Source organism: Notothenia rossii (genome assembly GCF_949606895.1).
Source record: "Notothenia rossii genome assembly, chromosome: 5".
NCBI classification, from domain to species: domain Eukaryota; kingdom Metazoa; phylum Chordata; class Actinopteri; order Perciformes; family Nototheniidae; genus Notothenia; species Notothenia rossii.
This window is the reverse complement of record NC_136903.1, coordinates 18,795,799-18,867,887: the sequence shown is the minus strand read 5'-3', so window position 1 is coordinate 18,867,887 and position 72,089 is coordinate 18,795,799. Positions and strand designations below refer to the sequence as shown.

Genomic DNA, 72,089 nt, shown 5'->3' with positions numbered 1-72,089 from the left:
TGGGCTGATGATGTCTTTCTTTTGGGGTGTTGCAGGTATCTGAGAGTTCACAGGATTAGCTCCTTGGGGCTGTGTTGCTCCTACAGCCCGCTGCGTTTGGCAGGTGAGACACAGCCACTCCTTTACCTATAAAAGAACATAAAAAAAAGTTCAGTTCAAAACTGTTTGGTTAAATGTGTGTAATTATTTGTAATACATCCATCTCAACCAATGATAACTTTCTGTTATATTTGAGCAACTGTTTTACATTTAGTAACAAAGAGTCAGGGTAGATTTTAATGTTCAACATTCCCCCCAACAAATAAGTGAATGCACGCGTAATTTAAACAAAATTGAAAGCAAGTAAAAGAAAACTTTCAAAAAAGCTTATGGTGTTAATAAAATCAGACTGTCAGCAGTTCAAATGAACATAAAGTATGTAAAAAGTTGTTATTATTTTGTGTCGTCTTACCGCTGTTTCATTTGGCAAAGTGTTAAATCCACACTGGTTACAGACGGTGTTCTTGCATTCAGTGCAGCTGTTGTAGTTAGGTGGATCCTTGGACCCCACGTTGAGTTGGACCTTACAGAGTGGACAGGTAGACTGGCCTGGTTTGAAAGCTACTTGCGAAGCTGCTGCAGCCTTTGGAGGCTCTGATGGAGCTTTCTCCACTTTGGCCTGTACTGATGGAGGTGTCTTGGTCTCTTGGGGTTGTTCTGGTTTTGTTTGTGGTTCTCTCTTCTGAGCTGCAGGGGATCTGATGTCTTTTGCTGCAGACATCTTGGGTGAAACTGGTGGAGTAGTCTTAGGCTGGTCCTGAACAGCGGAGGTAATCAAAGTAGATGCAGAACTGAAGATGGAAGAACCAAAGCCAAACATTTTCCCAGTGCCGGACTCTGCTGGCTTTGTAGCCTCAGGTTGAGATTTATCACCACCAAAACCAAAGAAGCCTCCTGACTCTCGCCGTGTTGCTGCTGCAGCATTACTTTGTTTCCGTTCAGTTTGCCTTGTCTGGTCAGGTGATTTATTAGGAGCTGGAGTTTTCTGAGGCTCCTGTGGATGCTTTTGAGCTGGAACTGGGCTGGGCTGTTTCTTCTCCTCTGGCTTGCTAGCTGCTTCTACTGTAGCTGGCTGTGGTGTTGCTGGAAGTGTCTCCTGAGTTGAGTCCTTCTTTTCAGGTTCAGCTGAGCTGAGGATGTCTTTCTCTTGTGGTTTTGCAGGTATCTGAGATTTCACAGAAGCAACTCCTGGGGGCTGTATTGCTCCTACAGCCCGCTGCGTCTGACAGGTGAGACAGAGCCACTCCTTCACCTAAAAAATAGTAGAAAAAATAAGTTCCATTATAAATTATCAGGTATTCTATGTACTTTGTTTAATCCTTGAAAACAATGAATATTCTCTGTTACATTTCATCAGCTGGTATAAATCGAGTAACAAAGAGCCAATAGGGATTTCAACGTTTAATATTGCCAGAAAATAATAAGTGAATGCATGTATCATTTTTACACAATGACTACCGTATGCAGAGAGGGAAATTTTCCAAAAAAGCACAGATGATGTAACTCTTAACTGACTGTCAGCAGTCCATAGTAAGATTAAATATGTATTACAAAATATATCTATTTCCTCTAGTCTTACCCCTGTTTCACTTGGCAACGTGTTAAATCCACACTGGTTACAGACGGTGTTCTTGCATTCAGTGCAGTTGTTGTAGTTAGGTGGATCCTTGGACCCCACGTTGAGTTGGACCTTACAGAGTGGACAGGTAGACTGGCCTGGTCTGAAAGCTACTTGCGGAGCTGCTGCAGCCTTTGGAGGCTCTGATGGAGCTTTGTCCACTTTGGCCTGTACTGAAGGAGGTGTCTTGGTCTCTTGGGGTTGTTCTGGTTTTGTCTGTTGTTCTCTCCTCTGAGCTGCAGGGGATCTGATCTCTTTTGCTGCGGTCATCTTTGGAGACACTGGTGGAGTAGTCTTGGGCTGGTCCTGAACAGCTGAGGTAATCAAAGTCGATGCAGAACTGAAGATGGAAGAACCAAAGCCAAACATTTTCCCAGTGCCTGACTCTGCTGGCTTTGCAGCATCAGGTTGAGCTTTACCACCACCAAAACCAAAGAAGCCTCCTGACTCTTGCTGTGTTGCTGCTGCAGCATTACTTTGTTTACGTTCACTCTGCCTTGTCTGGGCGGGTGATTTATTCGGACCTGGAGTTTTCTGAGGCTCGTGCATCCTCTTTGGAGAAGGAACTGGGCTGGGCTGTTTCTGATCCTCTTGCTTGTTAGCAGCTTCAGTTCCAGTTGGCTGTGGTGTTACAGAGGGTTTTCTCTGAGTTACATCCTTTTTCTCAGGTTCAGCTTTGCTGATCAAGTCTTTTTTTTGTTGTGCAGGTATCTGAGATTTGACAGAAGAAACTCCTTTGGGCTGTGTTGCTCCTACAGCCCGCTGCGTCTGGCAAGTAAGACACAGCCACTCCTTCAGCTGAAAAAAAGAAAAAGAAAAGAAAGATTCTGATATATTAAGTGTTGCATTATCAGTGTATAAATACATTTTATAATAATATTATACATTGAACATTATGTATACATTTGAGCAGTTGTCACATATCTAATAGAAAAGAGCTAATTGTGGATCCAATATTTATTGTTCCCAGAATAAAGGAAGGCATGCATAATTGTAAACAAGGAATAGCCTGCAAGGAACACTTTCAATAAAAACAAATGCAGCATCATTCTTTACAGTCTTTAAGCAGGCTAATATAAAGGTTGTCTTACCGCTGTTTCATTTGGCAAAGGGTTAAATCCACACTGGTTACAGACGGTGTTCTTGCATTCAGTGCAGCTGTTGTAGTTAGGTGGATCCTTGGACCCCACGTTGAGTTGGACCTTACAGAGTGGACAGGTAGACTGGCCTGGTTTGAAAGCTACTTGCGAAGCTGCTGCAGCCTTTGGAGGCTCTGATGGAGCTTTGTCCACTTTGGCCTGTTCTGATGGAGGTGTCTTGGTCTCTTGGGGTTGTTCTGGTTTTGTCTGTTGTTCTCTCCTCTGAGCTGCAGGGGATCTGATGTCTTTTGCTGCGGTCATCTTGGGAGACACTGGTGGAGTAGTCTTAGGCTGGTCCTGAACAGCTGAGGTAATCAAAGTAGATGCAGAACTGAAGATGGAAGAACCAAAGCCAAACATTTTCCCAGTGCCTGACTCTGCTGGCTTTGCAGCATCGGGTTGAGCTTTACCACCACCAAAACCAAAGAAGCCTCCTGACTCTTGCTGTGTTGCTGCTGCAGCATTACTTTGTTTACGTTCGGTTTGATTATTTATCCCAGGCTTTGCAGCATCAAGTTGTTTATCACCAGGTTGGCTTGCCTGATCTGGTGGCTTGTTTGGTCTTGTCTTTTGTCTTTCCTCTGGTGTTTTATGATCAGATTCTTGGCTCGCCTGTTTCAATGGAGCAGTACCAGCTTCAGGTTTGCCTGGCTTAACTGATGGAGTAGATTCTTTTCTCTGTGGTGAGACTGCAGCAGGTGAAGGAACTTTAGGAACTGCTTGGGAGTTCATTGCTGGAGGGGGCTCAGATGCTTCAACTGCTCTTTTCATCTGACAGTTAAGACATAGCCACTCGTTTTCCTAAAATACAAGAGATAACAGTTATTTGTTGGTTTGGATTTGGAAATTGCAATAATTCACAAAAATGTAAGTACTTAGGAAAACACACTCCTAAAAACTGCACTACAGGTCATTTGAACACATTCACAGATGAATACACAATCATGCATACATGCATATAGTACATTTGGAAATAAATGTTCTGCTATTGTATTCCATTACGTACCTTTCCTATAGGTATTGGGTTGAATCCACATTGGCTACAGACAGTAGTTTTGCACTCAGTGCAGGTGTTGTAGTTTGGAGGGTCCTTGGAACTCATGTTAAGCTCAACCTTACACAGTGGACAGGTGGCTTTACTTCCTTTAGAAGATGTTTGGGAGATTGCTGATGCCCTTGGTAGCTGTAATGGAGCTTTGTCCTCTTTGCTCTGGTGGGATTCTTCTGGTTTTCTCCCCTGCTCTGGTTTCCGACTAAGAGTTTTGGGCTCTCTTGCTGGTGACATTTTGGGGGAAGCTGTAGGTGTACTTCTCGGAGAAATCTTGGGACCAGCAGACATCTTACGAGAACCTGGAGGGGTAGTACTTGATACTTCCTGAACAGCAGATGATACCAAAGTGGATGCTGAGCTGAAAATGGAGGAACCAAATCCAAACATTTTCCCAGTCACAGACTCTGTTGTTTTTGAAGCCTCAGGCCCTGTTTTAGGACCACTCAAGCCAATTGGGTTTCCTAACTCCCCCTTTGTGTCTGGGGTGATCTTACTCGGGTTAAGTTCAGGTTCACTTATCTTGTCAGTTGGTTTCTGAGAATCCCCTGTGATACCGAGAGGATTTTTCTGAACAGGAGTTGGGCTAGCCTTTGGGTCACGGTCTGGTCCTTTTGCAGCCTTAGTTTCCTTTGTTACTGCTGCAGCCTGTGCCTTCAGCAGAGAACCTGGTTTGGGACTCCCTTTCTCTTGAAGTGTATCGAGCCCCTGATTCTGGAGCTTTGAAGGTGCATCAGATTTATTTCGAGTTTCCACTTGATTAGAAGCTTTTATCTTCTGATGTCCAGCAGATGGAGAAATGCTGTCAGCTGATTTCATTGGAGGTCCCGTGCGTTCGGATGCACTAAGAGCCCTCTGCATCTGACAGTTCAGGCATAACCAATGTTTTACCTGCAAACAGAAAAATCAATATGAAACATTTGCTAAACCTTCATGCAATCATTTTACAATGTTAAACTGATGTACCTTATATGTTTTATGGTGGTCAACTATGGTCTACCATAAGTCAACATTATTTCATTATTTTGCTTTTTTCTTTAGTTTTAAAGTTAATTGGGAAAATGTGTTGTATTACCTCTGAATTATTTGGCACTGGATTAAATCCACATTGGTTGCAGACAGTATTCTTGCATTCGGTGCAGTTGTTGTAGTTTGGAGGTTCCTTGGAGCCAAAGTTGAGTTCCACCTTACAGAGTGGGCAGGTAGATTGGCCTGCCTTGTGAGCTGCTGCATCTTTTGGAACCTCTGATGGAACTTTTCCTACTTTGGCTTGGGGTGATGGAGAAGTTCCGGGCTGCATTTTCTTTACCTCTTGCCCTTGTTTGTGAGCAAGAGGTGATTTTGGTGCTTCTGTGCGAGGCATTTTAGGAGAAACTAGAGGTGTCGTTTTAGAATCAGATGCAGAACTAAAGCTGGACGTACCAAATCCAAACATTTTTCCACCAAGGGACTCAGCAGGCTTTGCATCAGGTTGAGCTTTAGGACTGCCAAATCCAAATAACTTTCCAGATTCCTCTTGTGAAGTTGTAGTAGTAGTTTTCTGAACAGGAGATGGGCTGACCTGTTTCGGACTTTCTGGAAGTTTCACGACTTTAGCCGTTGCTGGCTGCTCAGCTGGTATTGGTGGTTTCCTCTGAGGGGAGCCTGGTGCTGAGGTGTTCTTTATTTTGGATTCAGTGAGTGTTTGAGTGTCTATCTTTTGAGGTTTAACCAGTTGGGGAGTTGCCTTATTTATGGCTGATGCAGGGACTTTATTTGGTGAAGCCTGTAGTTTCATCATGGGAGTTCCTGGTGGCTCAGCTGCTCCTAGTGCTCTCTGCATCTGGCAGTTGAGACATAACCACTCCTGCACCTAGTAGAGCAAACAGTAAATGGGTACAATTAAAATCCTGTTGTTGTACAATAGGAAGGAGTTTACCAATAATAATTACAAACAAGAATACCATTATTAAATAAAAATGCAACAATCATTGTTCAATTGCTTTTTCTGTAATCAACAATAAACTTGTCTTACCTCTTTAACATTTGGCATCGGATTAAATCCACATTGGTTACAGACAGTATTTTTGCAATCTGTACAGGTGTTGTAGTTGGGAGGATCTTGCGAGCCCACATTTAGTTCCAGTTTACAGAGAGGACAGGTAGAGTGTCCTGCTTTAGAAACAACTGGGGTAGCTGACGGAAGTTTGTCCGCTTTCGTCTGCACTGATTGCGAAGCCTTGGTCAGCTGGGGTTGTCCTGGTTTTGTCTCCTGTCCTGTTTTCGTCGCAATGGGTGATTTTGAATCCTTTGTGGTAGGCAATTTGGGAGAAAGTGGGGGTGTCATTTTTGGATCATCCTGAACAGCTGAGGTTATCAATGTGGATGCAGAATTGAAAATGGAGGAGCCAAAACCCATCATCTTCCCAGTCACTGCAGGTTTTGCAGCATCAGGCTGACTTTTAGGACCACCGAATCCGAAAAATCCCCCTGACTCTTGTTGTGTAGATGCAGTGGCATTTCCCTTCTTTTGTGACATTTGGCTTGTCTGGTCTGGTTGTTTCTGAGGACCTGCCTTTCGGCTGTCTTGAGGGGTTTTCTGACCAGGAGCTGTGCTCGCTGGTCTTTTAGCAGCTTCAGTCTTGTCTGGTGCAGCAGTCTTTTGTAGTGAAGGTTGCCCTGGGCCTTCCTGGGCTCGTTTCACCTGGCAGTTTAGACAAAGCCACTCCTTTCCCTTCAAAAACAAACAAAAACAAACACACATTAATAACATATACACATGCATGTTTTAATGATAACAAACCAAAGCTTTAAATTAAAAATAGAAGTGCAGAGGCTGGTTGAATTATCCTATTCTTAAGAGAAAATTACACACACACACACACACAGAATTATTCATGGTATACAGTGAGCAAACTCTGTGGATGGCTATGGTAATTAAGATCAAAATCTTGATTTACTGTATGATGTAAGAATCACCCAACAAAGCTCATTCCTTTGTTGTGCTTTTGGTAACATCCACTATTTGTTGCAGCATTTCAGAAAAGTGAGTATTTCATGTTTGTATTTAATTTAGTGTGTGCTTGATGAAGTAAATTAATTATATCACCACAAAAGTCCAAATGTAAGCTTTTAAAAAAGTAAGCCAGGTGACGGTAATCGCAAAGTTTCAGTGGTGTAGACTATACATGTTAAAACATCCACTTCAAAGCAGGCTTGCAAAATCCACATAAGGATCTCTCCTCCCTGGTCTTGGTTCATCACCGTTGAAGTCATTGGTTGGAGCAGTATTAAATGATCAAGTAGCCTTGGACTGTCCTTGGGAAGGTAGCCTACTAACTGTGCATTGTATTACAGAGTCAAGTGTCATGTCCCTTGTGCTTTAATATGCAATGTCTAATTACCTTGGACATTGTGTGTGTGTGTGTGTGTGTGTGTGTGTGTGTGTGTGTGTGTGTGTGTGTGTGTGTGTGTGTGTGTGTGTGTGTGTGTGTGTGTGTGTGTGTGTGTGTGTGTGTGTGTGTGTGTGTGTGTGTGTGTGTGTGTGTGTGTGTGTGTGTGTGTGTCTACTAGGGGTTGTGTGTAACTGAATCAGCTTAACGGTTCTGTAAGACCAATCTGATCGCTCAGACAACAACAACAACAAATTGCCTCAACAACTATTAGGATGACATAGCGACGTATGTAGCATTTTTTAGATTAACTTATATGTATTTGTTTGTAAGTCATTAGTTAATTCGGTAATGAATTGAATAAATATCACACATACAGTTTCTTACCTCATTGACATTTGGCAAGGGGTTAAATCCACATTGGTTGCAGACGGTGCTTTTGCAATCAGTGCAGGTATTATAGTTGGGAGGATCCTTCGAGCCCATATTGAGCATCACCTTACAGATTGGACAAGTGCATTGACCTCCTTTAGGAGCATTGTGGGAAGCTGCTGTTGCCTTTGGAGTCTCTGATTGAGCATTTTCCACTTTGACCTGTCCTGCTGGACTGGCTTTGGCTTGCAGGGGTTGCTCTTGTTTATTGTCTTGCACTGACTTTTGGACAGCTGCAGGTTTGGTCTCCTTTGTAGACTGCATTTTGGGCGAAACTGGTGGTGTAGTTTTTGACTCATCCTGTACAGCTGAGGCTATCAAAGTAGATGCAGAACTAAAAATGGAGGAACCAAAACCAAACATCTTCCCACTCACTGACTCCTCTGGCTTTGCAGCTTCAGTTTTAGCACCGCCAAAGCCAAATAAACCTCCTGACTCCTGCTTGGCACTGCTTTGCTTGCGCCCAGTTTGACTTATCTGGTCTGGTTGTTGAGGCCCTGATGTTCTCTGGGCCTCAGGTGTCATTTTGTGAACAGAAGCAGGACTGGCCTGCTTTTGAATGTCTGATCCTTTAGCAGCTTCACCCTTGGCTTGCACTTCTGCCGAAGTAGACTGCATTTTCTGAGGTGAACCAGCTCCTGACATCTCTTTTTTGACAGGTGCAGCAGGCGATGGTGTCTGGTTTTGAGCAGCAGACACTTTGTTGGGAATGGGCTTTTTCATGGAAGGTCCCGGTGGTTCAGAAAATCCTTGGGCTCTCTTTACCTGGCAGGTTAGACAAAGCCACTCACGCCCCTATAGACAAAAAAAGAAGAAGAAGATAGATACATTGTTACAACAATTACCTATTAATGCACACAAAGTACAAGATTAAAATGCACAGCTCAAACTAATATTTAAGTGGGATCACACATACAGTATATGTCATAACTTGAAACATTAGATAACATAACAATAAACATTTTAACATGTTTAAATCTTATTCTAATTGAAAACAAATCAGAAAGGTGATGTTTTTTTTAACAATAAGTGCAATGGTAAAGATATGGTGCAGTGTTTAATTGTAGTGAAACTTTTAGCAAATAAGATTGCACTACATCCACACTTATTGTGTTTGATATCAGTGAATTGACACAACAGCAACTGCAGTGCATAGCAGAGTCATTTTCAATTGTCAATAAAAAAAAACATTATTAATAGCAAACATGTTAACTGTAACATAGTATAAACATACCGTTTACTTTACAATAAGCGCAATATATGCGCATTTAGTTTGAAAAAAGCATAAAAAGACGGATAAGAAATTACAAAAAAACTGATTAACTTCTTACTTCTGAGCGAATACTTACATCTGAGTCAGGAGGGCTGAAGCCGCAGAAGCTGCACACTTCAGTTTTACACTGTGTACATGTTTTATGGTTGGGTGGTTCCTTGGTGTGCATGTTAAGTTCTGTTGTCTTACACACTGGGCAAAGGGTATTAGCTACTGCCTTTGACTGCGATCCAGCTTTGGTTGGTCCCGGTGATGAAGACCCTACTTGGGACAGGCCAGGTCCCTTAGGGCCTTGTGGCTGAGATCCCGGCTTATTTGAGGACTGCTGGGGTGTAGTCCTGAAACTTTGCTGCTGTTGTCCCACCTTAGGTGAGCCCTGTTGTTGCTGTGGGAGTTTTGGTGAGCCATGTTGTTGTTGTTGTTGTTGTTGTTGTCCAATTCTTGGTGACCCCTGTGGTTGCTGTCCTACTTTAGGTGACCCTTGCTGTGACCCAGCCTTTGTGGACTCTTGCAACCCAGTCTTTGCTGGCTGTTGTTGCTGTGCACCTGTCTTAGAGGGCTCTTGTGTTTGCATCCCTGTTTTAGGTGGAACCTGTTGTTGTGAAGATGCCTTTGGAGATCCTGGTTGAACTCCACTCTTATTCACAATCTGCGGTTGACCTCCAGGCTTAGGTGAATCTTGCTGTGGTGGCCCCTTTGGAAGATCTTTTTGTGACTGCCCTTTTAGATGACCTTCAGGCTGTGTTCCTGCCTTTTGAGTAACTTTTTGCCCCCCAGGCTTGTTTTGAGGTGCAGTCTGTCCATTCCCATGCAACTGTGGTGAGCCTTGTTTAGGAAGAGGCTGGCCCGTTTGCATAGGAGGGCCCTGGCCTGATTTTTGGGGTCCATGCTGCTGTTGAGGGCCTTTGCCAGGGCCTGCTCCTGGCTGCTTTTCTCCAGGTGGCGTCACTCCCTGCTGGGAAGGTCCTTTCTTATTCTTATCCCCCTCCCCATCATTTCCAAATAAACCAAACTTATTCACAGCAGAGGACACAGCATTGAGGGGGTTGGCCCCACTAAGGAATTTGGAGGAGAACATAGCCGGGTCCTCCTCCTCCTCGTCCTCCTCACAGGAACTTGAGTCTACAGGACTGTCGGAGTCCGAACAGGAGCTGTCGCCTCTCTGTCCTGGCTCTCCCGCAGAGGCCTTAGGGGGGGCTGGCTCTGGAACTGTGGAGAGGGCATCTACAGCCCCGCTGCTGCTGCCAATGCTGCTGCTGCTGCTGCTCCCTGGGCTCTCCTCTGGCTCATCATCTACATCAGACTTCCTAAATGCATGAGAAACAGACAAAGAGGAAATGTGAGTTCACAAGAGACAAGAGAAGCATGATCATTTGTGAACCACATTTGCAGTACTGTCTGAGCCAATATGCTGTCTGGTAAACAAAATAAAAACCTGCTGCACCAGCGTACTAAGTATAATGGATGCAGGGGAAACATATTATCACTCCTTCAATGAATTGCTTTCTAAGATTTTCCAATACTGTAGCCTACTATACATAATTCACATCTCTAAAAACTCCAAACACATACTATTATGGTTGTATCTATATCCTATACCGGCATATTTTACAGTAGAGGAATTTACATGTGGACACACTGTAAATGTGAAAAATGTGCATCTGTGACACAACACAGAGCTTGATAAATAAAATCCCGTTTGACACGATTATCATTTGCATAGCAATTGTCGCCTCTATACGGAGAAAGCCATTAATGATTCAGCCTCACACTTTGATTTACTCTGCCTCGACTGTTGCTTTCAGGACCATGGATAGAGTCAGAGCCGCTCTGTTGATCACAGCATACACAAGCCTCAGAGATCCCTTTCAACCAGCCATACGGCACAGAGCAATGTGCAACACAGGAGGCGGATATCGCTTTCAATAGAGCCGGCTACTACAAACCCAAATCAAGTGACCATTCAAGGTGTACTCACAGGTTACAATCTTTCTTCCGCCGTAGAATAATTTGTATTTATGACAGGGCATTCCATGTTATTCATCACTCAAATACGACCCAGTGTCGGGGAGAGAAAAATGTCATGCAGTAGGATGTTTTACAGCAGCATGACGAGTAAACATAGCGCTCTCTTTACAGAAACTGCAGGCACATCCGGGTAGGGGCCCATCACATAATCCATGGGAAGTGGAAACGAATACTTTCCTTTACAAAAGCAACATCATTTTTACATAACAGCTGGATTTAACGTGAAGTCTACTACGCTCAGCCCCACGGGCAGCAGCGGTTCATCCAGAGGCGGTTAAGAGGATCTGATGTAGAATGTAGCCTACTCGAAATAAAAAAAAGCACCATGCATTTCCTTCGACTACTGAACCCGATAACATTCTAGACCGCAGATGGTACGAGGTGATGACAGCTCCGTGCAAACGGGTGACCGGAGAGAAAAGGGAAGAGAAAAACCCATTATCACCTATTTGTGTGCCCTTGACCGGGAGTCTGTTGAAGAAGTCTAAATGTATTCCAATCTGGAGATATTTAAAACCGGCTGAAATAAGCGAGGTAAACCAGCTAAAGCCATGTCATAGGAAACATCTCCTGAATTACCATCTGTTCTTCGCTCTGTGCCCCCCTCACTCATCTCCTCCCATCCTGCAGCCAAGCATCCTTCAACCTCGACGGACACAATGTCAAACACTGAAGCGCGGTATTCCCGTGAAAGCGAAGGAAACTGTACCTTCATCGACAGCAGATCTGTCTCCCTATCCTCGCCAAAAGCTCCTCGGATATCCCCTGTCCGTGTCTGTCTGATCGCCAAGGGATGGAGGGCACAGGGCAGCCGATAGAGAGCGATCAGCATCCACTCCGCCCCCCAATCCAGTGCTCATGCGCCACATCTGACAGGTGATCACAATATATATCACGTACGGAAATTGAAATTAAAGGGGACAAGGCGATTTATTTCCCCGGAGTCACGTGTGATCAGCGTCGATGTCTTTAAGATTTACCCTCCTGCGTGATATGTTGCACATTTTCACAGAGACCGTTGACATGTTTAAAATGTCGCTATAGTGATCATGAGCAGTATAGAGGGTTAATGTGAAATTAGCTCCAAGAACGCTGAGTCGTGACAGCTATATTAGATGTATTCAGTTCACAGTAAATTCCACTTTACACAACTGTATTTACAATTCATATATTCGTTGCAAAACACAACACCTTATTTTTATTATTTTTGAAAAAAGTACCCTATGAATACTAATGTATAGGCTACTAGTAAAGTCAAGTATATTTTATCTGCAAAAGGACAGCAGCCAGCTCTATCTTGTTTATTATTCTATTCCAAATATACAGAGATCAATGTATACAGAGGAGTAAAATGCCAGTTGATGTCTGAAAATGAGCTGTCCATGTGTTACCTTGTCTTAATTAAAAAATCTATGACTGATATGGTCCAACAAATATGGTCTTCCAGACACTGATAGATTCCATCAGTATATCTCCATCTTGCATATCTTAAACATCATCGATCTGTCAAACCTGTCCAAATACCAGCACAAAGAGTAACGCCTCCAATATGAATTGCAATCAGTCCATCTTAGAAATATCAATAATCAATTGCTTTTTCATTTTCTTTCTTGGTCAGTTTATTAAACCTAATTGCTCCATCAATTTAGACTTGCCTCCAGATCAGATTTGTGCAATATGCTGATACACATTTCTTCAGTATGCAGCTATTCCACCACTGTACTTACACCGTCTAGACATTTTCTCTTGGGCCTGAATTAAAGCTTGCTGCTGTTTTGGTAGAATACTTAATGAAGATGACATAATAGAAAGTGAACTCCGGGTGGGCACATAGTTCCTCTTCAGTCTGTGTAACCTATCTTTTTACTGCACAGGCTTTCTTATTCTGGAATTCCTCCCACCAGAGTTTTTCTACAAAGCAGATCTGATTTAAAGAGACAATCTTGGCAATATTATCCTGTGCCACTGTCAGAGTGAGAACAAAAAAGAGGAAACTTTCTTCTTTTCTCTCTCCAGCTTTAGGCCATAGACATGCCGATGACTTCCGTCCAACTATGATCTGACAAGATCCTTATAAGATTTGGTTAAACGACACAATATGAATAGTCAATATATATATAGAGTATATACCCAGGGCAACACAATAAAGCCTTTACTCTCTACACTTCCTCTGAATTGGCTCACATATTACAATCTGGAAGCTTACAAAAACGGATTTAACAGCAATACGACAATGTACCACAAATACTAAAAAGAAATCTCACCTCCATGGATCAACCGTCTGCCATGAGAAAGACAATTAATCGGCAATGATTACTAACTTCAAGACTTATCTAGAATTTCTGAACGGATACATGCCCCCACCAAACAGTCACATGCATGTCTACACATGACAAACAGCGTGGATACATTCCTACTCAGTATGCGGTAAGCGTGAGTGAGAAGTGTGGGAAGGATGGAGAGCAAGTGGTGTGTGGGCGTGTAGAAGAGAGACGTCATGCAGCATGTGTGAGAGGCAGAATTGCTTTGGTCTCTCTTTGGGAAATGCCAGATTTGGCTTTATTGCAGACACACACCGGAAACATTCATCAGCACAATCTCCATCTGGGGATATAGGCTGGAGCTTTGCAGTGGGCTTGTACTGTGCATGCTCCGGAAATCCTTAGACTGCTTAAAACTACCTCATCCTCACAATATGCTATTTTTTGGTTGACATAATAAGTGATGATCCTCTTGCTTTACTGAGGTATCAAAATTGAATGTATGGCAATGCAGGCGTAATGCTGTACACTACCTTTTATCTGGTGATAGATTAATATGTTTGTTTTTTTTGCCTCATCCATAGACCGCTATATACAGTATCTAAATTAGACTACATAACTGTTGGTTCTTTGGCCTACTTTAAAACAAAATGACAGCTGAGTCCATCATTATTATTTTGTTATTGTTTTAAGTGCTTTTATCCTGTTCATCAAGTGAGTCATATTTGTCAGTCAACAATATTATGTAAGACTGTTAAACAGCAGGCAATCACCAGATACAGCACCTTCCTGTTCTTTGCTTTTGCTCTTTCCCCTCTTTTCAGTTTAAATGCAATAACTACAATCGCCTCTGTCACCATCCTTTTTCTCCCACGCACACTGGGATAAAGCCAGACCAGACTTAAATCCTGCATTCACACAGCTAAAGCATCATACACTTTAACAGAAAGGCTGGTTTGTAGAGATGGAGCCTAAAATAAATTGCCTGCTCTCATGCGTATTGAGGAAGGAAAAGATTTCCAGCTGCTCATGTGGAACAATATGAAAAGGTTGAATATTAAAATGTGTTTTACCTGTGGGTTCCCTTTGTCTGGCTTTAACTTATGTGAAGTGAGTAAATTCAGCCAAGGAACTGAGACAACATTTCCATCAATGGCTTCAAAAAAAATTAAAATATTATTTTCATTCAAGCCAAAGGAAACAGACAGATCATCATTCCTTCTCTGTAGTGGGATTTAACATTCCTAATGGAGACATAAAGCCCAGATGAATGTACCATAAGCATGTTATTATAAGCTAAATCATTTACATCTGGAAAAAAAAAGAGGTACGGATAGCATTTGATATAAATAATTAGTATTAATGTTGAGGACTGTTTCCTCCTGTACATGCTGCACAGCTGAACATGAAAGGTGATCCCCATGAGAAGGAACCATACTATTAACGGTTCAGGTGTCTGAAAGCTAGGGAGAGAGATTGGATGTACATGTACATCCAGAACAGGATGAATATAATCACACCTGCGGGCCTTTTGGTAGTTATTTACAGCATGTAACCTGCATTTCTTTTGACTTTGGGGAAAAAACAAGTGTGTCTTAATCCAGGGCCCAAGAGGTAACAATAGCGTATACCATCAAGCAACATTGCTGCCATGGGAAATCCCAGATTCCATTAACGCTAACTATTAATGTGCTTATCCCTGAATTTAATTTTCCAACACATATATAGACATGATGGCAGGTCCAATCCGACAGTTGAGCAGGTGCCTCTGTGGTTTTCCTCTCTGCAGCATTACCTTTCTGCTCACTCAGCCGTACACCATTAGAAAGACATCACATTTAGAGAGCATTTGTATTCTTCTCAGTGCAGTTGAGCCCGTTCTCTCTCTCTCTCTATTTCCCTTTTCTTTACACGTCTCTCTCTTATACACAAACACACTTTAACAGCCAGAGCTCAGAAGCAGTACTTATCTCACTCTCATTTTAATTAAGCTGACACACTGGAGCACAGTGCTGCCTAGCTATTTATTTTCTCTTAGATATAATTCCTACGGAGGAGACAGCAACAGCAACAACAGCAACAACTCAGGGTCTCTTACACATGCCTTTCCAAAAAGTTGTTTAGTAAAGAGACTAGTTTGCAGGAAAGACACACCTCTGACGTTGACCCTTGAGGAAGGCAAAGCAGTTTTTCCCCGGCATGGTTTTCTCTGGAGAGCCGGAGCGGTGTGGAGTGGTAACCTGCATGGAGGCGTACGGCTGTCCTCTCTAGGTCTCTAGGTCGCTGTGCCTCTGTGTTCGGCAGGTTCACCATGTAATCTATATGCAGTAACCCGATCACACACACTTTGCCAGTGTCATTAAATTTACATATCTACCCCAGGAAGGGGAAGATATGCACTCACAACACTTCTCTCTAGATGGAACTAAAAGACCAGTGGAATGCACAAAAAATGACAACAATGAAATTAGAGGTCCCAGGCGATGAAATGTTTTGGTAAAATATATTGAAGTCAGGCATAATGTGTTATGTGAGCTGGCATATTGTTTGTTGAAATATTATATAGCAAATATTGAAGGATAGTTTCTTAATAATTATATTCATGACAAATTAAATTGGTTAATCCAAGGTCTGTAAAGAATCCAGTTATTCCCAGACTGATTCAATTCACTATTGTCACACATTATAAATGCTCCAACAATTTAATTGAATGACTAATTTGTGTTAGAATGGGCATGATACGCAGGTAGAGTTACAAAGCCTTGACAGTGTGCTGTGTGTCACCAGGGAGGGTTTTTGTTGTGCCTTCTCCTTTCCTCTCCTCACTCCACATCATGCCAGAACACTGCACAAGTCTTTTAAGCCACCCAGGCTTTTTTTCCTGTCGAGTGACCGCCGCTATCTGCCATACTAAAAATACCCTTAAAGGAACAGCGTCCAAAAGGCATCAGTGTTAATGCCACTCCCCCGTTTCTTATCTTGATTTCCCCACCAGCCCCTCCCTCGGCTGCCATGTCATGGGAGAATTCTATGCATAACACAGTTCACGCCCTCGAATCCTACAAATCAGTGAGCAGGAAATCACTGCTGATCAGATTCAGACTGGCAAACGATAGAAGGGTGGGAGGGTGTCGAAATGAGAGTGGGGAGGATAAAAATACATCTGATAATGGAAAAACGAGGGCAAAAAATGGATGAATACTATAAAGATAGGAGGAAAAGTCATTGGCAGATGTGAGGGTTGGAATTGACTTGAAAAGGGTTTGCTCTAAATAGAAAAAATAAGGAAGATATGGCGGAGCTTCAGATGCTTCAGTGCTAATGTAGCCTTTATCAGGTCTGCCAAATACCTTGAGTTAGACATCTTTCTTGCATCAGACAAATCTAGTTTCCATTAGAATACTATATTAAAAGGATGAAATGGAAAGTGCAATCATCTGTATTATGTTCTCAGAGATCCTCTTGCCTTATAACGGCAGAGTTGAAATCAATTGAAATATTAATGTTATACAGTGAAAGTAAATGTATTCACTCTGCCAGTGAATATATAACACTATAATTGTTTTAGGTTTGTAGTCTGTTTGATGTTCAGCAGGAATATGAACCACAGAATGTTTGTAGGTGCTGTGATAAGGTCTAGACAGCAGGCTGTATATAATTGAAGAGGTGTAAAAGAAGATGGAGGTTTTAGACTACCTGAGGACTCCTGCCTCCAGTGTACAGTGTCAGGGAAAACCTTGATCAGCTAACAAGCAGGTACTGTACACATAATATATATGTTTCTTAAGAAAGCCAAAATGATTGAAATATGCTAATTTCTATTTATTTTACAGTGCGAGGTACCATTTATTTATCATCCATTTAGGGTTTCTGTCATGACTGAAAGTGTTTGCACCTCTCCAGTCTATTTCCCATGTAGTCTTTACATAACACATTTCTTACTGATAACCCCTCAAACTAGTGTTTAAGGTATGTATTTGAATTTACCCCCACCTGAATGTTTTCCATTAATTTCACAAAAGTAAATAAGCACCATGTCTGATTGTTTTGAGTTTTGAGTTACATTGTGTATGCTAAAGTATGCTAATGCAGTTAAAAGTGCACAGCTATTTGAAAAGTCTGCACTGCAGAACAAAACATAATCAAGCCTCTAAACAGGTTTTTAATAATGTGCTAAAACATTCAGCAATACTGGTTTGATCCAGAATTACTGAATGTGGAATGCTGAAACAGTTGCAAGGTAAAATTGCAAGTGCACTTGAATTGCTCACTTTCTAGGCATCTTTGTATGTTGCTCTTTCTTGAAAAGTGAAATCTGCTGTTGAAAACGAGAAGATGACCTTGCATGTGTGCATCAGCGTGTGACCTGATGATGTCTAAGATGGAGATTATTGAGAATATGAGGCATCACTTTCTGGTGTGCTTTTCATGGGCAGTTATGCAGTGTGCTCTAATATCACCTTCACTGGCACCTTCTTGGCGTGATGCTCTGGAACCGCAGAGGAACTGTACCACCTGGTGTGTGTACACATTCGTGTGTGCCTGCATGTGTGTGTGTATGTGTGTATATGTGCCTGATTGAGTATGCACACTGTACTCAACCTGCCCGGGGAGAGGATCCATTCTCTCATCAAATATTCACCAGCAACCACAGGCTCCCAGCTGCCTGCTGCTGTAATGCACACACATTGCTGTGTTATTTGTTGCTGATGTATTTGCTGGAGAAAGTGCCTCGTAAAATGTATGAAAAGTAAATTTTGAGGACAGTTTTTCAGGTTTATGCACCTCAGCTTCAAGTGTAACTGCCATCCATTGCACCTGGGTAGAGCAAATCTATAACATCAGTATTATAATACTGACGGAACATAAAGCTTGTACCTCATTAAGGAAACTGCGCCATAAATCATAACTTACTTCAGATATGGAAACACAGGAAGCCCCAAATCTGTTTATTTAGAATCTCAGAGAACTGTGTAAAGGGTGCAGATAATGATACAGAGCATAGTGCATTTGTTATAGTCATTTTCCATTGGGAGGTTTAATTTCATAGCTGACTTGTGTTATGTTGTCATGAAAGCTGCCATACAGACTGGTGCTGCAAATACAACAGCATTGGTTCATAGACAGTGTGAGGAATTCATCCAAGCAAATCCCACACTGAACATGCAAGTATAACAGATTTGCAATGGCTTTGCAATGATGGATGTTTAATTAAGTCTTTATAAGAAGGCACATTTGCAAAATCAGATGCATTTGACAATATTTTCCGGTGTAGTGGTCTCTGGAGGAGGAAGTGGGTGCAAACGTAAAGCTGAGAGTTAATCAGTGATGTAGTACATTTGAGACAAATCTAATTTAATCACTTACAAAGTATGAAGGTACAACAAGACGCTTTCAAGAACGTTTCCGAAAATGTCACAAAGGGTGATTAATCTTCTTCATACTTTTAATTAGATCACTCAGCTAAATCCTTACTTTTTCTGTGGAAGCAGCGTCTGTTAATACCTTGCAGTCTAAGTTGCTTCGTGCAGCTTTGAGTCAGGGGGTTTGGATGATTCAGAGTTGGTTAAAATGTTGTCGTGAGCTTTGTTTTTTTTCAAATTTCTTATCTCTTTGCTACAGAGGGGGGAAACTAGACGCTTCATCTTCATCATCATATCACAGTTGTTATATTATTATTTGTTAATTCCTTTGACTAAGCTGTTTGTCATGTAGAAGATTATAAATGAGAAAAACTATTATTTCTGAAGCTGTAGATTCATTTCATGCAATTCTGACTCGACACACATCACTTATTAGTAATTATTACTTTATAAAGAATGACCGCTAAGACAGAGACATCTTCAATGTTTTCCTTCCTTTTCTCTTTTTTATTTATAGTAATTTATTTCAAATAAAGAAAGAAAACAAAATAAATAGAAACTGTCAATGTTTGAATACAAACATACACATAAATATAGGCATAGAGAAAGAGAGAGAATATCAGTCATATTGATTAGACAAGTAGAGCAGCTCAGTCAACACACAACTCACTCCAGAGGCAGTTTCCCTGCATAATAAACACTCACATACAAGGCCTTGAATATTAAAAATTCTGCTGCTATATAAAATCTTTTGGGATCTATAGATAAAGATTTGTTCTTCTTACACTGCATGCCTGCTTCAAGCAGACACATTTAGTCACTGTCACGCTTTCCTAAGTGATCATCGAGTGAAACCACAGTATGAATGTTGGTTTATAGCTTTTTTACTTACAAAAACACACATTCAGATTTTGGGAGAGTCGTCTTTGATTGACTGCACTTGCTATTTGTTGTTTAACATCTTAAACCAGCTGCTGGGGTTGTCACAGTGCAGAGGTCAGAGTGATGTAATGAGATGCAGGGATAAAGAGATGGATTAGAGGAGAGAGCAACCCCCACAGGGACACAGATGTAGTGATTACACCCAGATTAATGACACAGCGCTGCGTCACACACTTGTACACACACCCATGGCATGTGCATTACATTCACAGAATTGAATGTACTTTAATGCATACAGACACATGCACCCAAACAAAGAATCACAGATGGATTTATATTCAGACCATCAGCTGGAAATGGGCTCCAAAAACATATGACAACAAATTGTTATTTTTTAGCTGCACTAAACAGCATTACTGATTTATACCTGTCTGACAAGTTGACTTTCAGCATGTTTTTCACTTGCATCAGGTATACCACTTCTCCAGGTTGCCAGATCAGGCAGCATTATTCAAAGATGTCTAGGTCCCATGAGAGGCAAAGCCCCAAGATGAGGAGAGCGCAGAGCTTCACATAACATTCCTCTCCGGGTACATCTTACCTGTTTTTTTCTTCCCTTTTCATTTTCCCGTCCCTTTCACTGCTTCACTCACTTCACACTTTCTGATTTACAGATTTGCCCTGCCTTCTCTGCTTTGCCTTCGCTAGCAGCAGTAAGGGAGGGGAAAATCCAGATGATCTACCGTGGGAAACATCACAGGATTATGGCTGGTAGGCATGTTTTATACATACATAGAAATATGAACACACACACACACACACACACACACACACACACACACACTGGTGCTCACACTGCATTTTAATGACACTGTATGTTTGAAAATCAAAGATCATGGACAGACAGATGACCAAATACAAAATGGTCAGTCTAACCCCTCCTGGTGATGGTTATTTAACGCACATACTGCTGAGGGGGGGTAACTGTACCTCAGAGACAGCTGTGTCAGCGAGATAACACAGAGCATGTTGACACGATGCTTGCGTGTGCAGTGTGTTCATGTCTATGTAGTTTCAGATTCCCTTTATTTATGTTGTGTATGTATGTTGTCCTCATGTCTATTTGGGAAAATACGCACCTTCGAAACTGTAGTCCATTTTGTCCTTACCAGATATGCATGACAAGCTAGTTCCTGTGCCTCTACTGATAATAGTTCCCCTTTGCTTATCGGATCTTATTGATGTGAAGAGTATTGTATTTTATGTTTAACCTTCACTTTTTGCACATTTGTGCTGATAATATCTAGAGATAAAAACGAAGGCTTGCTCGGTACGACCGAATAAACGGATTGTAAAGATTATTAAAACAATAGCCAGGGTTTCAAGCAAATCCAGCTAAGGGAATCTGTTGGTGGTATTAAAAGCACTTTGAAGCAATAGAGGACTGTAATAAAGATCTAAATGAAGGCTGAGGACGTAAATCCAGGATATTAACAGAAATGTATTTCCCAGAGGCTTTAATCTGAAGCTTATGTGTCAGAATGGAAGAGAGATTATGAAGTGAATGGTGTGAAAGCAAACACATTTAGCATGCAGGGTGTGCTCAATATGTATACTGTAAGGTTAGCCTTTTATATCACTGATAACAGAAAATCAAAGGGAGAAGAAAAGAGAGAAACATACACATGTCTTTTCCTATCTGCTGGGCTTTCATTCTGATTTACACAGACATGCTCATCAAGGCTAGTATGCAAACGCAAACAAATTTAGCAAAAACACCAACACATACACACTGTGCACACGCTGTATACTGCGCACACTGAGTGTTACTGGCTGTAAAAGGCTTGTTTACAGCCTGACCTCCACGTTCATTTTCCTCTGCCTCATATCCTCCCTTTCCTCCCTGACATTTTCTCTTGTAATAAAGCGTTCTGGTACATTGGCTCCCGATGGAAACAGAAGTGCGTGGAAAGGCAACTGGAAAAAAGGAGAGGCGTTCCGGTAGAGGAAAATGATAAGCACTGTCATCTTCACACTGTGACAGAAACATTGCAGTTGCCTTTGACCCTTTTCTCGCTTTGAAGATCAATTAATTGATTTATAGCATTTCAGCACACGAAATTGGGGTCTTGAACCTTGAAATGTATGATGTCCAGAAGAAATATGCGCTGCTCCAGACTATCTTTGTTTTTTGCATCTTTTCCGAAATGGCATCTATCTGAGTTGTCAGAAGTTACATCCAGCAGGCAAATGCCAACCGCAGTCCCAGAAGATCAAAGGCACTTTTAATCCCACCTAAAAGGCTCTGTCGCATACATAAGAGAGTGATCTATAAGTGGCTAAAGGGACCATTAGGGGCCCAGGGGCCAAAATAACACTGTTAACCTGACCAAGGGAGAGCGAGAGCTTTGAAGAGGAGCTGAACTGGTTCAGAGCCTGTTGCTATGGTAGCCATGTGGAATAAATCAGCAGCATGAATTCTATTCTCAAATGCCTTCAGCACCCCACCGACTCAGGTAGACCAAGGCAGAATATGAATGAGCATCATATTGGATTTTTGTATTTGATTTTTTTTATTTCCCCAGCATATGGTGCACAATTTGCAAAAAACACATTTTAAATATCATGTTAATTGTACCGATCAGTTAAATTGAAAGTGTTGAATAATTATGAAAAGTGATCGCTGCACACAGCTCTCTCACTCTCTTATGTGTGTGGACGTAGACTCGGTACACTACGTGATTATTGATAGTTACAACCATTGAGATGACAACAGGAAAGGGTCGGCCCATCTTTTTTTAATGGCAGGTATTTATAAGGGGCATAGCAGACACAACATTTCCAACCTCAGTCAAAGCTGTTAGTTGAGGAACATTCCATTTAACCCCATTATGAATACATGGAATACAACAAGGGCAGACTCTACAGTGACACAATTTAGAGATAAATAAGGCACAGCATGGAAAAGAGGTGATCCTCCAGACTCTATCTTTAGCACAACTGCTACAATTCACTGAAACATCCGGTTGTTTGATGTGTCTGTCATCTCAGATGAAATGCATATTCATGAAACTGACTCATCAGTTTTTAAGGGCATGCTTGTATGGTCATCCTAAAAATGCTCTTAATAATAAAGTAATGTGGTGTTCTACATTTCTATTTTGTAGTGGTGATTAAGAATCCCATCTGCAACACAATAACAAACAAGCAAAAAGGGGACAGACTGGTTTAAGGGGGGTGGAAGGCGAAGGGGAGAAAGTGTAAGAGAGAAAGTGAGAGAGGTTGGAGCAGCCAGCGGAGAAGGATTATTTTTTCGAATACACAGTTATTTACCAGATGTGCACATAAAAACACTGTGATATTTTTTGATAAATACAATATACAACACACACAATACTGTTGGTACATTTGACCCCAATTGTGTCAATATAAATGTAGACACTTAGAATAACAACAATACATACGGATCAGCCTACTTTTCATCTACAGTTTTCACAAGTGCTTAAATAGTAATTATTTCCATTGGGGGCATAATTTTAATAAAACATGCCTCAAATACCCATATTAGTGGCATTGCAACCTCTTACTGTATGCATTGTGGTCAATATAACCACACCCACCACAGCTGTGACTACATTACTGTATATCAAATTAGCAGTATCATTTTTCACTGTACAAAAACAATAGCACTACATTTTCCAGTTCATGTCATCTAAAAACAACTACAGAACTAAAAGTAAAGACCAAGAAAATAAGTTATAATAGTACAAAAAAGAAGATTAAAAGGCCATTAGCTTTATCATAGTTTTATCTTTTAATAGATATACTAAGAGTTTGTCATATTGAGCCATTGAAGGAGAGATGGGGCAGTCTCTGTGTGCGTTGGATCGGGCTGGGTCAGTCCACAGGAGTATAAATATTATAATTTTTCTCTTCAAGTCCGAGGCAACATCGCCAAACAGTCGTCCGTTTTTTCCCAGGGCCTCTGCTCTGACTCTGACATTTATAGTATTTACCCAGGGTCTGCGCCACACAATCAGTAAACACCACACACATAGGGCAAAATGCTGCTTTTTCAATGAAAACATCATGGTTAAATTACTGAATGATATGTAATGAAGCTACTACAGCTATACAGCCTGCTACTGTTGTTTTTCTGTTGCTGCTCATGTTGTAAGCAATGTTAAAAACCTTTTACATGGTGCAAACACAGAGTGAGTCTGACCTTTAGACTGTGTGTGTGAGTGTGTGTGTGCAGTCAATCTCTGCTCTCCTCAGGCATCCAAGGTTTGCCTGGGCACTCGGTGGGAGTTCTCCTCTCTTCTTCCTTTCCCTCTCTTCTCGCCACCTGGAGAAACATACTTCCTTTTGCCCTTTTTACGTTTTTTATCGGAGCACCACACTCTCTCACAGTACTCCTCTACTCTCTGGGCATCCCCGTAGCCAATCAGCTGGAGAAACTCCTTGTACCACAGCCTAGAGTGGGGGCCTGGGACTGAGGATGGCACCAGGGCCCTGGGGCTGCTGCTGGGGCCTGGTAGGGGGCCCAAGGAGAAGGGGCATGGAGCTGCAGCTTTCTCTCCGTCCCCATCATTAGCCCTATTGATCGCCGACTCCACCCTCTCCCCTCTGAGCACGTGGAGAGAGATACGTAACAATGTGTGCACATATCCATGTTCGGCAGTCTGGCACACGTACACACCAGCATCGGAGCTTCTCACTCGTAAAAACAGCAGCCCGTGGGTGGTCATTATAACTCGCTCATCACCTCGAACCTAAATGGAGATAAAAAAAGTAAAATGAATTTTTTTCTAGCCATTGATGTAGCCATTATTCAAGTCATGTTCACTGCTACATTTGTTCCTACCCCAAGAGGGACCTACAGAACTAAAGTATAATTTACGAATGGTAGAAATTCAATCGAGCACTCAATACAGTGAATACTGTGAGGAATACAACCATCCCAAGTGTCCATACATAATGCAGCTTTTAATATAATGTTACATTCAAAATATTCAAAAGATATTTTCTGATGCCTTTAAATGTGAATGTAATTCCGTTCACCACAATTGCACTGAAGTAGCAGGGTCAATCTAACTATCCGAACAGATTAATAGGGGTAAACAAATGTTGTTCTGGGTAGAGGTAAGGGAGAGGAATACATTGGGATAAACTAACCTAAAATAGGAATTGACTTACTCATACATCACCTGTACTCTGCTACCTATTAGTGGAGGTTGTATGCAATCGCCCTTGTTAGCAAAATGGCCAAAATACATGCCCCTTGTTAACCTGCCAGCCCCCTCTTCAGCATCTAGTAGGCTGTTAAGTTAAATATGTTGGTCTAGTCTGCCTGACTCATTGATCCTTTATCTGATGGGGGTTTGTGCAGAAGTTATGGCCTTAAACTGTGTGCTGTGTGTATTGATAAACACATGCGGCTGTGCGTAGTGATGAAGTAGCAGTGGGGTGGTGGGTTTGTAAAAAATACAAAACCTAAAGAATCGTTAATGTGGCGTTGCTAGCTGTTAAACAAAACAAACTCGGATGGCCTTCTCTGTTAAAAACAACAGATCAAATTATATATTCTTTTGTGTATTTTTTTGTAAAACTCACCTCATGTTTCTCTTCGTCTTTCTGTAAAAACCAGAGGACCTTAGCCTGAAGTGATCGAGGGACACACTCGAGTAAAGTGCTGTTGCTCTCCACACCGTAAACCAGCCTCTCCTCAGATCTGGGTCGTTGTTCATCTATACACACACGCGCGCACACACACACACACACACACACACACACACACACACACACACACACACACACACACACACACACACACACACACACACACACACACACACACACACACACACACACACACACACACACACACACACACACACACACACACACACACACACACACACACACACACACACCATAAAAGATGGTGAAAAACAAGAGATTGGAATGAACTCACTTGACCTTTCATTAGCTGACACAAATAGAGTGTTTGGTTCTTTCCCAATCTATCGCCTCAGCAGAAGCACACTAACCTCTCACATCCAACAGCAATCACATGAAGAGTTCATATTTTTTCATAGTCAGGCAAGTGCTTCTGAAGAACTGCATCATTCCCTTGCTTACAAACAGTAATTGTCTGACATTTATTCTGATAACAATCAAATACACACAAGCATGCATTGCTCATGCACACACACATCACACAGTCATTTTATACTAACCATCCATTTGCAGCCCATTGCACAGCTGAACGGCGTTGCCATGGCGAATATCCTGCCGCCTGAATCGTCTGCTGGGATGGGAGTGAGGGAAGTACAAAGAGAGAGTCATTTTGAACATGTGATGGAAGTGTGAGAGATGGGTGGAGAAAGAAAAAAGAAATCAAAGAGAGAGAAAAAGATAGAAAGAGGGAGGCGTGATCGAGTGAATACTGATTGGCATTACACAACACCTGGCTGTTATGTCTTACAGACTGTGATAATGACCTAGCAAACTTCAGAGCGTTGTGACATTCAGAGGAAGATGCTGTGATGAAACAGAAAAGCTGGTAAAGGTGTTAACAGCTGTTATCACACATGCACACAGAAAAGATGAGTATCTGTGTGTGTGTGCTGTTACCTTTTAGGGTAGACTCCAGCAGGGTAATATCTGGAGCAGGTTAGACCATCCCATGCACAGTAGGGGTCTCTGGCCAGACAACAGTCAGCACATTCTGAGCCGTAGAGGTCACACTGATGCAGTCTGACCTGGGCCACACCCACCTCCGACCCCACATACAGCTGTTGCTGTGGAACCAAAAGCATAGAAGATTCATATAAAGGCAGTTGAATTGGGTAGGCCTATGTTTATATATATTTCAGCTGTTTTTACCTCATTTTAATTATATGGCCACAAGGACACAACATTACATGTAAATGATGTCAATACAAAGTAATAAAAGGTGTTACAATGTTAACATCTTGTGGTTAAACAACAGAATTGCATGAACAACAGTATACATTCAAATGGTCATCTTACCCTTTTAGGTGATATTATGATTTCTCTTATTGGGGCTGGCACCTGCAAACAGAAAAATATGTAGCTGTTGATGTTGAGAATTATACTTCGAAAGCTAAAAGTGAAAAGTAACAAGTGCTGACTCTAAGTTATTTATCACTGAAGGCCCCCCCGTCATGCTTCTATCCATTTAAAAATATTTAATTAAAATTGCAGCAGCAACTGCTTGCAGTCTGGTTTTCAAATGTATCCGATATTAATAGAATTTATGTATTCAAATCTTTCTAAAGATCTCTCACAGCAGGCCTAATACCCAATCATTCTTGTTTCCCTCTGATGATGGAAAAAAAAAGGAAAATCTGCTTAATATGTAACTGCAGCAATAATGGAAGGTTATTTTCTTGGCAGTACGATTCAGAATTTGCTTTGTTACAAAGTCAACTTAGCTTTCACATTTATTAGCTAGAAATAGAGTACCTTGAATACTTGCAGCTCTTCCAGCAACACCTCCTCCATAGAGTCTGTGTCTTTGTTGTAAATGGTGATAACTTTCAACACCACTGAGTCGTCTAACAAAAGAGGACATTTTTCTTATGAAAAAAAGTTTTAAAAGGCAATGAAGTAAAACATTTCCTTCAAAATCCCAGATTGAAAACTCTCTCAGTGTATGGAAAACTGTTGTTTTTAACTTATATATTTTTTTAATGACTTTATGCAAACAGAAAGACAATTTCAATGGCAAGAAGGGTGTTTGTGCACCCAAAGGTTGAAAGTACCTCCTGTAAATCTGTTATTTTGCCAATAGCATAATTTCAAGCAGTTTTTAGTGACTTTGTACCGGTTCCGATGTAGAGAACATGGTAGTGTCCGTCCTGGGCTTGGACTCTGTCCACAGCGATCTGGGTCAGCTTCCTCCTGCCCTCTGTCTGCAGCAGGACAGGTCTTCGATGCTGGGGAAGGACTGGACGATACATCACAGGATGCGAACGCACAAACCGCAAAACCTCATCAGGAAACTCCTTAGAGCTGGAGAAGCCACCACCGTTCATTTTACTGGCACACTGTTAACGAGATAATGTGACAGAAAGTAAGGACAGAGACAGAGGGGGGCAATTAATTACATTGACCTTTTATGCAGCATAGAGAAAATCTGACATGCTTTAGTCTGGCTCAGACTGTTCCTGTATGACCTGCTGAGGTGGCTACAACAGTGCTGACATTTACCCGAGATGTCCTACATGCTTTCATCGCTTACCCTCACAAAGGACCTCTGTCATGGACACAGAGTATTGGGGAGTGCTGTGAATACATGATTGGTGCTTACGAAACAATATATGCTTTAACAATACTTTATTCAGACTTATACTCACAGATCCAGGTCGAGGGTAGGGGACTCTACCCTCATAAGGTGTCCAGTGATGCTCAGGCCTCTCTCGGTAAGCAAATGGACCGTTAAAGGCTGCTCTTATATCATCCATGTGATAGACACACACTGCAAAACCTTTAAACACCGCACTGTAAAAGAAGGTTTGATACGTTATTTGAGGGATAGTACAAATTGGACTGTGGTTAAATGCAGACCTCACACTTCATGTACCTTGTTGTGCTAAATAGGCCAAAGATTTCTGGGTTTTTGCCATCCTTGTTCTTGAGCACAAACACATCCTCTGAAACACAACATTTAGAAATTAGCTTTTTTTTGTTAGCAACACTAGTTTGACATTTGAGTTTTTCAGGTAAATGTTAAGGAAATTTCGACACGGTCAACATGGTGAACATTAAATGTGCTGATCATGAGCATTTTAGCACTGTCATTGTAGGCATGTTAGCATTCTGACATTAGCATTTAGCCCGAAGGCACTGCAGTGCTAATGTTACAGCTTCACACAGCTGCTAACATGGTTAAGGCAGTTTATTAAGGGACAGGCAGACCATTAACAGGTTTTTAATTTCAAGGTTTTAGGATTATTCCACAGATTTAGAAAGATGTTTTTATCCTGCAGTAATCAGACAGATAGCCTTTGTTTAAAATAGAGGGGCTTTAGCTCTAATACACCATCTGGCTGTAGCTACATCTTAAGGAGACAATCAGGAGTGTGTTTTGCGTTGATTAAAAATTGGTAGTATTACTGCTGCAGGTCGAGCTCACAATACAACAGGTACATTACTGTCAAGAAAAGAACCCTCAACGTTTAACATTAAATTATTAAGAAAACATGCTTAGAGTTTCATGTAGCCCCACCAAGTTCATCAAAGTGTGTATCAATGCCATTTGGTCCAGCCACAGAGCAGATAAGACGAGTTTTCAGGAAGGAGCTCCATCTATTCACCAGCATTCTCTGTCCTCCTTGGTCATTCTGACAGATGAAGGCAGATATAGAATGTGAGTGCAATTCTTAGGCTTTAGCTGGATAACGGCCAGAAATCTTTTTACAGCATTGGCATTCTCACCGCACAGATTCGCCCAACACGAGTATACACAGCCTTGTTCACTCCTTCAGCATTCATCTCTCGCTCAGTGAAGAAGAAGTAAACTTTATCATCATCCCTGTCATCGTTGTCTGGAATAACTGCCGACCCCACAAATTTAGGTTCTGCAGGGAAAATAATTTGTCAGAAAATGTACAATTAATTCAAACAATTTTATAAGCTTTTAATTTCAATTCACACTCATTTAAGGGTTATAAGATAGGAATTGCTTAAAACAATTGAATATGTATGCAAATATTATCGCAATTTCCCAGTACTGATTTTTGGAATATGTTTTGAAATATTATTGATTTATACATTTTTGAAAACGTACTTTTTACCTAAAAAAAAGTATATTGGCACTCCATTGTATTTAAATTAAGATCCTTATTTTGGTAAACCAACCATTGAGTTGCTGTCTGTCGTCTCTTTCAGTGCGCGTGTAGGTCTGGTTGTTCAGTCGGCAGAAAGCACCATCATTCTCCCAGTAGTCAGTGTAAAGACCAATATACAGCTCTCCTCCTAATAAGTGCAAATCCATATGTTATCAACTGTGATTGAAATACATGCATTACATATAGGACCACAAGATGGCAGTATTGACTGGTTAAAGGTAAACACTTTTTGCTCAACTGATGTTGAGTAGGTGAGTGACAGAGTGAGCAGTGTCTTACTGGAGAGTGTAGACGTAGAGGGACTGTTAGGATCGTATGGACAGCGTCCTCTGCCACTCATGATGCTGTCTTCTTCAAGAGAAAACAGCTTATCCTGAGAACAAAACACATATATTCATTTACAGGAATATGATGCAAATATGCTGGAATATGAATTCAGCCAGAAAATACATTTAGCAGTTTCCTTGCAATTTCTTAAACACCAGGAGGTTTTGTGTGATAAAGAGATAAAGCTGAACTAGAGAGAGGAGGGATCAGGAAGTGATTGATGAGGAAGAGGAAGAAAGATTGATGAGACAAGAAGTGATGGATGACCAGACAAAGGAGTTTTGTCTGGAAGTGTATAACCCACTATGGCCTGCTCTTATATCATATTGAATTCACTACTCCTACTCTTCTGAACCTAATGCCCTGCACACCAGGTGGCGATTACACACATAGAGCTGAACTCTCTTTAGAATCAAAGCTCATATATTTTGAGCCACCAGAGTGTTTACGACTGTCACTGGCAGATCAGAGGAAATGTCATGTATTGATTTATGAGTAGCCGTGGCACCCTACTGTGCTGTGACCACCGCCCGATCTACGACTGTAACAGAAGTCCAGTCTTGAATTAAACCCATCAATCATATAATCACAAAACCAGAAGAAAAATAGTTAAAAAAGGCTCACGTAATAGATTTTTTAAATGTCTAGAGCAGTGGCACAACAACTCTCAATTTGTTTCTCTGGGATTGGCAAATATGACAATAGCATTTGTTATCATATTTTATCATTATGGAAATATTATTCTGCTCAAACTTTATGGTAATCCTAGACTAGATGTAATCTCATACACCAAGTATTATAATTTGTCTGACCTTTATGCAACCTTGGAGAGAGATTAAGTGGCTTATACGGTCCCAGTTTTGCTCTCTCTAAGGGCATTCCAATGATATGAGTGATGAATGGTTCCTGTTTGAATGGCGTGAGTGGCCTTGCCGACCTACTGGACTAGTGTTGGAATGCAGGGCGGAAACCTTCTCCGATCTTTACACTCTAAATACACCCTAGAAACACACACACACACACACACACACACACACACACACACACACACACACACACACACACACACACACACACACACACACACACACACACACACACACACACACACACACACACACACACACACACACACACACACACACACACACACACACACACACACACACACACTGAGGACTGTTCCATGTTCGGCGTATGTGATAAATGTGTCATACTAGAGACAAACATGCTATCACAGATGGATACAAGCTATTTTGCATGGACACCAGTGCGCAGGCAAAACACTCCTGTGCAACAGACACACAGAAAAACACATATTTGAATTGACCCCTGAGTGTGTCTAAGTCTAAACAAACCTCTTGGAGCATGCTTCAACAGAAAGGAGCACCTGGCCTGTTATCCCTGTTTAGCTGGACAGTAGATGCGTGAAATTGTTTCAAAATGAATGAGAACCTTGTGCAAAAACATTCTCTCTTTCTCTAAGAAAACAAAAACTCCACCCTCTCTTACTCACTGTCTTTTCCATATCCACCCTTCACATCACTCCTTGTTGCTAGGAGGATAAACTCGGAGTCCAAGCTGTACTAACAGTTTAAGGAGCTCCTGGCTAAAACATAGAAACTGTGTGAAAAAGGTTTTGGCTACTCCAACAAAACACTAAAGTGTAGAGGAGAATCACACAATATAAAATAAATATGCCACAATTCCATTGGAAAACATCGTTTTTTCCACCAGTTCTTTGCAGTGAAAATCTGGAGCTCACAAAAGTGAACCACTGATGGGGCGAAGTCTGCGCGCTAGTACAGGCAGTCAACTCGAGCACTTATGCTGCATTCATACATAACGCCCCTTGCCACTCTACAACCAACCAAACAGAGTCTCCTTAATATGCCGCTCCATTTAACCTGCCAGATATCTCTCTATGCATTGCATGCCGCTGCAGCTACTTCCACGTCGCTGCTGCTTGCCTGCCCCACCACCACCCCAGCTTCCACCCCAGCTTCCACCTGTAGGTTCGGGGGATTAGTTACTTAACCATCACTCATCGTGCTCTGTATATCTGTGGAGTGATGAGGCCCGAGTCTAGATGCCAAACTCAACTATATGCTGCTTCTAATAATGGTAAAGAAACACGTGAGTTGTCTGACTGAATTACAGTTCTTAAAGCAGGAAAAGAAAGAAACACCAAAAGAAATGTCCAGCGTGGATCAAGTAATTTCTGGAGAAATATTTTCCAAGGCCCATAACTTTGACCCAGTTTATCAGTTTATAATGACCTGAGCACAGGCACCTGGAGCCTTGGCTGCTGTGCTCTCAGTGTTTTGTCTCCCTGTTCCTGTTTGTTGGCGTCAGCTGATAGAGGTGTTATGATTCTATCTTGTTATGCACAATGTTGATTATTCTCTCAGAACTAGCTAAATACATGGGTCTGGGGTAGAGACCTTGAGAATTGGTTTGGCATCTCAACCTGTGTCAACTCGTGGCTTATGACATGTCTTGTGAATTCTCCGGCCGAAGCTCCAAATAAACCGTCAGTGTTTGCCATCAAAGTTCCAGCTCTCCTCGTGTATCTCTGAGTCCTGTTTCCAATTGCTTAAGAAGTTTTCCTCACAATATCAAAGTGTGGTTTGACTTTGAAAATATCTCTAGATGGGGGAGACCTTTCAATACTATTTGAATGTTTGGTTGTGAAACTCTAATGCTGTGTTAGGGACTCACCTGCCCTGTGTGTCCCACTCTGACCAAGACACAAACTGGGTTAAAAGCTCCCGTTCCACAGACCAGCAGATGGGTCTGGTTGTACTGTTGCAGGACCTTGATGTAGTTAGCACACTCCGACTGTTGGAAGGGATACAGGCAGCAGTGGGTGGGACGGAGGGTGGTTGGGTTAGGGGTCATGAAGACAGATTGAGGACAAGCGGAGAAAATATTGTAGCGGAAAAATGCCAGGCTTTTAACTGCCTCATCAATACATCAATACTTCAGGTTAAACAGAGGTTAATGAGCACAGTAAGATATGTAATTGAATCCACTCATGTTGGCAACGTCTATCTATATAATTGACCTATCTTTCTAGAATAATTTTATTAAACTGTATTATATAAATGTAATTTTTAGCTGAGAATTTGAGCTTTTCCCTTGATAATCAATGTAAGCCACACTACCCAATGCGCAGTTGAGAACATATTGATATACAGTCATGAACTGGGTGTCCCTTACCTTTTCCCTCCCCTTCATCAAACACTCCTCAATCTGAGATTCTGTACTGGCCCACTGGATCTGTGAAAAAAAAGTCGAAGTCAAAATGATCTATTGTAAAAGATGGCATTGATGTATAGTTAAACATGTGACCATGCAGTCACTATCCACTACTGCATAATTATCTCTCAAGGGTATCTTGCCATCTTTTTAGTTTCTAATTAAAACATCTCACAGACATATGAAGAGGCAAACGTGCATCCATGTTTGGCTAACCTATTGCCCTACTGGTGTGTGAGTTCAAAATGTCTAATTTCCTGGGAGGGATGAAAACAGGCCCACCTCTCTGTGGTGTGTGTTAACCTGGTCCAGGCTAAGGGAGAACAGAGCATTCTTGGCCCCGACATAAATCCTGTCGTGGCTCTCATCCAGCAGCATGGTCTGGGGCTGAAGAGACGCTCCATGTGCCTGGAACACCCAGGTCCTGTTCAGCTGCCAAAGCTCTGCAGGCAACAACACAAACACAAAGAATTAACACAAAAGTATAGCAGCATAGTAGAAACCTGCAATTTTACAATTTAAGGATTTACAGAGTTTTCAATTCAAACTGAAATCCTCATTTTCTTCTGTATAACCAGCAAGATCACGTTTGACCAAATCCCAATCCTCAAGGGATTCTTACTTCTCCAGTAACATGTGCCCCAACTTCTCCCATGGCCAAGGTCACATTACCACATGTGTTTCTGATTCACTGCTTCCCCAAGGGAACGGCAAAGAGCAACAGCATTGCTATCTTCCCATCTCATCCCTCCCTCTCATGTGGCACCTATGCCTCCTTTCATTACATTTAGATGCGCTTTATGTGTCATTCATTTAAAAAACTTCTTATTTGTATATTCATTGAAGGTTTATAAGGCATGAATGATGCATAAAAGAACATGGGTGACAGACATTTCAGGTATTAGTACCTACCAATAAATTGCCTTAAAGACTCCTGAAAGGAGAACTGACAGGACTTAATGACAATTTGAAAAGCAGGGTTGAACAAAGGGGGATATGGGTCATGATTTGGAGGGACATTTGATGTACAAAGCATGGTCTATCATCGTCTCTTAAACCAAGAGGAAACAGTTTTATCTCACAGGAAACGGAACAAGTCTTTTTATCAGCAGTTATTTTGATATAAGCCGCCACTCCCTGTCAGTCTTGCTTAAGGTAATTTAAATCGACATATCTGTCAGGATCCATTGCTTCCTTTTTAATACAAACAGACACTGATCTGAATGATCCCAGACCAATAGATAGTCTGAATGCACATGTATGAAACACCCAGTTGAGTGTACCTGATTGAACCTGACAGGCTACTCCTTTATACCTGCTCTCTGAATGCTTCTGGTGAGGTTGAGGGTGAAGGATTTTAAATAAAAAGCCTTAGAGAAATGCACTTCCTCTGGATTTTAATGGCCTTAAAAACCTTTCATTAACACATGACCGCGTTGGACCGGGTGTCCTTGTCAAAAAAATTAAAAGTAGTTTTTGGATCGTATTCATAGCACCAGCATTGCACAGGCTGTATTCTCTCAATCTGTTATTTTCATGCCTACATTACAGTTTTTCTCGATTTCTAACACACTAAAATTATACATAAAGGACAATTATTTTAACTGACACTCAAAGAGCAAAACATCGGCTCAAATCTCCAAAACTCTAAACACGTTTTCAGCTTTTCACACAATTTGAAAATCAACATGGTACTTTTTGCAAACCACTGCACACGTTTCTCCACGTAAGACACAGGAAGTCACGTGTTAGCTGGTTTAAAACACTGATATTCAAAATGCCTCACACATGGACCAATGATCAAGAAACACGTTCCACCTGACCAAACACCTGATAGCATCAGGATGTCAGCACTATAAAAAGACGACAGGTGAGTACTTTCTTACAGCAACAATGGAAGCCAACATGGAAGCAAGAACAAGAGGAAGAGGAAGAGGAAGAGCTGGGCTGAGAGTGAGAGGAGGAAGAATGAGAGGTAGAGGTACAGCTGGAGGGAGACGACGTGGACAAAGAAGAATATACTCTCTAATTACAGTAAATGAAATGTTATCAACCATGGTTTGGCGATGAGAGGGTTCAGCCTAAGCTAAGGCGATTTACTGTTGCCTCTGTAATCCGGACACTTAGACTTGAAAACAGGTTAGTTACCAGTTTTTAGCTCTGCATAATTCATGATATATCAGTGCTTATATATGTTGTGTGAAACGTATTTACTTCATTACTGTAATTGAATTGTTGGCATGTTGCATACTATAACTGTACAACAATCCTGCACAATTTACTATGGTAAACTTACTTTTATGCAACACAGACACTGACCAACCACTAGATCTTTGTTGTTTATCTGAAGGACTGAGAAAAAAAGAGGTGCAGGTGGAAGGTTAAGGATTTTCAATCAAGCACAGGAAGCAGCAGTTACAAACTGGGTTTTGGCAAAATGCCATCACACTGCATTACTGTATTTCTGTATACTCAAGCAATCCTTCTCCGCAGAAACCTCTATGTACAGAGCATAGCCCATAACAAATGAAAGTGCTTTAGATAATGCTCAGCAGTTGGGTGGTCAAACAATCTAGTAGTATGTATGAAGTGTGTTATATTTTGTGCAAAAGTTTGCATATTTGGTAAGTGTTTATGTAGTTTTGAGTGCAGATCTTCATCTAGCAGGAGAAATTAGGTGTTTTGCACTTTGGCTGTGTGGTTTTGTGAATTGTGTTTAGTGTTCAGAGAAACTGAGCAATTAAAAAAGAAATGTGTGTTAGCAATTGAAAAAAACTGTAAGATGTCCACATTTTACTCTTAAGAAAACTCCCTTTAAATGAAGAGATGTGAAAAAAAGAGACCCCTGCATGATTGTAATACTATGTCAACCTTACGATACCTCAAATAACGCTGAGATGTCTCTACATACTAGGATAGCAGGGGGCAATTGTATGATTTGTTTTCCTAGCATCTGTATATTTTGAGGGATACTTGATCTCCAAGAAAGAAGTAGAGAGTGTTTATCCTATTTGTGCAGATTAGTCATAGAAACAGCCTACACTCGTAGAAGTTGTGTTTGTTTAACATAGGATTAAGTATCCACAGAGGATTGGTCGACTTGTATATTTTGTTGGCTATTAGGATTCCTATGTTGGAGACAAGCCACTGTTTGTTTGAGTAGCATTAGATCTCGGCGGTTAGGTGGCAGAAACTGAGGGGATGTGGCGGTGGTGTTCTGCCAGCGTTCAGACATGCTTCCTGTAATTATCTAATCCACACACACACACTTAGAGATCTTTCTCTCTGTCTCTCTATCTCCCCCCCACACACACACACGCACACACACACTCACACACACACACACACACACACACACACACACACACACACACACACACACACACACACACACACACACGCTGTCTCGCCTCTCTATCTCCTCACAGTCCCCTCTGAGTATAGCTCAGCTTGGATCAAGGACAGTCCTCTAACATTTCACTCCAACTTTTCTACAAGTGCTAGACCAGGCTCTCAAACAATCAGCTCCTTCTTTAGGTGAAGTCAAATCTGCTACCACTTATTTAGATGACAGACGTAAACGGATATTTCAAGTGATGGAGTAAACAGTCCATAATCTAAAGCCTTTTTTCCGTCTACTTTTCACCTGTCTTTGTCAATAATCCTGAGTGGCAGCTGATGTATATGGACACACGCTCACAGCCTGATTCATATATGCTCTAGCTGTCTCACGCTATATAACAAACAAACAAAACTGCAGATAGATTTAGTTTTATAATTTTTTTCACATTTTTAAAGTTGATACCTTGTTTGTTTTGTTCGAGGAGAAAGTAGAAACTAACAATAACCAGCTTGAAACTTGAAACATACAAAAGAAGAAGAAGATGAAAGAAAGCTAGAAAGTATCCAATATTCATATTTATAACACGATTTTGATAAATCGGCTAAATTGCACATAATGACAGAGTTACTATAAAGCACAATTGGTGGATGTGATTACACTGACAACCTGAAAGACGCTTCAGAGACACAATGCTGTTTAAGAGGTTACTCCTCTGTCATTATATGTGCACAAGTTAAAGACAGATGCAGCACTGCTCAGCCTGAAGAAGGGAAAGGGGGGATTTCCACAATCCCCCTCTCCTCCTGCTCTCTCTCCTCTGCTCTCTCTTTTTTCACGCCATCTGCAACCAGTGAGGGCTACTTAGCCGTCAGCTAAGGAACTGAGAGGAGGAAGAGGAGGAGGAGGAGGAGGAGGAGGAGGAGGGTGTTTCTCCATCGGCAACTGAGCCAGGGAGACACATGGCCTCCACTGTGATCCCACTTCAAATGGAAAACACAGAGAAAAAGGACTCCCTCAAGACACACACTTTCATCGGCTGTCTGAGGAGTGCTGAGAGATGCCCGAGAAGATTTGGTCAAGTGAAATCAAAATAAACTGTGTGATGTCCTCCTTAAAAGGAATCACACAATGTGTGTGTGTGTGTGTGTGTGTGTGTGTGTGTGTGTGTGTGTGTGTGTGTGTGTGTGTGTGTGTGTGTGTGTGTGTGTGTGTGTGTGTGTGTGTGTGTGTGTGTGTGTGTGTGTGTGTGTGGAGCAATGTGGGGTGAAGTGTCTTGCCCAGGGACACAACGACATGCTCTGCAGTGGGACTCAAACTTGCTATCCCCTGATTTGAAGTACAGCACACTATCCACAAAGCCACAGCCTCCCTAGCAAAGCCTAAAGACTGTGTGATGTCCTCTTTAAAAGGAATCACCAATGTGTGTGGGTGTGTGTGTGTGTGTGTGTGTGTGTGTGTGTGTGTGTGTGTGTGTGTGTGTGTGTGTGTGTGTGTGTGTGTGTGTGTGTGTGTGTGTGTGTGTGTGTGTGTGTGTTTGTGTGTCCAGTCACAACCTACTTCTATCTACGTTAATGTTTAACCAGGAATCTGGAGGATTTCATATAAAACATTCCTCAGGAAACTTGAAACTTTTGCTCTCATAATGTAATGTGTTACCAATATTAAGCACACAATTCATGTCAGACACAAAACTTGTGGTAAGGAGTCTCATGTTTCCAGTGAAATAATCCTATCTGAGTTACGGGCCTTGTGCTGAAACAGAAACAAAGACAATAATTGAAGTGGTGGTCCAGTTAAAGGGGTTAGGAATAAGGAAGGAGTCTGTTCTCCTGAGACTGTGGAGCCCCTGGGGGGGGGAGCTGGATCACTAGGTGTTATGCTATTATCAGTATACAGCCTTGTGTTGCTTCATCCTCGTGTGTGTTGGGGGGGATGATGTCAAGGAGCAAAATGAGAGCCACATGGAGAGAGAGAGGGCAGCCTCTGTTTCTCTGTAATAAGCTCTGTGACCTGATCAACCACACATGTACATAACCTTGGAGCCATTATAAATTAGTTATTGATGTGAGTTACTGCGTGCTTAGCTATAGAGTAAGTTAAAAGCTCCTTAACGTTTCAAATGATTATCATATGTTCAATTATTTGTGAGGAACATTTAAAAAAAACGATCTCTCAATTATTTAAGAAGCAAACAACCCTGAACAAATACAAGCCTGTGAACAGATTATGTGATGAATTGAAGCAATATCTTCTTGGCATGATTGTGTCTTGAAGCACTCACTCCCGTATAACCCTTCATTCCTATTCCCCCCCTCCCTTACATCATTGCAACATACTCTCTAAAGACTAAAACAATCTTTGTGCTTTCTTTCCTTTTCTCAGGTCACACATTTAACTCATCTCCTCTTCCTGATCCCTTCGCCGGGAAAAGGTCAGAAAGGATATTAGAGTTTCACCAGCTGCTTTCCCTTCTAGACATCTCATTAATGAACTGGAGAGCACACACATAACACAATGGGAGAGAAAAGGACGCTGAGATGTACAGTACATAGACAAAATGAAAAAGCGAGAAAGGGCGAGAGGGTGAGTGTGCAGGGGAGGGCTTGGAATATATCCTTTTTCCTTTGCTGACCTAAGAGGTGTGATTTATCTAATCATCCTCATAACCTCCGTTTTCCAGTGGTTTGATATAAGGGCTGTGACTGCCCTATGGCCGAGATCCAAAGTGGTAAATGTTAAATATAGGGTGCACATGTAGGGCGGAAGACATTTAATGGGACAGCTCACTTTTCACATTAGCTCTACATAAAAAAACATACAAATAAAAATCCCCCCATTCATGTTATTTCAGGCAGATATAACTTGAGGCCATACTGGTATTCCCCACTTCACCATCAGAAGACACTCATCTACAGCCACATCATTTCAAGGTTATAAAATACATAGAGAGAGAGAACACTTACTTGTCTGGGGAGGAAGGTTTAAAATTACAGCCCAAAAGGGGGATTTCATACATAAAGTAATTGCTACCTGAGTAATCCCTGTGTCCACACATGCATGTCTCTATGCTCTTTGTGCTGAAAAACTCACAATTTTACTGAGATTGCTGGAGAAGAGAAATGGATTTAGCATTTGTTGACCAATGTGTGCACAATTTAATTCATTGTATGTCATTTCGTTTTTAAGAATACATCCCAAACACATACACACACACACACACACACACACACACACACACACACACACACACACACACACACACACACACACACACACACACACACACACACACACACACACAAACACCAACTGTACATAGATGTATGAGTAAATCCAGCTGTTAAGTGCTTTAACCAACTTTTGTTTACATTTACTTTGAGGTAAATGTTGAGTTGAAATGTGGAAAGCACATGTGCTTATTTATATAAGAGAACATATACAGTATGAGTTTAACCCTGTCTAAACAGCTGAACTTCACCTGATAACGTGATACACTTTCACAGACCTGCTGAAGATTTGTATGTTTACTATATCGTTACTTTTACTTCATTATTTTGACTTTTAAATAAATACATATTTGGCAGGCATGCTAAAGGGATAACTACTAATTTGCTAACTTATTTTCATGAAATGTTAACGGTTTTTACCAAAGATGCTCTCTTTTACTAAACTCAAATGAAAAGAGAGGCGAGCTTGACAAACGTGTTGTGCTGCAAACAGCTGCAAGAGCACACAGACTCTCCAACACAAGTCAAAATGTAACTTAATATCCAACATATCCAACTTTGCCGAGGTAAGGACGTTTTAGAAGTGCATTCGATCTGATTAGGTCGTCATCATTACAAAACTGCTGTATAACAAACTCCACAGCTAAAGCTTGGCGTAATGTCAGTGCTGGAGAGGCAGCAAAATAAGTCTAGCCTGGCCACCTACCTGCAGCCTGTCGACACTTTGACACATGCTAGCTGTGCAACAGCTTCATTAGCAGCAGAATTTATGGTCATCCTAAAATAAGAGCTCATTTCACTCCACAGGACTCGATATTTGAAGCTGTTGCCAAGAGCCTGATGATGCTGATCTAAATCTCATGGATTTGTGTCCAAAACCCCCAAAAATAGTACAAAACAAGCTTTCTGTTCCAGAGAGCATTTCTCCCTGTAGGGCATTTCTACATATAATAACACAGGATTTAGGCAGTTTGGTTGGCCAAAAGTCCAAGAAATTGCTTGTGTTTAAGGACTTTGAAAGCTGCGTAGTAAAGGTTTAATGATCCCTAAAGACAGCTGTGAGCCAGTCGTTGTAACTCAATACTCTGTGTGATTTAGGTAACAACCTTTTGGAGCCGGAGTTAATTGGGGAAGTAAGCAAACTAAAGGATGGCTTGGATGAAAGTGAATTTAATGCATTTGGCAAATATTCATTGGTCCAGAAGTCTAGACAAGACGATGGTGAATAGATGAAAGAGAGAGTAAATAATAATTCCACACCATGTGTGAGGTGTGGCTAACATCAAAGCATGCTAAGATTCATGGCGGATGGTGGTAAGGTCATCCTTGAACTATGATAATGTGTCCAAAGGAATTAATTCCCAGAAGATAGGAGAAAGTCGATCTGATGTTTTATTGAGTTCTATTGATCCGACATTGATATCTGCCTATATGTGAACAGGAGCAGTTTGAAGACTCCCATATTATTCACTTTCATTTCACATTATTCTAGTTTTTCCACCCTCTTTTGATACCAGATGTTGTGGTTATATTTTCTTAGTCCTTAGGGTGAACAGTTTAAACCACATCCGCTCCATTTCCCTGAAATAAATCCAAGTCATTGACGTGTGTGGTATTCACACTATTCTGCTTGTGCATGTGTGCATGTGTCTGTCTGTGTGTGTATGAGTTTGTGTGAACTTAAGGGTGTGTGCACAAATCACTGGCAGAGCACATGAGGCATATATAAGGCTTAGATGTTTTTCATTCCATAATGATAGGATCCCACTGCAGCCGTCTCATGGCGCTGTCAGCCTCTGTGCTAGCCAGAACATGTATCAGCACGGAGAGTTGGAGAGAGAGAAAGGTGGATGCCAATCACTGTAGCGGCTTTCCCCTCAGGCGGTTAATGAAATTGTGATATTCCTCCAGCACCTTAGTCACGATCTTACCTAGTATTGATGTGGCATTGATGACATAGCACATCTGCGCTGATCTGCTCACTTTTGATGATATGTGAGGATATGTGTGTATTTTTCTCTGAGTCTTTCCTTTAAATTCATTACCTTTCTACTTTAACTAATATTACTTCTCACTCTGAGAAGTGTGTTTTTATTGTTATTAGTTATTGTATGACATTTGCAGACATTTGAGAAAAAAGGCATACATTACTTATCACAATACTTAAAACCCCCCCTTACAGATGTGTGTGATGGACCAGACTTGTCAACTCTCATAACGGACTCACAGCTCTGTATTTATGTATGATTTATTGACCATCTAAATTCCACACCTATACTCAACCGTGACTAACAGGCTTATGGGGAATCATCACCTTCTGTTGCTGTAGAGATCAGAGAAACTGTGAGAAAAAACGAATGTTTACTCAGGAGTCTTTATCTACTAAGATAAAACCCCCATTATTGTCCCAGAGATACACAGCAATCTGTCGGCATACCAATGCATGCACATCCATATCACATACTCCGCATGCACGTAAACATGCAAACACGTTTCTCTTTTCTCTCTGTCAGACCAGCCTCATCCATTCCCCAACCGAAAAAACCCCACCTCCATCTCCCTGCCACTATTGCATGAGAAAGCCACATTATGGATTCTCAGCCCGCATGGCAGAGGAATCAAAATAAACTACAGGGAGGCTCCTCCGTCATTAACAGTGTTAACTCTACACCAACTTCTCAAAGTCAGAGCAGATGTGAGATCAAACGCTGCATGGTGACTTATTATTTGGTCCTTTAACAATAATACTCGCTGAGAGTTCATTATATGTAAATGATCAAATGTGGGCTGTTTAACTCACTCCAGCTGACAATCCTCTGTATTCTTTTTACACCACATTTTCCGTGTTTGTGCATTTTTGGTTGTATTATTATTTAAAATAAATGTCTCATTAGTATATGAACATGTGCTACCAACTAGGCTTCCATTAAATATGCTAAACATTGAGAGTAGAATGTACAAAATGCTGTTCAGTTAAACCTGCACTGAAGGCACAGACAGGGAATGATAATTTTGTTCAGAGCTGCATCGACTCTCCCTGACAGTTTATCACACTATGCTGCATCTCCAAAATACTGTCTTCTGGAGATTTGGGCAAACATAGCAATTTTGTGCCAAAGTCAATACAAGTAACACACATTAGGTAGAGTTTTTCTTACCGTTGTGAGAAAGCCGTATTCTTGGGTAGATGCTTTGGGCAGTGTGAGCCTTGCCCAGCAGAACAAGATACAGCAGCATCATTGTGAGATACACAGTCCTTATGCACTCTGCCATCCTCTTTAATACACACACTCCACGTTTGTCTACACAGGTATCCTGCAAGTCCAATAAACACGGACAGTAAAGTCCATGAAAAGAAAAGAAGTCTTCACTGCAAGTTCCTGCAAACAGGTGTTATTAGCAGAAAGCAATCCAACAAAAGTCTACTTGGAGGTAACACTCCATTATCTGAAGATCACCACAGTGTGGATCAACTAGATATATCTCTGCAGCTTCTACACAGTCTCTGCTTTCCCCTATAGCAGTGTGATGAGAGCTGCATCCACCCACTACCTCTGTGGATAGGATAGTGCTCGGGTTGTTATCCTTCTTTAAGGCTTAGTAACCACAGTGAAGAGAAGTCCAGTTGCTACATTCACGCCGCAGTGCCCACTGCTCTCTGTCCATATGTCAGTCCGTCTGTTTGTTTGTCTGTCTTTATGCCCAGTTTAAATCCAGTCTTCCTTATCTGTTGATAGAAAAAAGAAAAAATCAAGTCTGTGAATCCCACAGAGGTGTGTGAGCTGATTTGTAAAAACTCAATGCATTTGTGTGTCCTAGCAGGCAGGCAGGCAGGGCTGGAGCTGCTTTACTGTATCCTCAGGCTGCGTTCCTCCTTATGGGTCCACTAGAGCCAGTCATGCTTTGGACGCTAGCCCATGAAAAGGCAGAGTGGGAGAGGGGAGGAGTAGGGGAGCCTCGTGCCTGGCGTGCAGTCCCTCTGCACTGGAGAGGAAAGTGAAGCTCTCCTAACTCTGCTCACACTCCCACGGTCAGGGAGGATCCAAACCTCAGTGAGTCAGTTAAGATGGTTTCTACCACAGCTACTGATCTGAGCTGAGACCACCTTCCCAGTGTGGTGTGCCTGAGGAAAAGCCTGTGTGTGAGTGTGTGGTTGGTAATGAGGGGAGTGCGTATCAGCTGCAAATTGCCTGCTCCTTCTCTCTAGATTGTCTTGAGATCTCGCTCTCCCTCCCAGGCAGCTGGATTAAGTGTGCTGTGTCTCCCAGGCAGGCTCAGTTAGACTCTCCCCAGCTCTCCTCTGAGAGAAGTACTGCCTCCCATGTCACTCTACAGACCACCCCTTGCTTCTCCACTCCTCTTTCCCTCCTCCTTCAGCACTTTCTTTTTGCTCCTGCCTCCACTGCAATAACGTAGACCTGAGCCAAGGTTTTCAGCCTCTTTATTCTGGCTCTTCTTTCATTTTCAATTATTGCTGTCTTTGTGTTTGTTTCCATGTGAATAGTCATTATCACTGTTACCATGGATTTTCAGTACACGGTTTCTTTCATGCCCTGCTCATTTAATCTCTGCTTCTGTTTATCTACCAACCTCCCACAATCTTTACTTCTGTGAAACCTAGTAATTAAATTGTAATGTATCATTACATGCTGGGATATTTTACACTTTTGCCTGTGTGTTTCTGCTACTGTATTTTGTTACTGATTGTGTGGTTCTGTGTGAGTACAGGTATTCAGTTATCATATATATATACTGTGTATAAATGTTGAACTCATTGATATGCAGTCTGCTGTTGTGTCCGTGTAGTCTTTTGTTTTGTCTCACGGTCCACAGCTTTCTGAATATGATTAGCAACCACACACTCAAAAAGAAAGAAATAGACAAGATGTGACTGGAGTCATTATTTAATTTTGCACATATCCCACAGGAAAATCCCACAGGCGTCCAGTTACTTGAGTAGAGCGCTTTCTCTCTTTAAAGCCCTCTGTAATACATCTGTTTCTCCCTGTCTTTGTCTCTTTCGGATTGGCTGTGTGGTGACACCGACGTTAAGTCATGCTGATCCCTAACATAGAAACATTCCATCAGTCTGAAAAAGATACATTTCCTTTCTCAAATATGTGTCTGATTTAATTTGTGCTAAAAGTGTTTCTTATTTTGCAAGACAAGAATTTAACAAGAACACTTCCCGGTGGTAATCCTCACTCATAATTTAAATCCACATTGATTTACGGCAAATGTAAAAATGCGCCAAAACCAAAGCTTCATGCAGCATTATGTATTTATTTCTGAACAAATAGAATGAAAAGGGGGAGGGAGATGTAGGCACTGTGTGAATGTGAGTGTGAATATATACCCATCAAAAAATTGCCTGCCTTTGAATTAAGCCACACACAGTAATGCCAAGTTGGAAATGACTCCATTAGGCTGTAGCAGCTGCACCCTCACTCCCTTGCACCACCCTGAGATCTGATGACTTCAACTCCCACGTTGCACCTGTTCCCCGCCATAACAGAAGGACTTTGTGTTTGAGAAGGTCTCGTAACATACACTATTTCTGTTATTCCTTCGCCTGGTGCAATTATAGACTCTCATCTGTTGTTGAGGGTGAGACAACTGTTCAACGTCAGCTTCAGATGGAGCTGACACTATCTGACTGACTGTGACACACAATTTCATCAGCTCAAACCTAATAGCATATTTGAGCCTTGCATCCTGTTGAAAGGTGCGCCGCAAGATGTTCATATCCGATCTCTTAAGCCCTTGCCTCAGATTGATAGCCATTTAAGGAGCCTAATGCACATCCACCAGTTGGCACAGCTTCCACTGACTCACATTGGCCCCACAGTGACTGAATGGGTCTCTCCTTCCTTCACCCAGTCTAATAGCAGTAATCAGTCAGAAATCTGCCTCAGACCAGAAACATCAACAGCTCAGTCCCCACCTCTCGAATCAGTTTAAACCATCCCTCTGTCCCCGCTGCCCTCCCCTTTACTGGATTTGTGTTCAACTTTCTGCCCCTTGATGTTTCCATTAGTATGATTCTGACAGTGCTAGCAGCTTGTACCAAAAGCCTTGCTATGCAGCACTCCTACTCAGCAGCCACACACCTACTTTCTTTCCACCTCCATTGAAATTCTGTCCCCTCGTGCGTCCCTGGGATTCCAACAATACCTTGAATTTTTATTCAGCATGTACTGCACTGCGGATTTATTTGCTCTGCACTACCTGAGGTCTGTGATCTCTGTCAACTTATTAAGTTGCAACTTCAAGGTCACAGAATCTAAACTGCACCCTGTCACATCACTAAATGCAATCTTCCTTTAGCTGCTGTTTTAGAAAGCCGGTGTATGAGAAAATACTTTTTGATTGAGTGCTGATGTCTGGTGTTTGTTTGAATAGGCCATGTCCAAACGTCTGGCGGCTCCCCTTTCATGCTCTCTGAACACAGAAAATATTTTCATTCATGTTAATGCTGTGTCAATATCCGCCCCTGTTCAACAGAAGCCCCCCTCACCTCCTGTTTTGACCCGTAGAGACAGACACTCCTCCTGCCCTCCACCCTCTTAACATACACAGTGCTTATGGCAATGCAAGTGTTTAAAGCTGCAGAGTTACAGTGTAAGAGAGCAAGAAAAAAAGGGAAATAAAGACATCAAAAGCAAGATAGACTCAAGTGGGTGAGGGTTAGTAAGTGAGTATGTGGAGATGCATTTATGCATGAAACTGTTTTTATGTTAGTGAGTGTCTGCCACTGATCACCTGCTGAGCTCCCCTCTGCTAAAGGGAAGTTACGTCCCTGGTCTCCCACGGCAACAGAAGCAGCAGCAGGATCGTGTGTTTCAGAGCCACTAGATACTCAGACCGTTTACACAGGTGGCTATCATATGGCCAGGGAAGTTTGTCCCCATGGCACATACTGACCACAGAGACATCAGTCAGAATTCTAAAGCGGATCTTGTTTCCTTGCCATACATCAGCCAGCACAATATTTGATATCACTTGACTGTCTACGCCAATGTTTATCGTGTTTGTGTGGTTTGTAAATTCTGTATTCTAGAGAGCTCATGTTGCATTGTGTGTGATACCATGCAGCGAGAGGGACTCACTGTAAGCCAAAAACGAACATATTAAGTGTGGGGCGCCTCCACTGAGAGGCCAGGTGTGTTTTGTTTGGCTTAGCTGTGTCAGCTGAGTGCAAACATTGAGTATAAAACCCACCGTGCACACCTTCATGCATATGAAATCATACGTGTGACCACTTTTAACGTATGTTAAAGAGAAGTAGAAAGAGGTCTGTATGTATTCTGTTACACTCCATTATTTCCCCACATCTCCCCCACTGAGTGCCGCTAACCCACAGGTAAGGCCCTAGGTAGGTGCCCGTTTTGCATGAGTGTCCATGGCAACAAAATGTGGTAAATACATTTTCTCTGCCAAATATAATACCAGAAAGCTCAATGTATCATCCAAGCTCAGGTGGTCACTAAACCCCTATCAAAGACGCTATAAGGCCAGCATTTGGTTTTCTTCGCTTCCAGCTCTTAGGGCATATATCTTAGGCAGTAATGGGAAACACAGCCCAGGCCAGTGTTATGCAGTCACAGATGGTGAAGAGGAGGAATGGGTAACGCCTCTGGAGTGATATGTGGAATTGACCATCTGGTCTCATGTGTATTCGCATCCATCATCATGGTAACCTTCACATAATCTACAGGTGTTTGCTCTTTCAGGTGAATGCTGTCATGTTTTTGTTCATGAGCACGGGATGAAAAGCTCATGTACATGTGGAAATACCCATTTATATGTGTGTACATTGTTGTTCGTAATGCATAGTGACCTAAGTGTGTTTAGTTTTAAGGTTGAAAACCCAGGCTTGAAAATCCATCTTGATACTCTAGTTTTTGTGCTGTTAGCAGTCAAAATAAATATAAGTATAATAATAATGGTGGGTGAAAAGAACAGACTAAACATCTGCCTCAACATGTACTTATGCCAATTGTTTCTAGCTGACTGGTTTGGGATGTATTCCCACAGAGAAATGACTGACACATTTAATTTAAGACAAGGGTACAGATGTGTGGAAAACAGCAGAGTTTGGATCACTATTGGGAAAAAACAGAGTTGTACATTGCATCAATTCAGACAACATTTGAGAAAACCTCTCTGGCAGTACTACTTTGCTTTGTATGTCTGCGGGATGTCATGTTATACCTTGTCCTTCGGTGTGTATGAGTGCACAACTCTTAGGTGAGTTGGATGCCATTCATGTGTTTATCCGTACCTCTCAATGTTTATGAAATATGAATAGCGACACGTAAATTGAATCAGAGCGCTCCCACCCTGCTTCAGGGCAGGACCACCGTGTGCTGCTGCAACAAGGGGAATATTGTGGCCCTTCGTCCCTGCCTCCATTTTCGGACAATCTGCTTTGAAGTGGCTCAGAAGCCAAATCCCGTGTGGATTGATTGTCTGTGACCAATTAAGGCCAGCTCCTTTCTAAACCCTGACATGAATTGCTCAACCAATCTGACAAATAAACATTCAGCCATATAAAAAAACATCCCCTGTTTGATGTATGACATAAATTGCAAACAAAATTAGTTTAATTGAGGTCAAATGCTTGCAAAAGTACTTGCAGTATCCAGATCCATGAATTAAGAGTGTGAGTCATACTTTGGGAGTATCTGTTAGTTGGTATGGCTCTCTGAGTAAATTATGGGCTAGTGTGTTGTTTCCTGCATTTCTTCCTCCTACAAATGCCAGACACGCTTCACATCAACACCTTGTCCTTTTCTGAACTCAGACCTTATTATCCAGAGGACAGAGTGAGACAGCCTTTCGATACTAACTATGTTTCAATGTTGCATCCACTGCTTACACACTGACATGCAGTATGTGTTTGTCATTGTCAAACATCGGTAAGAATGTGAGTGGGAAGATGAGAATTGTGCGGAAGGTATCAGGAGCTAATGTTTGTTACAGATGTGCGGTTCATTCTGGCAGAACTATCAGCTAACCTTATAACCTACACTATATCACGCTGACTGCTTTAAATGGCACTATCAGTGACCTGTGTCACAATCTCCTGTTAATCCATCTGCAGATGTCACTTAGTTTACATTTCTTCTCAACTCTGATTAATAACCTTTGGCAATCATTTAGATCACCATGAGACATATTCCAGAGAAACACACGCCTGCTGATATACTGTATGTTCAGACATGTTAATGCACACATGTACACACAAGAATGTGGTGGGCAGTACCGTAACCTCGAAAAATGTAGACTTTTTAGTTTTTCCACAGCTGGTAGCTCTTAAATTAATAGTTTTCATATTTGTACATACATTTATATATATATATATATACACTAAGTGTAAGAAAGACACATTGTGGTTTTACAGGTAGTTATATGGTTCCTGTTTCAAGTTTTTGATAGTCATTTAATTATATTTCTTCTACCTCACGATTTTCTTCCCTCCAACTAAAACATCAACTAAAGTTCCACATCAAGAAAGCTTACATATAAAAAATAAAGTGTATAAGCTATAAAACCATTAATAAGCTACAGTTTCAGACTGACGCCAGTGTGGCACTAATCAGAGCAATGCCAGAAGACGGGTGTATGCACTGTCTGACTTCATTTCCATGTAACCTCCACCGCCTTTGTTTGTCACTCCATGTGTCCATAATTACTGGACTTACAATACCACAAAAACCATTGCAAGATCCGCTTTGACTGTGTAACGGACTGGAGGTAAACATTGGGGTTTTCAGAGTCAATTAAATCAACACGTAATGTCACTTTTCCTGGAACAAAACACACTTGTTTTGGGTAACATATTTTGAGCCAGTGTGGAGTATACTCATCAACACAGTCTTGCACTGCATTGTGAAAAGCATATGCGGTGGTTAAGAAAATGTCTTTCCCCACCACTAATTGGATAATGTGGCAACAGAAGAAAACAGATGTGCTATTTCCATTTGTTTACCACATGAAATGGTAAGCTAATGGTTACATTTAGACAAGAAAACACCTTGAGGGTAACACCTGCAATCAAAGCAATGGTTAAATGGCCCTTTTGCTGCGAAATGATTTTCACTTTCTGACAGCTATCAAGACCAAGGCCTTAAGATATTTGAACACAACATGGCACCTGGATTTTATCTACCAGTGTGCCTAAAGCAACTCCTGTGTGTCTGTTCTATGATTTACGGGACTTGGCTGCTGTAACAAGACAGTTTTCCACTGGGATTAATTCAATGAAGTCCTTTTTATCCTGCGATGCAAAGAGAGAAAACCATGATGTCCAAGAAATCAATACAGGTGTAAACTAAAAGCAATGTTTTACTGTGAAACATGATAGAATAGCCACAGCTTTGCAACATTGGTGAGGAAATCATGTCTGATACAGAAAAACAACATTTATACAGGTAAATATGCTCTATCAGCAACAACTAGACTGGGCAAGCACAAGGGTTTTTGCCTGAAATGTATGGAATTTCTTTTCTCAATGCTAAAGGAGTGGCAGTCTTGTATGTGCTCCTGTATGTTCTTTATCCTTTTCCGGTTTGAAAGAAAAATAAAACATTAAAGACATTAGTTGGAATTTTGCATTCCTTATTCTTAAAACATCAGTTCTGCTTTGTAATGTTGTGATCATCTGTAGTATATTCAGACATTCAAATGTAAGCTGACAAATATTTGTTTGGCTGCTGAAAGTTTTAAATAATAATAATGATAATAGATTTATTTTGTTAGCGCTTTTACAGGTGTTCAAAGACGCTTTACAGATATAGTGAAAAGAAAAATTACATCTTGGCTGAGATAGCATAACGACATTTCACATCAAGAATATGAGCAAATGGCAAATCCTTGGTGACAAAGATGAATTTTGGTAGTGAATGTTTAAATGTCTATGTCCCTAATTTATCACAGATTATATCAACACATTGTTCACATGCAGTGTGGGAGGAAGCAGATATTGAGTTTGGGGTTTGTGTGGGTATACTTCCAAATTCTCGCAAAGTTTTGGCAATTTCGAACATTTCGTTATTTTCAGGGAAAGTATTTATGGTCACATTTATATACATAACTTAGAATGTACAATTTAATTAACTGTGATATTTTCAATAGAAGAGTGAATGATACGTTATCCTTCTTGTGAAAGCGGGGCTGAGCCAGAATGACAGTGAGCTAAGCCTTTCACTGTGAGATGTGTTCCAGGAGCTCCAGCATAACACTGCTAAAACAGACCTGAATCAATTAGAGATTAGACGTGTGGAAGGGAGCAGCAGGCAAGAGTCACACAGACAGGCTAGCTCCACACATTTCTCTGGATAAATTGACCTCCACTCTTTGGTGCACCGACCTTTGACCCATGTCAGGGCAACTAAGGTCGAGCTTGAGGCCTCATTCATGTATTGTCTGATCGTATCTCATCACCTCCTTTCAGCAGCTTTCTTGCTCTTCTTTACATCCCCCCCTTTTATTCCTTTGTTTTATATTTGCATGGGCAAACACCCTTTCCCCCCCTGAGGCCTTTAACGATAATCAGATATATTTTCCTGGATTGTACCTTTTACTTAATTCCATTGTGTACAATACACATTTTACTAATACTTCTCACAATAATTGGCAACTGTGATTTGGTTCTTGCATTGTGTTAAACTACATTGTCCTAAATAAATGTGACCATGACGTAGTAAATAAACGTTCACATTCACCCAGACTCACATGCTTGCCAATGCTAATATTGGACTGTCTCGAGACAATTACATTACACAGTACTGTACACATAAAGTGATTTACTGGGCTTGTACATCATTGCCACTGCATAAACAATTCCAGCAGCTTACAAACAGTCTTAGGGTAATTGACCATTCATGGTGAAGTTTATTTAAATGTAATTGCATGTTTATAAGTGCCCTCCATGAGTCAAGTGTGAGCTAGTAAAGGTGGAGAAAGAAAAATACTTTCCGGTTCTTTTGTTTACTTGATCTGTAAGATGTTCCAAAACTGCCTCGAGAAATCAAGTGTCTGGTGGGATAATTTACAGCGGATCATTTAATTTGAAAACAAGTTTTTCAGTTGTGAACTGTCAACATTGTGATTATAACGTTTAAGATGCCAGGCAGAAAATTACAGTTCAATTTTGAACTTAATGGAAACCAATAAAATACTTACGATGCTCACAATCCAATGTATAATTGTATCATGTCTGGATTATGAGGTTTTGATATGTTTGTGTGTGTGTGCTCAGCTTGTGTCTTTTTTATAAAAGAATTCCTGCTTACAGTAATTTCATTTAATGTGAAATATCGAAATAAAAAGAAAAAAGGTTATTGTTTCATTTGTCAATTATGATATACTAGTGCAGTGGTTCCCAACCTTTTTTCCCAAGAGCCCCCCCAAAGGACTCCTGTTGGAAGTTCCCCCCCCCCCCCCACACACACACACACACACACAAGGAGGGGGGGGGGGGGCGCAACAGCGGTTATTAAAGTCTCAAAGTCTCAAAAATGCTACAACTACTTTCACAAACTGGATGAATGTGAAGTATTTTGTTAAAGGAGGATGAAAGCGTAATTAAGGAGCACTATTGGAGTGACTGATGGTTATTGGACTCAGAATTAATTAATTTGGATTCCCGCTGTATGAAGAAATTATAGGCGCAAGTGGAAACAATTCACAAAGGGATTTAACTGTTTAAAACACATGCTCAAAGTAAGCCGGATTTTGCCGATGTGTTTATGTGGATTCAAAAGTTGTAAATAATCTACAAAATGGAGGAGACCGATCTGATCGGAGCAACTGTGACAAATAATCCAACTGAAACCGGCATGGACAATGACTATGTTTTAAAAATGTGCTTATCCAGACAAGCCTGGTTTGGACACATTACGGGCAGAAGAAACATTTATATTAAAGAAAGAATTATACATTTCTGTCTTTTTATGCCTTTAATAGCTACTAACTTGAATTTGTATTCAAATTAATTAATCAATTATTTTTTATATTTTATTGTAATGTAGAGACAAGGCTTTTAGTGACAATCATGTATTGCGTTACAATTATATACAAAAAAGAAAAGTCAAAAAAAGTCTAAATATGATATTTGGCCTCAAATCATCTGAGGCATGGCGCCCCCCCCCCGGCGATCTTTGGCGCCCCCCCAAGGGAGGCGCGCCCCCCCAGGTTGGGAACCACTGTACTAGTGCATATCTCCTTTTAGATGTGTTCAGGCTGCTGCTTCTTCGTTTATTAAATGAGTCTATGCACAACTTTACAGTAGCAACACTACAAATTACAAAGTGAAAAAGCTCCAATGATAATGGGATGGCTTCCAGGTTTGATAAAAGACTTGGAAGGAAGTCAGAGTAGACTGGAAAACACATGTTGGCCACCTTAGGAATCTGTACTGTAAATGTATGGATACATTGCAACATTGTTAACATACCACCCTTTACAGAGAAAATAAAAAAACTACAGTGACAGTGTATTTCCCTGGGTCCTCAGCAACTCACACACTAAGCCTAGCCAAGTAGATCGGCCCGAGGCTTGGCGAGATAATCAAACTAATAAACAAACACACACTCATAGCCACACAGGTACATTTAGTGTTATAATATGATTCGATAACTTCCGATGTGAATTAAGATGCGTTCCTCAAGAGTGAGTAGACTGCCCCATGAATACAGTATACGACATTATATAAAAAATAACATGAGAGCAGGTATTTTCCACATAGGAAATGAGCTAATGGTCTTGTCATAGATACAGTGCAAACCTCTTGTTCACTGCTGTCACTCATAGCAGAGAGACACTGCCAACTGTACAGCACACCACCAGCACCACCGCTGCCAAGCTGCCACAGTTAAATACTCTGTCCTCTGTTTTACCCCACGCAATGAATGTGCCCCTGCATGCTAACACAAGACTAACACACAAAGTCTGATGGAGGGAAGCCCACACAGACACACAACCTGAGTGTGCTTAAAAAAATGTATTCATAAATGATAGTCACTCCTATCACGTGGAAATTAAGTCCATAAAATAACTTTAAAATGCTCCACCCAATCACACACACACACACACACACACACACACACACACACACACACACACACACACACACACACACACACACACACACACACACACACACACACACACACACACACACACACACACACACACACACACACACACACACACACACACACACACACACACACACACACACACACACACCCACACCCACATTCTCACTACAGTATTTACTCAATGACTCAGAGAGGGACCCTGCCAGAAATCTACAGGGCTTTGATAAGTGACAGCTGGAAGGAAAATAGTAGATCATTACCTCACCATGAGAGCGCTGTGATAGACCATACTCTGCTATAAGGTGCCAGAACAGAGGTATGACATATGATATGAATGTTATTCCTCGTCTGGCTAATGGGCTTGGTGCTAATAGGGGTCATCCTTTAGTTGAGTAAATGTCAGACATGTTGTCGCTGAGTGGGTCGTGTTTGGCTGCACGGGGGCTCTGAGGGAGATGCAGCTCTTTCCAAGGTCCCAACTGTGTAGTGTGTCCTTGTTTAGGAAAATACAAAATGTTGGGAATATCCATGTGTGGTTTGCATTATGATCAAAATATAAATAAAGATGTGCATGCTGAAACTTGGTGCTGAATCTTCTGGTTTTGGAATTGTTCCATTAATCTTCCAGGTGAACCAACGCGTCGAGCTGCCTCAGAACAGGGCAGCTGGAACGCACCAGTGATGAGTGCATGTGTGTTCATGTCTTCAGCAGGACTCTTCTGGGCCTAGTGAAGCATCAACCCAGGGCATTGTCACTGGTGTAAAATGAATGGGTGTCTCTGCTCCATTTCACTTTTACCAAGCCTCCTGATGGGAATACACCCATACCTATTTCCCATAGCGGCAGTAAAGGATGCAACAGCAGTAAAACATGATGAGTGACTGAGGAAAAGAGTCTAATGCACTTGGCGTGTCTGCATGCTAACAAACACTCAGCTGCCTGCCAGATAAAAATACTTTGCTGAGGCAAGATGAGTTTCACATGATGAAACAAGGTGAGACATAACTATAGGTTACTTACGTAACCCCAGTTCTCAGAGTAACATGAAGTGAGATGTCTCACTATGGGATGTGCCTCAACGCGTATGCAAACAGAAGCATCAATCTCATTACGCCAATCCTGATTGGCTGGTGATCTTGACGTCTACGTCAGGGAATCCACCCACCCTATAAGTAGCTTGCGCTACGACGCAGCGTCATTCAAAAACACCTCTTCTCGCTTCAGAGCACATCTCGAATTATCAGTAGCCGGGCTAGCTTAACGGTCCACAGACTGAACCCAAAGCTGACATAAAACTCAAGTTTCATTGAAACTCCCTATACTTATTCATTTTCTACAAACTTGTCAGATTTTTGCAATTGTTGTTTTACTTTAATATTATGGTTTTACCCATTAAGTGAACTATACTTCAGTTTTGATAATAAACGTTTGTTGTGTATTATGTGTACATGTGTCTCCTACAAAAATGTGTTTTCACTTTAATTGATATTATCGGAATTGCAATTACTCTCTTGTGTAACACCCCCCCCCCACACACACACACACACACAGACACAAACAATCCAGCACCAGTCACTTTTACGCTGCTATAGAAAATGTTGCACTCCCATTTGCACTATGTACATCATTTTTTTTACATATCCTGCTTACTTGAAGTAAATGGTTATTTTGTGTTTTTTTTTTAATAAATTATTGAGTGTTCTTGCATTTTAATGTGTGAGTTTTTTTATACCTCGGGACTGTGGGAAACAGTATTTGGACCTTTCTGTGTGAACAAACATATTTTGAGATTGACAATAAAGTTGTCTTTGACTCTGACTTGTGTGATGAACGCAACGCTTACCAAAGATGCTGACACAAAACTGAAACAGTTTTACTTTACTTTCAAAAAACAATTTAGCAAAGTACAAGATCTTTCAGTGCAACACAAACAGCGGCCAGAAGGTTATTAGCTTCTACCCTAAACTCTGCTTTCCCGCTCTCCCACTCTGTCACTCATGTGTCAGTGTTTCCATTGAGTGTAGTGGTCCTTTGTGTGTGTGTCAGGGCGGTCTTACTCACTCATCCATGGCCTTGGCTTGGACTCAAAGGGGGGAACTGATATTTTCCATTATGCAGAGTGGGATTTTTGAGATGAACCGAATCGAAAGAGGTCCCCACAGCCACCGGGGGGCAGTCAAGCTCTGTGTTACGGTATGACTACAAGGAGCAATCAGTGAGATTTGAGAATGCTGGCAGATGGGGATAAGCTCTTAAAAAGACTTTACTTCGCTTAAATTATGACGTGATCAAAGTGGGTACTATATGCTTTTGCATTGATTTCTGTATCTCTATCTGCCCAAACATTCCCTGCATTTGCAATTTATATATCTAAATGAAAATGCCAAAATTGGATATGAGGTTATAATGATCCTTACATATTGTTATAGTATGATATAACACACTGTTGCCGGGCTCTAAAGTAAATGTATAACAATGTCTGACCATGGCTTAGAGCAGGCTCACAAAGGATGTGTGTGTGCTCTCCAATCTACCACTTTGAACACTAGAACCTCTCAATACTGTTTCCTTTGAAGTATCTGAGGAAGTATCAAGCTCATGAGCTCCCACAGCACCAGTTGAAGTGACTACACAGGTCAAGGTCAAAGCCCAGGTGAGCCATATGTTCACTGACCTTTGACCTTGGATCAAAGGTGACCAAATGTGTCAACAGAAGCTCTATTGTGATAAAAAACTAGGCTGTTGTGTTTTCAACTGCAGCCTCATGACTTAATCTATACCAAGCACCTATAGCAAACATAAGAGGCTATAAAAGTAGATGGAAAATGTGAAATATCCACTTTTCAATTCAGGGGTGTATACTGTTTGTGATTTCCTAGTATAACCCCCAGATGGCAGTAGTAAAACACAGTTCATATTTTGTTGCCAGATCTACTGAAATAAAGTTCCAGCAAGCCCCGGAGAGCTGGTATTTGATTGCAAGATGTTAGCTTTCTGTTTTTTTTTTATAGCTTTTGCTTCAGGGGTTCCTTTTGTAGGGGACCTTATGTATTATTCACATAGCATCACATTAACGTCTAAAATAACTTTCAGTAATTCTTCTACTGCCTGAGGCACATCATAGTAGGAATACACAGCTTAGCTTTTCACATATTATGATAATAATAAGCATTTGTCTTGAACTAACTCATATTCTTCCTTAACCAATTTGATTTTGTCATATATTATTTGTGATGTTAATTATATCTGCTTGGAAAATCATTACTTATACTATTCCATGATGTGAGTATGCTTTACTTGTATGGATAAAACCGTTAGTTATGTTCTCTGTATTTTATATGTTTGTGTTATGTGTTATGTGTAACGTTGCTGCCTTCTAGGCCAGGTCAGCATTGCACAAGAGATTTTATCTCAATGCTTTTTAATCTGGTTGAATAAAAAAAATAAAAAGACAACCACAGAAGTAAATCACTGTCCGAAATGTTAATTTATAAAAGGTTTTCACAATATTATAGTAATATACTCAGCAAGGTGGTGCAAAATGTAATCTGATCATCTAGCTAAAGGAAACGTTGACTATCCACATCCTATGATACCTGCAGGACACCAATACAAATAGATTTAATGAAACCAACACTTCATGAAGAGACATTTATTAGATCAGTAGAATACATCACCACCATCATCATCATCATCATCATCATCATCATCATCATCATCATCATCATCATCATCATCATCATCATCATCATCATCTTGCCTAAAAGCAGTAGCAGCAGCAGCACTTCATCTCCTCACTTTCACCGTATGTCCAAGACGGATGCAACGAGGCACCATTTTTTTTGTCTTTATAATAACGATCTTATCATATGTCCATCTCTCCTGAAAGTTGCACAATTCTGATGTTGAACTTGTCTTGTTAGCCTTAAATCGTTTTTCAACGGCTCCAGCTGTTTCTCATCTTTTCCGTTACGGTTTCCGAAGCATATGAGGGTTGCAAACACTCACGAGACAAGTTCCTCTGATGTACTGATGTGTTGCAATGCTCAACTAACAGTGTTCCATGTTGTTTTTTAATTGTTGTTAACAGGTCTGTGGGCGTTTTAAAACCTCAATGAGATCCTGTTTCGATCTTGTTTATATATTTATTTATGAATACCTACCTCCGGAATGATCAATTATACAGTTAAGAGTCTTACAGAAATAGTATGTACATCTTTGAAATATTGAATATTGTGTACTGCATTAGCAAACAACACAATTACGGTGACAACACCAGACTATATCAACGCTATAGCAAAACAGGAACTCTACAATAGTATTCACATGCACTAGTACACAGTGTGATACTTGTCAAACATAGACCATCGTATTTTATATTTACAAAATGTTCACAGCTACATTCCAGGTTTGTGTGCATTGTATAATCAAAGTATTGTTATAATCAGAAAAACTTGTTTTTTATCCAACGTGCAGTGAATTGAAGTTTTTGCACTGCTCTGCCTGTGAAGAATATGAATATCTGGCAATACATGTGGAAGAAAAATACATTTGGGATAGTCGGTTATTGCTCAGTGCATTTGATAAGTAATGCATGTGATATTGACCAATATTGATAAATAACTTCCAGTCTTACCACATTAAGTGAAAAATAATACCGCTATTTTAAGAGATTGGTCCTGTAAATCAGATTAATCAAGCTAATGAGGAAAATATTTTCACAATGTACATAATGGTATATCAATAAATACACATATAGTGGTGACAAAGTCTATGCAAATCAAATGAACATGGAAGAACTCAGCATTACATTTTATGCACTGAGATGATGCAGACATCCGTATGAATTGACAGTCAATTTAACGACTGCTGACACTGGAAGGAATCTGATGAAAACATAAACAAAACAGAATAACAAAACCTGACTTTGTTTGAAAAGCTTATCTAGGGCGTAGACAAACAGACAAGTACAACATCTCCCTGTTTTCAACTGCTGTCGAAAGACTTTTTCTTAAATAAATGTACTTTCTGGGATAACAATCTAAAGCAACTACTGCAAGCCATTCCCTTTATAATGAGGAGATGTCACAGAATACAGTATTTACACATCGTAGCTACATGGTTGAATTCACTGAAAAATGTGGACGGTTGCTCCTAGTTTCTTGCAGTGCCTGGGCATCTTCTAGTGTTGACAGATTTAACCATATATAATACCAAAAGTGACAAAATATCCCATTTGTGCTTCACTTATGTTGTGCTTGTAATTCCACTGCCACTCCATTTACTCTCCGGACTGTTTATAATGTAATCCCACCTCCTCTTCTTTCATATTTGTGAAGTAAAAAAAAACATGATCAGGTTTTTTTTAGGTATCTACTTAGTTTCACACTGATAAAGACACCTAACTAGCATGCCATGAGACAATGCCATTGCCATCTCAAGGTGGAGTCAGTCATGTCTGTAGGGTGGGTTTATGTATATCCAGTTATTGTGCTGGTTGACACTGCCCCTCCACAGTGTTCAGGCCACAGAGGCCGGCTGAGATAATAAGCTCCCATGGTTTCTTGCGGTCCTCTGAAGTGCCGTACTGTAAACATGGCTGCCCACGCACAGAACCCACCAGCCGGCAGATCAGGATAGTGTTACCTTTTTCCAGTTTAACTTTTCAACCCAGTCTTTGAGGAAGATGTCTGTATCTCGATATGAAGGAGAAATGTGGGTAGGTTAATCGGGTTACAGGATGAGGGTGTGGTTTAAGGTATGGGTTTTAAAAGTCTGGGTTTGTAAGTCAGACACTCCGGGGGGCCCTCTCCAGTTCATGGGTCCTGCGGTTGCGTCCCTTCTGCCTGTCTTGCAGGTGTTTCCACTTGGCAGCCAGCCCCTGAGCGTGCATGTGGGCGCGAGGGCTCACCACCTTCTGCTGCTGCTGCTGCTGGTGTATTTGTACTTGCTGAACTAGGTGAGCTTTCTGTTTTCTGTGCTTTCTCTCCCTCTTCCATACCTGCTCACAGAACTCGTCGACACTGTTCAGAGTCGGGTGATTGACCAAAGACAGGAAGTCTCTGTACCACAGCTTTTGATTGGGACTTTCTTGAGGTGGGGGAATATGCGGGGCAGGTACGCTGGCTGCTGCCTCTTCATCCCGATGGAGCAGATCCTCCAGGCGCTCAGTGTCAATCACCTCTAAGGTCACCTTCAGGAGGGTCTGCATGAAGCCGTGCTCCACCGCCTGGCACAGATAGATCCCAGAATCCTTCTTGTGGAGTGTTCGAATCAGTAGGCCTTGGTCTGTGCGGATGAAACGCTCTTCTGATTGAACCTACAGTAAGAGAAAATTGGACAGACAGAGAGAAAGACATTGATCATTAAGATAAAAGCTTCAACATTTCCCCAAAAAAGAATTAGCAATGCCTTATTGCTGTTTTGATTAATATATTTATTTTTACTAAATTATAGCATTAAATATTAATAAGATACTGTGTAAACAGATGAAGTGTGTTGTGACATATTTCCCACCTCTTGTTTGCGGTCATCACCAGAGCGTTGATACTGCCAATATGTCACGGCTCTCTGGGACTTGGGACTGCACTCAAGGAAAGTGCTGCTGTTCTCCACACCATACACAGTCTTATCCAGGAGAGTCGACTGCCCACTGAGTTCATCTAGATGAAACAAGAGAATATATTACACACCCAAGTTTATGGAAGCAAATAACTTTTGCAGAAAATATTGTGATGTTAAGTGACTCTCTGTATAAAACTGGCTGATTTTTCTCCGACTGAATGAATGTAAACAGTACTGAAAGATAGTACTTTATAAGATAGGGGCCTGGTTATATTTTTCATTTTACTTTATCTTGGCGCGTTATACCATCTCTTTTCTTATCACACTTAATCATGCACAATAGGCAGCTCCCTCCACGGAGGCAGTCCTTGGAGGAAATGGGCTATAGCTAAGATATGGGAAGAAGGTGCATTTTTATTGAGTCAGTGTTCCACTGATTGATCTCCTAAATGCTGTTTTAAATTCTCCAATATTTTATCCTTTTCTTTATAGAGTGCTGTGGCTCATTGAAATGTGTATTTAAAAGTGTTGCTGCCTACTGAGTGGGAAGCATCAGGTACAGGACATTTGTGTGTGAATTTCTCCTCCACAAGTCAGAAGCTTTTGTTAACACTGTTTTAAAAAAATATATTGTTGAGTTAAATGAAAGGAAAGTGTAATCACAGTTATTTGACACCAGTATGAGTCCTGCTTTTGGACTAAGACCACAAACAGGGCAGTGGAGTGGAGGCTTGGCGACAGAGAGGAATCCTGACCATTTTAATTAGAAGCTTCACATGGACAGACTCTAATCTTCACACCACCAGAGACACATAAACACAAACACATTCACATTCTTCTTTAATGTTTTGATCGCTTGAGGAAAGAAGCAGCTTTAGGACCATTTTATTTTAAATAAAGAAATCCTTAGAGAAAGCTCTTATCCATATATCATTTGGAAATAATGAAAAGTAATAATATCTGAAATAAAAATACATTTTATGACATATTGCATTCGTAATACCATGGTTTGTAAAATACATTTTCTTTCTATAATGTACCTTGATGTTGCAGATCTGAGCACTGTGTGAGTGGGTCTCCGTTCCTGATATCTTGCCTTCTTGTTCTCCTACAGAAACAGAAATATGAACACCTTCATGAGTGAGCAGACACAACGGCTTCTTTTAATGTGTGTGTGCAAAGATACTCGTGTGTGTAGGTGTGTTTTTCAATGTGGTTTGGATGTGCAGGAAATAGTGGAGGCCAACACAAATAAATAAATTAACCGCAGGCAGCCCATAGCCTAAAAACACTTTAATTATAGGGTGTGTATGACAAAGGAATGCAAACCTGATCAATCATTTCAGAATGTCATCTATCTGGGCTGCAGATGCAAAAGAGGTGGAGTTTCAAGTAAAGTGAAACATAATGCTAAGGATATTTTCTGTAAACAATAATTTAAGAAGCTATGGAGAAACCAAAGCAAACTGGCATCTTCTTCCCCTCTGCTTCCTATTGTTCTAACCCAGTGTGGGTGTGTTGGTAATTGGAGGTAAAAGTGTTCTCTTGTCTCTCTTATCTTGTGTTTGAATGCAGGACTCTGGAGTCCAACTAACAGCAAGAACAGTATACTGTGCAGCGAGCATTCAAATCAATAAGCCCAATGGAGCTATGAGTGGGAGGCTGCACACAGAGCACACACAAGTACACACATACATGAACACATACAGATCAGTCCGCTACCACAGAACCTCTTACACCTAGCTCACCCCTGGTTCACCCAGACAGCCTAAAGACATCACTGACAAGGGGTCTCATTTACAGTAAACACATGAAGCAGGTTATATTTCTGGCTCTCTGGTAGAAACACGACCCTCTACCTTAAGGGGGTTTTGGCAAATATACAAAGCCTGCACTATAAGTGCTCCAGCTTCAGCCCGAACTGCGGCCTGCCTGCATATGTCCTCAATCACACAAGTAAAAAGCCTTCTATATAATGTGCTTTTACCTCAGTAAAATGTAGGCACTATGTTAAAGAAAGCTAATTCTTAAGCATTATTCAAACATGTTTTGTAAATGCTTAAATCTAAAGCAGGTTACTCTTATGCGAAACACATATACACATTTCTCTTAATGGTGCTCTCTTCATATGAAGCCCATATCCTGTCGGTGCTACTTTCGGTGTGTTCAATATGCATTCCTAGCCAGATATGATAAAGTATCTCCTGTTGTGCCAGGTTCAAAGTATCATATTGAATTTAAGGAAAACTTGCAGGGCAGATTAGCGACCGTGTACAACGTGTCTGGCAGCGTGTAAAACACAATAGTAGGGTGGCGACGTGGCATGAATGTGGAAGGATGTGTTCAGTACCTCTTAGTCATGGGAAAGTATCTGGAGCACTCGGTGCCGTCCCATGCACAGTAAGGGTCCCTCGCCAGGCAGCATTCAGCACAAGCCTTCCCATAAACCTCACACCGATGCAAAGGCATCTGGGACACACCAATGTCAGAGCCAATGTACAGTTGTTGCTGTGGAGGAAGAAGAGAGAGAGAAAGTCAATTTTCAATATCAGATATTTTACATCTTGAATGTAGGTTTTATATCTGGCTGAGTGGTGTGCTTTGAGTAGAACTTGCCTCAGCTTATGTGTGTCAGTAAAGACAGGAATGTGGACATACCAATTTCACTACAGGTGCTCCACACCCTTCTACCTGTCAATTACCTGTCTCTTTTAGTCTCTCCCTGCCATTTAAGTTGACAAACTAAATGTTGCCTGAAAGCTAACAATTGAGATCTCAGTGCGATAAACTCTTTCATCTCAAAGTGTTTAAAACAACAGTTTGTCACCTCTGAGGAAAGTTCTTACTTTCTAAAAAACTGTTTTTTAAGACAAAAATTGTAGTTTATTTTCATTATGTATCATATCTCCAAAGGTTCTCCTCAATTAATTCCAGGAGGCTTATCTCCAGCCTTAATTATTTTACTGAGGAAATATGTTCTTGTTATCTTATATCAGATTAAGATCTCTCTGTGTGTTATAGCGACTTCTGCTAAACGGATTGCTTAGTTTATTTTTATACAAGCGATAAGAAATAACATCTATACCTGTTTCACGGAAAGTTCCATTGCTGTGATGGCGGTTGGCTCCTGTAAAAAAGAAAAGTCAATAAAATGGTATTAGACAAAATACTTTAACCTGGAGTATTATTGCAGATTATAAAAAGCAACCTACTCTGAAGACAGTCATTTCCTCCAATAGGACTTCCTCCAGATCATGCCAGGAGCCTCTGGGGATGGATACCACTTTCAGTATTGTCCCCATATCTAGAACGTGATGGAAGCGCAAATGTCTTGAGTAAATATCCACTCTGCAGCCCATGCATATCCTTCATTTTAATTGATCAATAAATAATTGTTTGTATACCTGTGCCTATGAACATGACATCATACTGGCCATCTTCTGCTTCCACTTTGTCCACCACTATCTGAGTGAACTGATAGTCCACATCTGTCTTGACTATGATTGGTCGGTTGTTGATGGGGTAGACTGGGTTAAACATGGCTGGGTGGCTTCTGGCAAAAGTTACAACTTCATCGGGAAGGTCCTTGGTTGTATCAAACCCTCCAAACGTCTTGCTTGGGCACTGTGGAGAAAACATTGATATTTCTCATAAGAATTACATAGAAGGACATAAAGGAGTATTACCTTTCAGGCTCATTTTATAACACACTGACTATTATTAAGATAAAAGTGTAGTGTACTCACTGTGCCAGGCCGGGGGTAGGGAACACGTCCCTGGAAGGGCACCCACTGATAGTTGGGTCCGTCTCTGTGAGCGTAGGGACCCAGGAACACTCTCCTGATGTCTGTCATGCTGTACATACACACAGCTGAACCTTTGAAGATGTTGCTAATGGGCAGAACAGATGATTCAGTTAAGGAAAGCTCAGTTCCTGATTGAAAACAAAGAATGTGCAATAAGTAATCATGGCCAAAACTATTTCTATGTTAGCCACAATACCTGGAAGTTGTAAATACTGCGTAGATGATTGGGCTCTTAGGATCCTTTGTGCTCATCAGAAAAACATCCTCTGAAAGCCAAAGAGAGGACAATGTTTTTTATAAACACATTCTTCACTATGAAATATCTAATCCTCAGGAAATAATGTATGAAACTCACGTAGTTCGTCAAAGTGTGTGTCTATTCCGTTACTGCCAGGCACAGAGCAAATAAGTCGAGCCTTCAAGAAGGTGGTCCACTTATTAACCAGACTCCTGTGACCTCCCAGGTCATTCTGTTGGAAAGATCACAGTTCATTCATTTAAAATGTACAAAAACATTTCAACAATAACCATTTGTTTGTTTCGTTTTTAGCATATACCATTATTTCATCGTGTTACAAGAGAAAACCTTTTTTTATATGGAGCTTTATGTAAAGCATTGCTTACATAATGGGGGGATTGTATTGCTTTATTTCATACTCTACTGCCAAGCTGTGAATAAATGCTTCATTACCCTGTGGTTGAATGAGGTGCAGCGTTTCCTCGTTGGCTGGGAATGGGACATATGCATTTCCTATCCTATGCAATTTATGCTGCCATTCCCCTGCCTTTCACAGCAGACGATATGCCTTTGTTGGTTGGAGAGTACTGTGATTCAAACTTGTAAAACGTGATGTGTATGACAAGGAACCTTCAGATAACTTATAATAAAAAGTCATGTAAGAACACATCCTCCCTTCAAAGCAACAGCTTAACTACTGTAGATCCGATCATGAGGAATTAACCATATTACAATAGGCAGTTTCTCTGGTAAGTTATTGCATTTGTTGTGGATTAAGACCTGTCCATCAACCAAACATCAACTACTTAATAATGGATTTTTCGATGTTGTTAGTCTCTAGAGTAAAGTAAACCTCGAGAATATGTGTATGTGTGCTTCAGAGTATGGTATTTTTTTTCCAGAACATTGCACAGAAACACAGAGGCAGAAGTACTGGCTCATAAAAAAGTATCCTACTTGGTGTTGATTTATGACAGTAAATTAGAATGTGCATAGGCCAAAATGAATACCAAATCTTGCATAATGGGGGGTTTGTCTTCTGTTGAGCATAGCAGATTCCTGACATACTGGGTAATCAAGTTGTTATGACAGAGGCACGATATGCAGCTAAATGGGAGGTTTAGGCAGGGCATTACTTGCTGATCTGCAGTCAGCCCAGTGAATTCCTGCTTGATGAAGAAGAATAGGATTTGGAATGTGAAAGCTGATACAAGGCCAGTGATTAAACACAACCATCCCCTGGAGCTAAAGGGTGTAGCAGCCCCAATCAGTGCCAAAGCCTGGCATTAGGATAACATTGCTGCCATTGACAGCGTCTGTGCCTCTCAGGTTCTTGTGACATTTAACGTATCTCTCAGGTTTGTGTCTTCGGGGGCCGATTGTAGCACACACAACAAGGCCCACTTTCTCCAGGCTAAAAATAATCACAGATAAGAGGCCCTGAAACCTGCCATTATGAAAGCCACTCAGACACCCGTCAAGTGTTTTCACAGATACAGAAGCTATTTCTCATAATGTCGCTTTGTGTTGTGAGTGTTTTTGTCTATCTCCCTTTGTGGGCATCTGTAGTTTCCTTTGCCGGAGCCTGCTATGGCAAGTGAGTGTTTAAATGTATGCGTACTTTGCAGAGCTGTCCGATGCGAGCATGTGTGGCCTTTCCAGCGTGCTCGCCATCCATCGCGTTCTCTTTGAAGAGCAGGTAGATTTTGTCATCTTCTGGATTGTCGCTCTCTGGGATCAGATGAACACCCACAAACCTGGGATCTGACACACATTGAGAGACATATATTTGAGATAAAGTAAGTCAAGACAAATATCAATTATATGACCAAAGCTATCTCAAAGTGTACATTTATTTATCCCTTTTCAGGATAGTGCTAGTAAGTCCTTACAACTCTAGTACTACATTTAAAGAGGTAAGATGACAATAAGGAGAGCACATTAATGTTATATTTACATTTTTAAGAGAGGAACTCAGGGAATTCAATTTGTAGAGCCTTTTAACCTGTTAAGCCCCAAGCCTGTTTTTCCGGTTTTAGGCTCGAAAATGACAGTCCCAGAACAAATGACTATATCTTCAATTCTAAAAGGGGTAAATTAATAATCTTTTTTCTCAAAGCAATGATAAACCTGTGAGTTGGATGTAGAAAAGTCAGAATCAATATAGCATTTTTTTATTTTAAAGTAAATTCAGATTGAACATAGTAAAATAAATTAAATGATAGTGTCCGTCCAAAAGAAAAACATGACTAATAGTGAAAATCACCCTTGAATGATGGGATAGTAGACTAAAAGCTTTAGGAATCCAAACTTTAACATATAATAAGTACCCTGTATCAAGATTGATGCAAAACAACTGACATTTGACCTTTTTAGAGAAATTTAGAAAAATAAACCCACTTCTGGGGTCATTTGGGTGGATTTGCCATATCTATGGGTCGATTTTGATGATTGACACCACTTTTTAACCGTTAGAGCAAATAGAATCGAGGGGAAGTTCCTAAAATCCATCTAAACATTACCCATTGGTGAATAGAGTGATGCATAGCCAGAATGCCCAAAACCGGAAGCTGGGTTCTAGCTCTCATACACTCTAGTAGCCAGGGGCAGACTGGGACTAAAAATCAACCTGGGACTCTCGACCGCCACTGCTAGTAGCTATCATAGCAGCTATATATGAAATGTCAGTTTTTGACAAAAATGTTATGATGGATTAATCATCATCATCAGTAATCATTTCAAAGTGACACAAGTGAGACATTGGATTAGCCTTCAGCAGCGTTGTTATCGATGTAATGTAATTGAACACAACTTTTGATCAAAAAACAGCAAAGGTAAGACGTATTTGCCATTTTGGCCCCGTAAAGCTAAGTTGTGTGTTGTCTGGTTTCGCCTTCGCTGCCCTGAGTTTCTTTCCGTTAAGTGGGTATGACACATTCATATTTTGTTAAATGTTAAGAAGCCCTCAGATGCTGTTTCTTGCAAGATGTTGTGTTTTGCCCCCGGTACCGGGGGCATGGGGCTTAACAGGTAGTAATACAAAAAGTGTTATATTATCTAAACTTCACAGGCAGCCAATGGAAAGAAAACAACATTTGGGTAATGCTCTTGTCCTAGAAAACAGGCTGCAATATCTTTAGCAATGCAAAAAATATACAGTTCATTGAATGAAGCACGAGTATAATCAATTAATAAATAACTGTTTTGAAGGCACAGAAAACATGGAGACAAGAGTAAAAACAAGAGAGTTCTCTGGGGTGGTTTTTTTCTGGGACAATACCATATCGGTTTTTATCTGTATTTATTTTAAGAAAAAGTTTAAGACTGTGTATAAATAGAAATCAAAAGAGGCAATCCTTTGTTGAGTTAAGCAGCATCACCGACACCCACTTAATTTTTTCAGGATAATACATTTGACAAAAAGCACATAAACTAACTAATAGTTGCATTCATAATCAAGTAAAAGTCTTTGATTGAAAATCTCAGGTCTCTCAATCAAAGACTTTACAAGTGACTTTCTTCGTCTCTCTCACCATTTAACCACCGGGAATCATGTTGCTCGGTCCTGATTGGGTGATGCTTTCCAAGAGTGCGAAAGATGGCAAAGTCCCGCCCCATGAAGTCAGCTGATGTCCCAGCATACAGCTCTCCATCTGTGAGTAAGAGGAATGAATTGGGTTAGTTTAGTAACAGCTGATGGGAAAACACTCAGTTGTGATTTCTCCCCTCTGATGCAGGTGTTCAAATCGGAGCAATTGTTCAGGGGATTAGCAGTTCACATAGACATGCAGTCCTGGGAGAACACAGAGAGTGATGTACGGGATGAACATCAGGAGTGTGAAATTGACTTTAACACAGCAGGCAGGGCTGAGAAGGGAGACAGGGGAATGGTGAACGGATGGAGGGACACATGAGGAGGGACAGGAGAGAGGTGTGAGACAGGGGGAGTACATAATAATGCTGGTGAGAGGGGAGAGAGAAAGGGTGAAAGGAGATTGGGGTGATGGGCTGGAAAATAGCCATCTGCTAGGTTAAACGGTTTGATATAATATAATGTGACTGGCAATAATTGGGGGTAAAGAGGAAAGACATGCCCATATGCTCACATGCTCTTGCTTTATTTGCCAAAAATGAGGATTCAGTGCAAAGAAAATTCTATTAAGTGTCATCTGCCATGCACGCCCAGCACTTAAAGGAGGCATATCCAGATTTAAAATAGACTTTACAGTCCTGCCAATGAGGGGTTTCCAGTGAGTAAATACAAACTACAGAGCAGATGCACTTGTAATGAATAACAGGAATGCCCTGTTCTGTTATTCACGTTTACTTAACTCCCTATATATCTTTTGAAATGAAAGAGCAAGGCACAGGGTGTTTTCAGTACTCCCACGTTTTTATATGACCTTGCTCTGACACACAGAAGAAAGGCAGTGTTTCCGGTTTGAACTTACCAATTAGCATAGAGGCAGTGAGCAACTTGGGATCATAGGGACTTTTCCCACGGCCATTTTCTACCAGAGGATCCAGTCTGAACACGTTGTCCTGGACATAAAGAGACATAAAGTTACAGGGGTTGTAATGCAGTGGTCCACATTTTCTTCGCCCGTTAAAGATGCAAATTACACGGGTAAATGCTGCGACATGCTGTTTGATAGAACACAGTAGTATTGTATTAAAATGAACAAATGTTGTGACCCACAGAAAGGTATTTACATTTTAGTTTACATGGTTGCTAAGTATTTCACTATTATAGCCATAGTGTTGAAAACATGGACGCATTATAAATCTAAGGAAATTCTTACCCTTACAGAAAAGGGATTGAGTAGGAAAGCTTTAAATCTCATCCCTCTCTATGGCTGGGTGACCTCGACACTAGGAAAACCATCAGATAAATGACATTACTAGGTCATGATCTATATAAAGTAGATGGCTTTTCTAGAAGATCTTTCCTGCCTCTAATTGTCTGTAAATAGCCGAGTAATGAATAGGAAACGCAGATTTATAAGTCTGACTCAGTGACATTTGGAAGAGAAGAGAGCAATTTCCTTCGTTCATACTGAAATGAACACACATATATTGTTTCCATATTAGAGTGATGTATTGGAAATCCTGTAGACTATGAAACGCTGTATGTCATTTCCACTTCATTTAGTGAAATGCAACCACATTTAAGTATTTAGTAAATCATCACAAAATGCCCTCACACCCAAACACGAATGGCCCTTCACAAGTATCGCTTTTAGTAAAATGTAACCTGTCCCTGTACCTCTAGTTTCTTGCCAACCTCCAGGTAGGAACACACAGGGTGGAAGGCTCCCGTCCCACACACATAGAGATGGGTCTGGTTGAAAGGCTGCAGCACCTTAATGAAATTTGAGCACTCCCGCTGATGGACAAGAGACAGAGAACAGATTAAGCGGGATGAATATTCAACCTTTGGCAAAAAAAAAACGTTAATGTCCCAATTGATACAGTCTTTCGTGCCACAGTTGTGCAAAAGCTTGTTGTTGTTTGCGTCAGCAAAAAAGTGGTGAAACAGCTGGATAAGTAAATAGGTCAGATCTCACAGAGCACATGTCACAGAAAATCCTGTGCTTGAATACAGAAATCTGTAATGATAACGGAGAGCAAAGCCTACTGTAATCTACTTTAATTCTCCTCTAGAGAATGACCTATACGAACTCTAGCTTTGTGCTGAGTAATAATTCTCAAAAATAATATTATGACTAAGACTAAGCTTTATTATCCATGACTGTGTTTTTTTATTTGACACACACACACACACACACACACACACACACACACACACACACACACACACACACACACACACACACACACACAGTCTTTAGGCTTTGCTAGGGAGGCTGTGGCTTAGTGGATAGTGTGCTGGACTTCAAATCAGGGGATAGCAAGTTCAAGTCCCACTGCAGTCAGCATGTCGTTGTGTCCCTGGGCAAGACACTTCACCCCAAATTGCTCCTGTGGGGATTGTCCACAGTACTTAATGTGTGTAAGTCGCTTTGGATAAAAACGTTTAACACATGACATGTAATGTATTGTCTTTCTCTCTGACCTCAGTGACATCCTGCACTGCTTGCTTCTGAAATGTTATGCACATTAGATGTATCATTTGATGTGAAATTCATACAGAAGAGATTTAGATTGTAGAATAACAAAAGAGGCTGAAACACTAGTCAAGCATAATAATCCTACTGTATACAGATCACTGTAATGCAGGCCAACGTGTCCATGCCCTAGATGTTCTTGATTTGTTACTGGTCTCATATGTTCTATCATTATTTTAAGAATTTAGGAATATTTATCACAAGTATTTTCTGCAGCTGTGTTTGTGTGTGTTGTATGCATTGTTCCATTGCCATGTGGCACTTTTCCGCGTGCTCAGGCAGCACGTGCCTTAGCTGCTAGCAGACCTGACCTCAAATAAAACTGAATGTGTCATCACATTTTCAATAGAAAAAAGAAGAGGATAGGGCCACAAATTATGCATGACTAAGTTCATCTGGCTTTACTGGGTCATCAGCAGAAAGCAGCCTCTGTTTACATAAGCTTTTGTTGTCATTTAAACAGCTGTCTCTGCTTGGATTATTTAGGCTTGCGTTGGAGGATTTATCTGAGTGAGGAACATCATTCTTACAAGGAATAACTGTGTATGATCTCTTTGCACTGTGATATCTGTCATACCTCTGAAAGCACAATATATGAATATTTTACATTTTCCTCGTCCTTCTAACAATTGTTGTTTAGGGATTTACATGTTGCCATTGATTTTTATGCATTTTTGTCAGGCTAAGCAATAGCCGAAGCTTTTCATTTGATTTGTGGGTGCCTGGTCATATCTTTCACACCCATACATCTTTTTCTTTTCTCTCTGCCTCATCTTCTGAAGTGTTTGCTTACAGTACACCATGGGACAACAGCACACTCACTCTCCATCTCTCTCCACCTCCCTTTAATTCTCACTCCACTTCGACTCTGTAACAGAAAGACCACCCCTCAGGGCGCCTTATTCACCCATGCAACAATGTTGACAGAAAACACACAAAGGACTTTGCAGTGCTTTAACTCCGCCATGGAGAAGGGCAGGAGAGCTTGACCAAGGCCCAGGCAGCAAACTGAGGCACAGACCGCATTGCTATGATTTTAAATTCAGCCTATTGCCTTAGGCTCTTTTGAAGATACAATTCCTAACACAGCTTGAAGGAAGCAGACAAAACCTCTCAGTGTTTTACTGTTTACACAGAGATCCAACACACCACACAAGATGGAATCTGCGACTTACAGGAAGATGTGATGATTGGCTTGTCATGTAGGGTTGAGTGAGGTAAGGAGTCTAAAAGGATCCTTGATCTTAATGCCAAAACAACTTTCAGTTCTCAGATCCTCAAAACTAGAAGCTCATCATATTTATTAAAATGTTCTTATCCTCAACAGATATCCTTATTCTCAACTTACTGTAGGCCCCAGCAATAGTTTCAGGACAAAACTTTTTAGGCATGCCATCAATAATAATGTACTTTGATAAGGGGACTCAAGTTTGTCTAATTCAAATGTACATTTTCGAAGCAAGACAAGCAAACCTCGGTCCAGTTTTGATGTACTCCCAGAGGTTAGTCTGAAAATATCTAAAAGGAATGGATTGTATGATCGTAGAATTTTATAAGTACATTTTAGATTTAGACAATAACATGTGAACAATAATGCTAATGAATATAATATTCCTGCATTAATGTTATACCCTACAGGTTTGGCAGAAATCACAGCAGTTTCCCAGGCCTGACCCACTCTATTAAATAGAGTGCCCAGAGGCTTGATAAGTGATTAAGGTCAAATTATGGTCTCAATCTTGGCTCTGATA

The 72,089-nt window shown here is 41.0% G+C and overlaps 3 protein-coding genes across 4 annotated transcripts in view; all 3 read right to left on the bottom strand.

Annotated features, from left to right (window-relative positions):
* Positions 1-11,757, bottom strand: part of LOC307038757 (uncharacterized protein) — a gene marked incomplete at its 3' end in the record, with an annotated part of 17,521 nt that extends 5,764 nt beyond the window's left edge. The window contains exons 1-10 of the mRNA XM_079680436.1: positions 11,658-11,757; positions 8,997-10,227; positions 7,603-8,442; positions 5,859-6,557; positions 4,920-5,696; positions 3,803-4,735; positions 2,749-3,597; positions 1,619-2,455; positions 452-1,291; positions 1-126 (exon numbers count right to left, since the gene is read on the bottom strand). The exon at positions 1-126 is cut by the window's left edge and continues 711 nt beyond it. Coding sequence (XP_079536562.1) covers positions 1-126; positions 452-1,291; positions 1,619-2,455; positions 2,749-3,597; positions 3,803-4,735; positions 4,920-5,696; positions 5,859-6,557; positions 7,603-8,442; positions 8,997-9,998 — 6,903 coding nt within the window. The 5' untranslated portion in view covers positions 9,999-10,227; positions 11,658-11,757. The remainder of the gene's footprint in view (positions 127-451; positions 1,292-1,618; positions 2,456-2,748; positions 3,598-3,802; positions 4,736-4,919; positions 5,697-5,858; positions 6,558-7,602; positions 8,443-8,996; positions 10,228-11,657) is intronic.
* A 10,475-nt stretch (positions 11,758-22,232) lies between these two features.
* sema3e (sema domain, immunoglobulin domain (Ig), short basic domain, secreted, (semaphorin) 3E) lies at positions 22,233-43,747 on the bottom strand. 2 transcript variants are annotated; one of them, XM_079680830.1, is made up of 17 exons: positions 42,652-43,747; positions 33,206-33,366; positions 32,885-32,944; positions 32,384-32,503; positions 29,615-29,708; positions 29,346-29,462; positions 28,923-29,065; positions 28,714-28,828; positions 28,069-28,138; positions 27,842-27,986; positions 27,310-27,532; positions 26,949-27,040; positions 26,493-26,534; positions 26,094-26,260; positions 25,697-25,767; positions 25,071-25,204; positions 22,233-24,229 (listed from the first exon to the last, which is right to left on the bottom strand). In XM_079680830.1, exons 1-17 carry the CDS (start codon positions 42,764-42,766, stop codon positions 23,729-23,731), a joined length of 2,370 nt encoding a protein of 789 aa, XP_079536956.1. In that variant the 5' UTR covers positions 42,767-43,747; the 3' UTR covers positions 22,233-23,728. The 2 variants fall into 2 exon arrangements, with proteins under 2 accessions (XP_079536956.1, XP_079536957.1); XM_079680831.1 differs by having other exon boundaries at positions 25,697-25,764.
* A 13,514-nt stretch (positions 43,748-57,261) lies between these two features.
* sema3ab (sema domain, immunoglobulin domain (Ig), short basic domain, secreted, (semaphorin) 3Ab) overlaps positions 57,262-72,089 on the bottom strand; it is a 24,243-nt gene continuing 9,415 nt past the window's right edge. The window contains exons 4-17 of the mRNA XM_079684701.1: positions 69,477-69,596; positions 68,662-68,752; positions 67,744-67,863; positions 65,832-65,974; positions 64,328-64,442; positions 64,169-64,238; positions 63,913-64,057; positions 63,571-63,790; positions 63,379-63,470; positions 63,252-63,293; positions 62,517-62,674; positions 61,207-61,274; positions 60,119-60,264; positions 57,262-59,921 (exon numbers count right to left, since the gene is read on the bottom strand). Coding sequence (XP_079540827.1) covers positions 59,391-59,921; positions 60,119-60,264; positions 61,207-61,274; positions 62,517-62,674; positions 63,252-63,293; positions 63,379-63,470; positions 63,571-63,790; positions 63,913-64,057; positions 64,169-64,238; positions 64,328-64,442; positions 65,832-65,974; positions 67,744-67,863; positions 68,662-68,752; positions 69,477-69,596 — 2,061 coding nt within the window. The 3' untranslated portion in view covers positions 57,262-59,390. The remainder of the gene's footprint in view (positions 59,922-60,118; positions 60,265-61,206; positions 61,275-62,516; positions 62,675-63,251; positions 63,294-63,378; positions 63,471-63,570; positions 63,791-63,912; positions 64,058-64,168; positions 64,239-64,327; positions 64,443-65,831; positions 65,975-67,743; positions 67,864-68,661; positions 68,753-69,476; positions 69,597-72,089) is intronic.

What these genes read in the sequence shown, in the direction of transcription:
- sema3e (XM_079680830.1), bottom strand. Translation starts at nt 42,766, where the DNA reads ATGGCAGAGTGCATAAGGACTGTGTATCTCACAATGATGCTGCTGTAT. An exon ending in CTCTACGTCTACACTCTCCA is followed by an intron (nt 29,463 to 29,614) that starts GTAAGACACTGC and finishes TGCACTTATTAG; the next exon opens with GAGGAGAGCTGTATATTGGT. An exon ending in CCTACCCTCGACCTGGATCT is followed by an intron (nt 27,533 to 27,841) that starts GTGAGTATAAGT and finishes TCTCGTTAACAG; the next exon opens with TGTGCCAGTAAAATGAACGG.